The sequence below is a fragment of the Akebia trifoliata genome, chromosome 11 (assembly GCF_017979445.1).
Source record: "Akebia trifoliata isolate Shusen 1 chromosome 11, ASM1797944v1, whole genome shotgun sequence".
In the NCBI taxonomy this organism is placed as follows: domain Eukaryota; kingdom Viridiplantae; phylum Streptophyta; class Magnoliopsida; order Ranunculales; family Lardizabalaceae; genus Akebia; species Akebia trifoliata.
The window spans coordinates 30,804,021-30,876,109 of record NC_141385.1 but is presented as its reverse complement, the minus strand read 5'-3'; the positions used below and the strand labels follow the sequence as shown (position 1 = coordinate 30,876,109).

The 72,089-nt window shown below is 35.7% G+C and overlaps 3 protein-coding genes across 3 annotated transcripts in view; 2 read left to right on the top strand and 1 right to left on the bottom strand.

Moving 5' to 3' along the window:
* The window catches only part of LOC147391261 (peroxisomal acyl-coenzyme A oxidase 1-like), a 23,027-nt gene extending 19,320 nt beyond the window's left edge, over positions 1 to 3,707 (top strand). The window contains exons 11-14 of the mRNA XM_086457243.1: positions 1,778 to 1,888; positions 2,203 to 2,272; positions 2,962 to 3,145; positions 3,247 to 3,707. Coding sequence (XP_086313369.1) covers positions 1,778 to 1,888; positions 2,203 to 2,272; positions 2,962 to 3,145; positions 3,247 to 3,456 — 575 coding nt within the window. The 3' untranslated portion in view covers positions 3,457 to 3,707. The remainder of the gene's footprint in view (positions 1 to 1,777; positions 1,889 to 2,202; positions 2,273 to 2,961; positions 3,146 to 3,246) is intronic.
* Positions 3,708 to 16,894: 13,187 nt separating this feature from the next.
* On the top strand, positions 16,895 to 22,132 carry LOC147391260 (putative expansin-B2). Its single transcript, XM_086459039.1, has 4 exons — positions 16,895 to 17,072; positions 20,678 to 20,790; positions 21,496 to 21,689; positions 21,799 to 22,132. Exons 1-4 carry the CDS (start codon positions 16,895 to 16,897, stop codon positions 22,130 to 22,132), a joined length of 819 nt encoding a protein of 272 aa, XP_086315165.1.
* Positions 22,133 to 32,146: 10,014 nt separating this feature from the next.
* LOC147391259 (chloroplast envelope quinone oxidoreductase homolog) lies at positions 32,147 to 53,861 on the bottom strand. Its single transcript, XM_086458051.1, has 4 exons — positions 53,663 to 53,861; positions 46,912 to 47,053; positions 43,441 to 43,532; positions 32,147 to 33,033 (listed from the first exon to the last, which is right to left on the bottom strand). Exons 1-4 carry the CDS (start codon positions 53,726 to 53,728, stop codon positions 32,344 to 32,346), a joined length of 990 nt encoding a protein of 329 aa, XP_086314177.1. The 5' UTR covers positions 53,729 to 53,861; the 3' UTR covers positions 32,147 to 32,343.
* Between the last annotated feature and the right edge of the window lie 18,228 nt (positions 53,862 to 72,089).

Below are 72,089 nucleotides of genomic sequence, written 5' to 3'. Positions count from 1 at the left end.
AGAAGAACTTTCAATGATTGGGAGGTGGATATGTTAGTAAGGTTAATTGCTGTGGTGGAAAATAGATATGTGCAAAACTCAGCGGAAGACGAGAGTGTGGGAAGGTACTAGGGATGGGAGTTTCACGGTGAGATCTCTGTATGATGGTATTATCCCAACTAGTGATACAACTTTCCCTCATTCCTTTGTATGGGGTGGTAAGACACCCCTTAAGATATCTTTTTTCCTCTGGTTGGCGGCATTAGGGAGACTCGCAACGCTGGACCAGTTAATCAAAAGAGGCTTTATTTCCCCGAATCGGTGTTGTATGTGTGGTTCTCAGGCGGAAACAGTGGATCATCTATTCATCCATTGTCGGGTGGCTATCATATTTGGTCACATTTCTCATCCTTATTCGGTATAGTGGGTTGCTTTCCTCGTTCCGTTAAGTCGGTCTTGGAAGTTTGGTTGTCGTGGGGAGGTTCCTTCTCGTCTTCTAAGCGGATTCTTTGGTTCTTGGCTCCTTTTGCAATTTGTTGGGATATTTGGAAAGAATGCAACCGGTACATTTTTGAAGGGAAAATTTCGATGTTGGAAGGACTAATTCTTTCTATTTTGGAGTTCATGTTCTCTTGGAGCAAACTTTATGAGAAATTCAAAGGAGTCTTCTTTGAAGATTTTGTTGTGCGATGGGATAGGGTGTGCTCTTTGTCGTGAGAGTATCTTGTTGTTTGTGTTTAGTCTTGTTGTGCTTTTTGTTCTTTCTCTTTGTTCTAGGTGGGTCCTCTTGACCCCCTTTTGTTTTTTCACCTTTCAATAAACATATCTTTATCGATAAAAAAAAAAAATTTATTCGATACTGAAAACCAAAGAAAATCTGATTTTCAACCATTGGTTTGTGTGAACTCTCCTGTGTCAGAAAGAAGTTAGGGTCCATGATTTTCAGGGCTATGGTACTTCCTAGGGTGACTTTTGTTAGTGTGAGCATGTGTATACTGTAATACCTTAAGGACAGAATCTTAGCCCTTTGGAAAACAACAAAACTATACGATGTAGTGTTTAATGTTATCCAGGAAAAGATGATAGTGAGTGTACATGGGATTTTTTTAAGTATTAGGTGGGGTCTGGTGCAACTACAGTTTCAGGGACATTCTACTGTAGGGTCCCTCTTCATGCTTCTTTAAATTATTTAATTAAAATTAGTTTACAACAGTCGCTTCCCGCTCCTGCACACGAGTCCCGTCTTTATGCAAACGGCCTTGCAACTATACAACAGTCGCTTCCCACTCCTGCACACAAGTACTGTCTTTATGCAAACGGCCTTGCAACTATACAAAATGCAGCACAGATTGGTATGGAGAAAGAAGATCTTAAGATGAATCCGGCTATAGACAAGAGCTCAGCCCACCACATACTAAAAAAAGAAACTTAGCTTACCTACAAAGAAGTGAAATTATAATAATGAAGCATACAGTTGTAGGAAATCAATTGCAAAATAAACATACCTAACTTTTCTTAATCTGTCTGTAAATAATTGTATGACCATGATTTCATATTGTTCTGTGCATTCAAATCTGTATACCATACTGTTAATATTTTAGCTGATGCTCTCTGAGTGACATGACTCGAATTTTGTTTTTTGTGTGGTGTTTAACACCAATGTGTTCATTACAATATTTGCAAAGTACACTGATGCTACTTCTCTTACTTCACGTCAAACCTGTTGATATCTTTGCTGGAACCTGAATTAAGGCCCCTTCATGTTGGGTTAGAAAGTTTTACTTTATTATGGTTGCAGTTGAGGATTGGTTGAAGCCTAGTGTAATATTGGAGGCATTTGAAGCAAGGGCTGCTAGGATGTCTGTCGCTTGTGCTCAAAAGATAAGCAAAATGCCGAGCCAAGAAGAAGGTACGTTTTTTTTTTCTGCTTTATAATGAATTAATTCTTCTTCCTTGATCTAGTTTTTCATGGGAAATTTGATGTACTCATATTTTAGTAATATTGCAAAATTTTGGATGCTTTAACATCTGAGTGGGCCATTTAATGATTTCTTTCATCTTGTTTGTCGGTTCCTATTATCTTGCATGTGTGCCATGCCAATATGGCACTGTCGGGAGGAATGCTTCTAATCATCTTCTATCTTAATAAAACATAAGTATTTTGTAGAATATAAATGTATTTAAAAATCTAACAATTTCTTATTTTACATGCTCTTTTACCAGCCTTTGCAGAACTCTCTTCCGATTTAGTAGAAGCTGCTGTTGCCCATTGTCAATTGATTGTTGTTTCCAAGTAAGCTTCTCTCTTTTCTTGTCAATAGATCTGTTCCTAAATATAGATGAGAACCTACCCATTTCTCACAATTAGAATAAATTCAGTAAGCTCAAAAGAAATCCAGGCTTTATATTGTAAGTACCTTGCGAAGTGTAGTTACATTTGTATAGCCACTGTATACCCAAATAATACGTTAGTGTGGAAGACAAATCATATCTGGACCTTTCTCTCCATCTTTTTCGATCAATTAATTTCTTCAAAGAAATTTTTTGGCACTCCAACTTTTACTTATTACACCCCAAATTCTTAAATCCTGTATCGCACCCCAGTTAAAGATTAAAACACAATTCAAACATTACAAAGATTTGGCTGACGTTAATTAATCAACACTACAAAACTTTGTAACATTCATTTAAACAATTTCTGTAGTCGTTTACAATTAGGATTAGGTTCATATAAAATCCTGAAACTAAAAAAATAGTACTCTAAAAGAGAGAGAGAGGGAACTACTATTGGCACCCCATCTTTTACTAATTCTCAACCATTCACTATTTTTTTTTTAAATTTTTAGGTGGGGTGTAATGAGTAAAAGTTGGGTTGCCAATAGCAGCTCTTTTTTTTTTTTTTTTTTTAAATTTTATCATTGGGAGCCAATACCCAATAGATGCTTCATACCTACTTGTTACACAGTTTATTACCTTGTTCAGATTCATCGAGAAGCTAAAACAAGACATACCCGGAAAGGGTGTTAAAGAACAGTTACAAGTGCTCTGCAACATCTATGCCCTCGCTTTACTTCACAAATATCAGGGTGATTTCCTTTCCACTGGAAGCATTACTCCAGAGCAAGCCTCACTTGCAAATGATCAGCTTAGATCACTGTACACTCAGGTTTGTTTAATATTATTCTTTCACATCATCCAAAATCATTCTAGTGAGACCATTGCTGTTGATAACAAACTAAACTGTTATTCCTTGGTGTCCATTGCTAGGCCCGTCCGAATGCAATTGCACTTGTTGATGCATTTAACTACACAGATCATTACCTAGGCTCGGTTCTTGGCCGCTATGATGGGAATGTATATCCAAAACTCTACGAGGAGGCATGGAAGGACCCACTCAATGATTCTATTGTGCCTGATGGTTACCATGAATACATCCGCCCTCTGCTGAAGCAACAGCTGCGCAATGCTAGACTCTGAAGGTAGTTGCAAGAAAGTAGTGAATCCCATACATTTAGATGTATGTCTACGGTCACATTATTTAATTATTGCTAGCAATATCATAATTATTATTAATAATGAATAAAGCTACAGGGAAATTCCCACTCTCTTGTCTCGAAGGGTGTGGATGCTATGCAGTATTCTGATTGTTTCAATGGTGTATAAACGATTGTTTTGTTAATCAACTTCTGTTTTTTTTAATGGAAAATGGATGTTTTAGTATGGAAAAATGGCAATTCCTTGTCATCTTAACAATATATAATTTCTGAATGGTTTCATCATATTCTTACACTCTTTAGTGAATGTTACAATTGGCTATTGGCCGTACAATCAGTACAGTTGCTGTAGATCCAGGTCTTGTAATTGGTAAGAAAGCTCTTTGAACTATTTGATTGAAAAAATACGCAGCAGTTGTTCGAATGGTTTTAGGCATCCAACACATAATCTTGGAAAATGATTTGTAGAAAATCCAAAAGAGAAAAAAATTAATAAAGGAATAAAAGAACCAGTAGTTCACATATGGTTGACAGGCAAGGAAGAGGAAACCGGTTGTTTGAAAAATTTGTTTATTATCACACCTTGTTACACCCATTTGGACTCTCGAAATTGCATTAGAGGGAAAAAAGAAGGGGAGGTTTTTAATGATTTTTCTGAGTTTTTAATTTTTATTATGGCTTTGGTTCAGGTATGATGGAAATTGGATATGTAAGATTACCCATCGTTTGTAGTTTTTGATCGATCCATTTGGTTGCGACCTCTGTTAATTCAGTTCAGTGCTTTGGGCAAATAAAACTTCCCTTCATGTTTTCGTGAATCTTTAAGATGTCCTTTTGTTTCCAAACTAATGACATGCTCGACATTGTTCTATTCTTGAAGATTAATATAGATGACTTAACCTCTGCACAAAATCTCTTTTCATCCAAAAACCTGTCGTCTTCGACCTGTAGTTGTCTTCGATGTTAATGTTCTATATCCTTCTAGGTTCAGACGTCCCGTCAATAATTAGTCAATTTGAGATTCTGTGAAATTCTTGATAGACTTTTCTGTGGACAAAAAATCTCAAATTATTAGTAGGGTTCATGATCTAGATCTATATTAAAAAATAAAAATCATATTTTGCAAGGTCAAATGCTTTGAAAATGGACAATCACAGTATTATCAAATTTAAAATGCATTAAAAATGGATGATAAAATATTTTTCTTTCTTAAGAATTTTAAAATTCTTAAAATTTTGTTTTCTAATTTATGTATAATTTTAAATTTGATATTTACAAAAGTATCAATGCACAAGTAGAATATCCACACCTTTAGTATTACAATTAAAATAATTAAGGATAATATCGAAAAGAAAATTAGGTTAATAAGGAAAGTTTCCTGACTGCATCACCTTGTGGTTCATCTCATGCCACAGGAATGCAGAAGACTAAATTCTAAGAACTTAAAAAACAAAAAATCATAAAAAACTCATAAGAACTTTGGAAAAAAAGAACTCACAAAAATCTTATTTTTTTCAATGTTGAATTTTAATTTTAAGCTAGGGAGTTTTTTGACTCTAAATCTTTTTTTTTTTTTTTTTGAATCTGAGTTTTTCCATAAGTCTAGGCCAATTTCATAATCCATGTGGCCCAACGACGCTTAGTAAGATTTTGAAATCTTACTAAGTCAAGTTAGCTTGACTCTAGCGAAAATCCAATCTTATGGAGGATGCTTACCTCACAATCACATTTCATGAAAAATATTTATTGAAAAAAATAATATACATGTGTATAGTATGTGGACCTAAAAATACATGTATTTTTCGTTTTATTGAAAATAATCGGCAAAAAATTTACATTTATTTATTTTGGGTGCAATTGCTAACTAAAAAGTGAAGGACTTCTGGTTGGACTCGGAGTCAAGGACAATTGAGATTTGAGCTCATTATGTGATTTTCAACCCTATCTTAAGTATTTGTTAGAAAATACTCTGATGCTCAAATTAGACTACGAATAATTTATCGTTCTAGTCTATATGTCATGGTAGAAAAAAAATACTTTAATTTACTCTATATTCTTATTGATTTCTCTTTATCTTCTCATTTTGTTTGATTTTCAAAAAAATTTCTTTGATCTCAATTACCTTTCTAATCATCATAGATGATATTTTGAATTTTAAGTAACTATTCCAATTTTTGGAGTTAAACCATTTAAATCAATTTAAAATTAGGTTAAATTACACTTCACCCTTAAGGTTTGGCATAATTCCATGTCAACCCCCTATCATTTTGACAATTGCAACTACCTCCCCCTATTGTTTTTTTATTTTTATTTTTAAAATACTGTTTATGAAGATTATTTATCCTTTTTAACATATCATTCCTTTTGATAAACAAAAAATATCCTTGTGAAAAAATGACTTCATGCTTATGAGTGTGAGAAGGCATAGACAAGGCAATTTATTTTGGGACAAATTAGTTGTACACCACCCATTACTAATTGCACCCCATCTCTTAAAAAAATTTCCCTTTTGCACTCCATTTGAATGATTACACACCAAAAAATTGTTTAAAAAAAAAAAAAAAAAAATCTTGCACTCCTTTTCAATTTTTGTTCTTCTTCTTCCACAACTATGCCCACAGGATCATATTAATTTTTAAATAGAGATTAGAAAATCAATACCTTGAATTGGAGCCAAAGAGAACATGAGCTAAACCAATCACAAAACATGAACAAAGAATATAAAGCTACAAATTAAAATAAAGGTTGAATCTTAAAAAGATTAGATATTGGAGTGCAAGCAGTAAGTTAAAATAGATGTTATAAAAAGCAAAGTTTTTTTTTTAAAGATTGGTATGCAATTAGTTGGTCCCTTTATCTTTTAAAATTTTCATTTTTATGATAAAAAAAATAAAATGAGAGCGTAAAGTAGTAAAATAACATCTGAATCTGAACGCGGTTTGTGACGGGCGAGGTAAGTGCAATTATCAAAACGTTAGGGGATCAACATAGAATTTTGCAAAATCATAGGGGGTCAAAGTGTAATTTTTTTTGATAGGTAAGCCTACTTTTATTAAGTTTAATTTACCATTAAAATTATATACTAACTAATATATTCATTTTAAATTTATAGGGTAGATTAGTAGATTGTCAAACACAAAATCTTATTTTTGATATAAATATCAAACATTAAATCATTAAATTATACTATATAAATATATACATGAAAAAGGCATAAAACAATAGTTAATCAAGTTTTCATTAAATTGGTAAATATTTTCAAAATATCGAATGAGTCATCTCAAAACTTGGATGAGTCAATGGAATTAATGGACAATTCACATTGATTATCTCACAATTATTTTTGTCCCCACAATTATTATGATTATAAGAAAGTCCGAATCTTTACTAGCAAATTAAGATCTTGTTTTGTTTCAAATCAAATCATGAAATCTTCAATTGAGTTCTACATTTTGGACTTTAGAGTCTTAGTTCTTGGGTTTTTTATAACACTGTTTTTAAACTCATTGACTGTGATGGGTTTATGACAATTTTCAATATATATATTTTTCTTTTTAAACAATCAACAAAGCATATGAAGATTATCAATCTTCAATGGTTTAATACTTAATTTATTAGATATTGTTACACTCTATGGATCTTTCCAAAATCTAATCACTAGTTCATCAATAATAAATTTTAAGTCAGAAAAATGAAAGATTTGGTGGGTGGGCTTTCCCTCTCCATGAGATTATTTGAATAAAAGTTTAGATGAATAAATCCAAAAAAATTTAAATAATAAATTTGATTGATAATCTTTGATATGTTTTCTACCCAATTAGAAGAATAATTTAAGTAGAAAACTACATGGATTGTAGAATTATTAATTCAATCCAAATGGAGTGATGGAAAAAGGAGGTATAAGAGGAGTTTTGATTCTGTACAAAGTGTTGGTTAACTAAACTACTATAATGCTACAGGCCTACTGACCCACTCATGTTTGATGGATATAATTTACAGATGTTACTTTGAATTTTGGTGAATATTTGAAATTCCCCCTGCATGGTCTCATTTGACTGACTTTCTGAAAATGACTAAAATACCCTTTTCTTTGACTTCTTACCATTTCCAAAATCTTTTAATTTTCCAAAAACTTTTGAAGCAACAAAATAAATCTTTGATCCTCCTCCCCTCCCCCCAATTTGAGGCTTTAACTTATGGAGTATCACCTTAAACTCCTTTAATAATCTTTGATCCAAGAGCAACTATTTGATTACGGATCATCAGAAGAGTTGTTCCAAAAGTTGAGGATAGGGTATCATTGTGTTCTTGCTATATATCGCACAATTCATCAAAAAAGTGTTTGATTCCTTTGAAAAGTCTCTTGAAGTGCAAATGGATCGAATTCATTTAAATTTAAAGAAATTTTGATCCAAATCATAGGGGTATGTAGTTGGCATGAAAGTTTAAGAAGATGGGTGTTTCGGTCATTTTGATATATCTAATTAATTTGAAAACACAAAGGTATCTCAAATATTCACCAAAGCATGGAAGGTATGCAAAAACACCAAATAGTTAGTTTTTTCATTTTTTGAAAATGCTTTGTAGCTATTTGATTGGGGGGTTTTCTCATGTCGATATCATGAATATTCCTGAAAGTGGGTTCCTCCTTAGAAATCACCAATCGGATCTTAAGGGTGAACTAAACAGGAGTGGTGTTGCAACACAACTCCCTTAAGTACAGGATCTAAATATTTGACCTAATAAAATGGCGAATCTAAGGGAATTATTGAACAACTAATAACCACCATCAACGGCATGATCTATGATATTACTTATATACATATATATTTATAAATAGTGTGAGACAAAGATTGGTTTAATTAACAAAAGTAGGGCCCAAAACCGACGAAGCATCTTTCCCTTGAAATAATTGCCGACAAAGAGAGAAGATTTTCCAAAGCCATCCACAAAAATTGCATGACGGCTTGCTTACGTTTTTAAGCTTGGCATTTGTTGCAAGTCCTTTCAACTCCTCTTACAAAAAACTCTCATGGTATGGATACAGAATCATAGATCTTTCTTGTGAAGATACACAGCTACTCATCAATCATAGAAATGATGTGTAGCTGTGTACCCTTATGAGAAAGATCTATAATTTTGTGTCCATGACACATCAATCGAGTATTGACTGAATGAAGGCTCTCTAGATAGAAATCATTATTCAAATAAAAATGGAAGTAAGACATAATTGTTATTATAAATTGTGATATATTCCGACGATCAGATCAATTGAGAATATGATAAAATAATGGGATAAATCATAAAATTATATACATTATCCCTCAAACTTGGCCCATGATTTGTTTGTTATTGTTTCATTAGACCTATCATAGTGGTGATTCCTCTGGCAACTAAGGCTATGATTTTACATGTCTCGATCATGTGTTCAGGATATCCCTTTAACATGGTTGAATCAATGCTCTCGCTAGCTATTTGATGTCAATAAGAGGTCCTTCCTTCATTAGGAACTTTGTTAAATGACCACACAACCGACATTTTAGTTAAAATGAGTTGGGAATTAGGTATGGCACACTTTACGAGAGTTATGCGTTTGTGAGATTAGAAAAATCCAAACAAAAAGAATAATATTTGTGAGGTCTTATTATCTCGAATCTTCAAGATTCTATTTTCAATCAGTAAAGTCAAGTTTTTTTTTTCCAATCTTTATTAATGTATATGCGATGATACTCCGATGATCAAATCAATTGAGAAATTGATAAAATAATAAGGCAATGTCAAAAAATTACATACTTCGCCGTACCTCAAGTTTAACCCATGATTTGTTTGTCATATTTTCCCCACACTTCTTAGAGTGCTAACTTTGCTGACAAGGTTATGATTGGATATGTTTTGCTCGTGTTCAAGATATCTCGTTGACATGGACCAACCAATGCCATTGCTCCCTGCACAAAAGGGTACATCATTTATTTATTAGGACCTTTTCAGAAATCACACAACCGCAAGTCATATGTTCATGAGGCTAGAAAAATCCAAACCAAAATTATAAGCAATGTGAGGCCCTGATCTTACTATGAATCTTTGAGATTTGATTTTCAATCAATAAGGTCACGTTTTTTCTCTATTAATCTCCTGTGACGTATGGTAAGATTAGGGACCTTTCTTGCTTGGTGCCAAATTTCACAAAGGGGTCCTTTCTTTATTAGTAACTTTGCTAGAATAGTTATAATGAGTTGGGAACCAAGTCATTGGAGATATGACATGACTCTACGGAGTATGTTTTTGTGAGGTCAGAGGGATCCAAACACTACAACATTTTTGGCCTACAACGGCGTTTTATAACAGCGGATCCAATTATCCGCCTCTATATATATACATGTTGTAGCGGATAATTATATCCACCGCTATAGATACCCCCCAGGAAACGCCAATCTCGTATATTCAATTCCTAAAGCAGCGGAAAAGTATATCCGCCGCTATAAAACCAAATTTTCTTTTATATTAGAAGTTCGATTTAGTGAGTTTTGTTTATACATTTTTTTTAATTGAATATAGCAACGGATATGAAAATCCGCCCGTAAAAATTCAATTTTTTAATATAAAAAGTTTTGTTAATGTGTTGCTTTTTATCAATTTATGATAAAATTTAATATAGCGGCGGATTAGGATATCCGCCCCTATAAAATGAATATTTTAAATATTTAGTGAAAATGAAATATAACAGCGGATTAATTTATCCGCCACTAAAAATCAAATTTTATTTTGCTCTTTTTTTTTTTAAGGATAAAAAGGCATGTTGATGAGCTGCTCTTTATCAATTTATTTTTAATTGAATATAGCAGCGGATTATTATTGCCGCCGTTATAGAATGAATTTTTTTAATTGTAAAATAATTCATTTTAGTGAGATTGAATATAGCAGCAGATGAATTTATCCGCCGTTAAAAAATTAATTTCTTTTTGTAAAATTGAATATAGCAGCGGATAAGTATTTCCGCCACTAAAAAATTAAATTTTTTTAATATAAAAAATTCGGTTTATGAATTAGTCGTGTGTTAATTTTTTTTTAAAAATTAATATAGCAGCGGATAAGTATTTCCGCCACTAAAAAATTAATTTTTTTAATATAAAAAATTCGGTTTATGAATTAGTCGTGTGTTAATTTTTTTTTAAAAATTAATATAGTAGCGGATGAGTATATCCGCCACTAAAAAATAGTTGTTTTAATTGTTTGGCGAGGGGAATTTAGTTTAATTTCCTATAAGATCGGATTATTTGGTCCGCTGCGATAGTGTATACTCTAAACGCCCAAACAATTTGGCGCAAAAATTTCGCGGTAATTTTAGAGGACGAAGCTTCAAAAATCTTCATTTTCGTTCAACCATTTTCTCTTCTCTTCTTCTCATTCTCTCCATTTCTTTGAAATCCCTAAATCTTAGAGTTTTATCCCTTTGTTCTTCCGTTTGAGCTCGATTGGAGTTTCAATCGACCCTTCTTCTGTTTAGAGGGTTGGTTCGGCCATTGCTTTCATCGTTTTTGGTAGTGCCAGCTTCGTGTAGCACCGGCTTCGTGTAGAACTTTATTTGTTTCTTTTCTTCTTGTTGATTTTGGGTATGATGGACCTAGTTGTTAGATTTGGTTGACTCAAGTATTAGGATAACTGGGCGTGGTTATTTGTTTCTTTATATCACAATGTAATATTCAACTTTCACATTCCTCGTGAAGATAAGCAATCCCCCTTGCTGTCCCAATAGCAATGTCGTAAAGTTGACTCCAAGTCAATGCTTCTTTCAATCCTAGCTTCTCTTGGAGAATGTATTTCTCAAGTGACCCATTCACCATGAATTCGTAAATAAGAGCTCTTTTCGATTGTTTGAAACAGAAGCCAAGAAGCCTGAAGCCTGACTAAATTGTTGCGGTGGATTTAGCCGATGGTTAGGACTTCGTTGAGGAATTGGGTCTTGCTTTGATCATTCTCATCAAGCATTTTAACAGCGAGGGTGAATCCATTGGGAAGTTGGTCTTTGAAAACAGAACCAAAGCCATCTTGGCCTAGTTTTTGGGTGAAATTGTTGGTGTACTTCTTGAGTTTCTAGTAGGAGAATCTGGTTGGCCTTCCTAAGGTGTAATTCTGCAAGAAATTCTCATGGAAGCTGGTGCAGTGTAGTCCCCTTCAAGGTAGCGCCTTTGTACTTTCTCTTCTTCACCTTGAAACACACTTTGTTTCATGTTATGCTGCCTTTGCTTGTTGTAAATGTAGCACACACACAGGTAGTGTTTCAATACTGGCAATTTAAGCTCGCTCTTACTCTTACGTCTGTGTGCTGATTTCAGGTTCACAAGCAAGCAATTGCTCTTGGGAGGTCTGTGGACCTTACTAAGTCCAAAGGCAATGATGAATTGATCACCGAGTTAGATGGCTGGTTGTACATACTGATATCGAGGGAGATATGATGCTTGTTGGAGATGATCCCTGGCAGTAAGTAATTGTTTCTTTTGCTTATAATATTGATATAATTTGTGTTCTCGCATCTTTTGATATTCCTTCCATTGCACTCTCCTAAACACTTCAGAAAGAGTATTGCAAGCTTGGTTTAATATTTCTTGTAAAGTTCACTCAATTGTGTACGATTATGTTTAAAACAGAGAGTTCTGTAGCATGGTTCACAAAATCTTCATCTATACCAGAGAAGATCAACATCTTATGCTGGCAATGACACATGCTTAACACTCATTTGATTTATGTCATACATGATTTCTACATCACTTCACAGTGTTTCAATTGCTTGTCATGCAGCCTTTACATGACATGATATCTCTACCGGTATTTAAAAAATACTGGTGTTGGCTATCCCTTTATGAATTTGTTTGACATAGTCTTATCAGAAATTTTTTGAACCCAATGACAGACCTCAAAGTTGCATTTCAATATGTCTACTGAACTATGACTCGAAGTGTTGAACACCTGTTTCGTTATTTATTACTCATTCTTTTTCATTTTTTATTTTTATAGAAGAAGACGATGCATCCTCTGCCATCCCGCTAGATGATGGGCTACCCACTGACTTTAGTGCCATCGAAGTTTTTCGGTGTTGATGATGTGTCATCAGGTCTACTAATTGGGTGTCCTTATTGCAGATTATATTACTTACTAATTCTATTGATAAAGGAGAAAAAATAGATTTTTGTTAAAATTCAGGAAAAAAAATATATATTTTTTTTAAATTTAAAAATTGACCTATTGCGGCGGATCCTAAGATCCGCCGCTATATGATCTATATTCTGTTAATTGCAAATTGACCTATTGTGGCGGATCTGAATATCCGCTGCTATATGTTGCATATTTTATTAATTAAAAAATGAACCTATTGCAGCGGATATGAAGTTCCGCCGCTATATATTGATTATTCTATTAATTTAAAAATTGATCTATTGCAGCGAATCTTAGAATCCGCCACTATATGTTGAATATTCTATTAATTTAAAAATTGATCTATTGTAGCGGATCTGAAGATCCGCCGCTATATGTTGAATATTCTATTAATTTTAAAAATCGATCTATTGTGGCGGATATAAATATCCGCCGCTAAAAATAGTACATTTAACAGCGGATCTTATGTTCCGCCGCTACATTTAGCGACCGAGGATACAACGTCGGATCTGGTTTCCGTTGCTCATCGTTGCAATAGTTTTTACTGACGTAAAAATTGCCATTTAGCGACGGATTTGTCCGCCACTATAGACTAAACATGTTGTAGTGAAATAAAAATATTAAGCAATTTAAGGTCCTAATCTTACATTAAATGCCTCAAGATTCTGATTTTCAATTGGTAAGATCTATTTTTTTTTCTTCTGATTTCTAATGATTTATGTGTGATGCTCTAATGAGCAAGTCAATTGAAAATCTATCAAATTAATTATTCTAACAAGTAATGTTAGAAAATTGCACATCTTGTGCCTCGAGCTTAGCTCATGATTTGTCTAGGCTTATAAGAATGTTGACTCCATTGATAGATTATTATTGTACATGTTTCGATAAGTTGTTCCAAATATATTGTTGAAATGGGTAGTCAACGCTTTTGCTGGCCACTAGATGTCATGGAGGGATCCTTAAACTTTGTTAGAGTCTTACTCAACATCCATCCCAACTATAATGAGTTGTGAACCATATCTTATGTCATGAATTTATGGGACTCAGGCATTAGTGAGGCTAGAAAATCCAAAAAAATAAAATAAGAAATGTAAGGTTCTAATCTTACCATGAATACTCAAAGATTCTGATTTTCAATCAATAAGGTTGAGTTTTTTCTACAATTTTCGAAATTGTACATACAATGATGCCTCGTGATTAGTGCTATCAATGGATCAGATCAAACCCCAAATCTGATCTGTTCTGATTCAATAATTTTAGGTATGGATGGATGTTTTGGATTCTGATAAGAATCCGATCCAATAAGGTTTTGATATGATATCTTATTTAAAGGTGGATTTACAATGGGGCCACCACAAGAATTTTTGAAGTCTAAGGATTTATGAGCTATTGTGATAGATGATACTGGTTGATAAAAAAATCCGTTGCAATTGCCCCCACAAAAAAGTCACTCTTATTTGCCTCCACAAATTTTTTTTCCACTCTTAGTTGCCCCCATGAGAACAAAATCCTTGTTCTATCTCTTATCGTATTAGATCAACCATGCCCTGATTCGATAAGGACCTGATCCGATAATATGTTAGAAAATGTGTAAATTATATTATATATTTATTGAGATATATGATGTTTATTTAAATATTGTATATGAAATTGAGTGTAATCCAATCCAATTGTCAATGGATCGGATCTTAATATTAACGTTTAATAATGTTTGATTCGATACTTATGGGATCAATCCTGGATTCAATTTGATCCTTACTGGAACAATACCAAATCGATCCAAACCGATCCATTGACAACCTTATCCTTGATAATCAAGTCAATCAAGAATTTAGCAAAGTCATGAGCAATGTTAGAAAATCATATGATCTATCCGAACGTCAATGTTTTGTTCACTGTCAAATGTCACTAAGGGGTCCTTACTTTATGAGTCTGGCCAACCTTACTGCATTAGTAAGGATTTCACCCTTACTATGGGTACTTGGACTCACCTTGTTGCCTCCAAAAACATGATCCAATGCAATAGGGTTGTAGAGGACAAAATTCTATGAACTTTGAAAAAACATTCCAAAAACAGTTTAGTAGATGTCAATTTTCAAAACCTTGGATCAAGTTCAAAAGAAATAAGTTTTTGAAATAGTTTTTAATTGGGTCTTTCAATGAAGTCTAGAGGGCTGTGGTGTTGGATTGCTGATGTGGTAATCCATTTGAGCAAACCGGTCTTAAGTAAGGCTTAAAAACTTTGTTCATAATAAAGGAAGAGAAACAATTTCCTTACTAACATGATACGATTCATCCTTCATCCTTTCTGGAGTTTCAATAGAAGGATTCCTCTACGAACGCAACGCAGCCAACTCCATTCGTTAGAACAGCTTCCATTGAGTCTCTGCACCTATCCTTCCTTTATTTTTTTAATCTCGCTTTCTGAACCTTTTTTTTTCTGAAAACAGGATTTGGCTCAGGATTGCCCATTTTTCATTCCAGGGTTTCTCTGAATTTGAAAGTTATCACTTAGTAGGTTTCCATACCAAGGCTCAATCCAATCAAGTCCGTAGCGTCTACCAATTTCGCCATATCCCCCTTCTTTTTTGTTTTGAGACTAGGATCTCATTGGGATGCCATCCCCTTCTTTCTTTCATGTTTGCTCAAATGGATTACCACATTAGCAATCCAACACCACAACCCTCTATGTTATCCTAAAACCCCAAAAAATAGTTTTAAACCTGTAATCCAACACCATATCCCTCTAAGTTTCTTTGAAAAAACTTAGATACTTTTTTTTTTTTTTTTTGGGAGCTTGATCCAAGGTTTTGAAAATGGATGGCTACTAAACTTTCATATAACTCCTAAACTTAAAATTGAAATTCAGTAGTGGAAAATAATAGTTTTTTTTATATTATAGAATTATGCCTTCTACAATCTTGAAGCATCATATCATCTTTTTGGATGCCATGAAGTGAGCCTAAGGACCTTTACTGAGGATGAAATCCTTACTACCTTAGTAAGACTAGTCAGACTTTCTAAAAGGGGAGAGGTCTTGAATTCAAACCCCCATGTTGGTCACCCACATGGATTTATCCCTGTTTATCTATTATGTGTGGTTTGTAGGGTATTGCATGTTTCCGGGGAATTTGAATGAGATATGATGTTCTAAGTGGTCAATTGCCTCGCCCCACTAGTCAGGCCTATGGGTCTGGAACCCCATCATAAAAAAAGGACTAGTCGGACTCATAGAGGATTGCGCAATCTCTCTCCTAATTATAATGAGGTGGGACAAGGTCATTGGGAATGGCATGACTTTATTAGAGTACTCATGGGCTCATGAAGTAAAATATTTTGTATCTCGACGTGCTATGTACATATCATCAATGGCCAATGTTCTCCGTCCCACACAGGCAATGTTACATAGTGCCTTTCCCTAGTTACTCTTAACTGTTTTAAAACTCTCTAAAACGACTATGGTAGAATGTTCATCTGAGTCGCATCAAGTCGAAAATGTCAATTAACCTTGGACGAGTCTAATAAAAATATATTAATTTTATAAATATTTTAAAGTAAATTAAAATACTTAGCTTTTGTTCTCAACAAAATATTATATATAATCAAATAAGATCAATCGAGTTTCGGACCCAACTTGGTGTATTTTCTAACTGACCCAATTGAATGGACAAGTGAGCACGACAATATGCCAAATTGATTCCATTGGATTTCAGACAGAGTCAGCAAGAAATCCAATTAAGTTGAGTACGACTCTGCCATATTTCAAGTGGACTCATGGGTTTTGAACTATGCTTAATATAACTACATCTATCATATATGGATCGTGATAACATGACTCCCTCATGCACAGACACTCACTCGACTCTTCCTGATGTGATATGTGTTAGGAGAGTAGATCTGTAATTCTTAAGAAACACAACTGTACACTTTTAATGGAGATGTGCAGTTGCATATCCCGAGAAATATAGATCTACTGTTCTAAACATGTCATGTCAAAGAGTCGATGGAGTGCCTCCAGTGGTACTCATCATATATCTTTGTTTACTAGATTTTATAACTCTTAACCTAAACCTTGTTATCTTAAGTGTAAAAGCCAAAGTTACAAATTAAGAAGTTATATATTATGAAGCGTAGTATAGGTAAACGTGGATAGAGAGCGACTTCACACGTGCTTTCCCCCTATAAATACTACAACTTTGGAGGTTGTAACGCAATAAATAAATAAAAATACTAGGCTTTCGAGTGAGTGGTGAGTACTGGTTTCTGCAAGCATGCCTACTCTTCACTCATCTTTCATACATTTGTGTTTATTAGCTTTCTTCTTCTGCTCTCTCGACCTCTGTTTCTGCTTCAATCCCAAACGTTTTAACTTGTCCACCAATACTGCTTCTCATTGGTCTTCTGCTGGTGCCACGTGGTACGGCAGTCCAGATGGAGCTGGAAGCAATGGTAATACTTTGAACAACACTTTCCTTACTAAGCAAGCAAGGAAAATTTCCTGACCTTATCATCTTGAAGCATCGAAAAATATGATCTTATGTCGCAGATTCGTAGAGGACAAAATTCTAAGAATTTTGAAAAATAAATTCAGAAAAAATTAATTTTCACGTTTGAGTTTAGTTTTAAATTTACAAGTTTGGTACCCGTTATTTTCAACACCTCAATTTTTTTTTTTTTTTTTTGAATCTTAATTTTTCCATAAAATCTAGAAGGGTATTATGGTTTTAGATTTCCAATGTGATAATCCATGTGGGTCCAACGACCCTTAGTAAGGTTTGAAATCTTATTAAGTTAGTAAGGCTAGTCTGGTTCTAAAACTTTTGTGTGTTTGTTAGAGAGAGAGAGAGACAGAGAGAGAGAGAGAGAGAGAGAGAGAGAGATAGAGATGTTCTCCTCCTTTCCCTTCCCGAGTCTTATATTAACTTTCAAATGGGTGGTGAAGTAACCTCCTGTTTCAGTCTTGACGTTTGAAAATGTAGGATCTCTCTCGAGTGCTACTTTGAGTGTTATGTCAAGTCACCGTTGCTAAGGCTCTTTCCTATTTATTTTGAAAATTGCTGATGTGACTCTGAAATAATACCCAAAGTAGCATTTGATTTCAGAAAACCATATAGGTTTTTCCTTGATATGTGTGTTAATCCAGAACAACCGATGGTTCTGTGCACACTTGAATGTTCAGTGTTATTTCGAGTCACTGAGCAAGACTCTTTTAAATTAAAAAAAAATTACTGAAGCGACTTGAAATAACTCTTGAAATAGGAGTAAGATATCTCCAACTTGAAATAACTCTTGAAATAGGAGTGAGATATTTCCAACCAGTTTTTAAAACTCTAAATATAGAGATGGAGACCTCCAAACCTAACTCTAACCGGTCTTCATTTTTTATCTACCCTTACAGGGAGAGACAAAATTTGAAAGGCTACTTTAAATCATTATTCACCTTTTCAAAATGAATAATGATTTTCTGACATCTCCCCTTTGACATACACTCTCTCATGTGACATGTGCTACAACTATAGATATTTTTCTCGGGATACACAATTGCACATATTTATCGGGATGGCAGTTGTGTATCCCAAGAAAAAGGATATGTGGTTATAGCCCATGCCATTTCTAGGATCATATGCCAAAGAGGGTGTCAGAAAATCACGATTTTTTTTCCCTAAAACATGTTTTATAAGCCATTTTTGTCCCTAAACAATTTCATTTTTTTTTAAATGAACGAATAGAGTACTGTTTTATAGAATGAATAATTATTTGAAGAGGGGGCTGGTTGGAGTTTAAAGAACTTTGGAAATGACCTCCATCTTCAAATTTGAAGAAGATGCCAATTTAAGGATGAGGGGGTGAAGATGCTCTCAGTACTCAAATAACCATATGTGCTTTTTCTCGAGACATCATTGTTATGCACTAAAGGACAACCATGATTTTCTGTACACTCAAGTGCTATTTCGAGTGTTATTTCAAGTCACTATACCAAGGTAATTTCGTGTTTAAAAAATAATGAAATAACACTTGAAGTAGGAGTCAAGTGTGAAGAAAATCATATATATTTTTCCTCGAGATACAAGTATTATAAAGTCGAGGACAATCAATGGTTCTATGCACACTCAAATGCTACTTCAAGTCGCTGTACCAAGGTGCTTTCACTTTTTATTTATTTATGGGTAAGTTAGACTTGAACTCACGACCTCAAAAGTTGTTTTGCAATGTGTCAAACCAACTGAGCTATTAGTCTAAGCCCAGGCTGTTTCGTTTAATAGAGAAGAACATTATTTGTGTCAAGCATAGAATTGCCAAAGGATCGGATTAGATGTGAAATGCATAACTCTAGGTTTAGATTGATAAGGATTCATTTTGATAATTTATCGGTTTAGATTGGATCAACCATGTCCATCTCCGACAATGCATTTGTTACTGAGCAAACCTTTACTTTATGAATCAGGCTAGCATGAGTAAGATATAAAATCTTACTAAGGATCGTTGGGCCCACATAGATTTTCCAATTGGTAATTCAACACCAATCTTTTAGATTAAATGGAAAAATCAGACCAAAAAAGAAGAAAAAAAAAGAAAAAAAATCTTTTTTGAGTTTGATCGAAAGTGTTGAAAATGGATGGTTACTAAACTTCAAAATTTAAAATTAAAATTCAACAATGAAAATTAATTAATTTTTTTCAAAGCTCTTAGAATTGTTTTCTTTATATTCATGTGGCATCAGATCATATTTTTGGTTGTCACAAATTAATGTGGTTAGTATTCACTCTAAGTTATGTTAAATAACAAATTAAAAGCATCAATTTGAGTTTAATGACATGGATCACCACTCCAAGGCTTGTAGAGTGACAAACTTGATAAAGTAAGGTTTGGTGGGTAACAAACTTATAAAGTAAGATTCCCTTGGAGTTGCCAGAACTCTAAAGGTGTTTTTGTAATAAAAATGCAATAGTTAGGTTTGTAGGGTAAATCTATTTTTAATATTAATTAAAAATCAGTAGGACTGGCAATGAATTGGATAATACTTGTATACCCGACTCATCCGACCTGAATAAATTGGATATGGACAAGATTTTTCTATCCGATTAAGAATTCGTGTAATATTACCCTATACCCATTTACTCAAAAGTTTGTAAGGTTGGATATGAATATACGTCATATCCTACTCGATTACTCGTTTACCTAACAACAAAATTATAATTTCATATTCTATATATACATATATGTGAATACTTAGTTTTTTATTATTAAAGTAAAAGAGAAATTCAGATAAGAGGGTAAAAATTTGGATTTGAGTATTATATATCTTAAAATTTGAGTAAGAAATCGGGTTTGGTGGTATATATTTCAATTCGGGTATAGAGTCGATAGAAGTCTTACCCGACCTGTTTCCACCCCTAAATATCAGTACATAATTATAATTTAAAATATATAATTTAAATATAACAAAAATAATATTAAATTTATATTTTATTGGCTTACTGAAAGAACCAAGAGTCATTCACTAGATTAATAAAAAAAATACAATATAAGGGCACCTCAATATCATGGGTCCTAGCGGCAATTGGAGGTTTCTTGGTATAATAGGTAATTTAATTCGATGATTCTAAGTGTCCAATCTGAAGAATTTATAATTGGAGTACTACTCAGTATTTGTTGTTGGTTTAAATTATCATTGTTAAAGATGGAATGATGTATGTGTCGATGGAATTTCAGCTAAGCCTACATTCTACGATAAGTTTTCAAAATGATTACAACCTTGCCTCATAAAATCATAAACTTGTCAATTTGAAATCAACTTTTTCACAATCTAAAATTTCATATTTACCTAGCTATTAGCGTTTTGTAGGGATATATAATACTCCTATGATCACCAGATTTGAGTTTTTGATGGATAATATCCAACATGATTCTAATAGAAGACTTCTACCCCAACAAAGATCAGATAGTTAGGTTACAATCATTTAATTAGATTTGAGTTTTTCTTGCATGCATGGACCCTATAAACTTAATTAGATCATAATATCTCTCTTTGGTTATTTGACATGTGTGCGAAGGTGGAGCTTGTGGATATGGCGACGCAGTATCACAACCCCCTTTCTCTTCTATGATTACAGGGATAGGTCCATCTCTCTACAAGTTAGGAAGGGAATGTGGAGCTTGTTACCAGGTGATTAATTATCTACTATTATCCTTCTATAAAGAGTGTTAGTGTTGAACTATTGATGCTGTACTCCTGGAAGTTTGGTAGCTACCTTACTCCTGGTCTCCAATTGTACCATGTGGCCCTCTCTCTTTTACTCTGACCCATAAATGTTTGACCCAACAACTCCTGCTGAACTTAAAGTCCAGAAATGATCGAGCCTATTTTGTGAAATAGGCATTGATTCGAGAATACCCATGGACCTAAGTCCTGTGTGTATTCTCTAGGCCCATTATTTAAAAATAAAAAATAAAAACTTTATTCCTGCAGATTCATCATCATCATCATCAAAGTGCTAAGTAAACATTTTTAAGTGGATGAATGGATCATGTTCGTCCATTCAATCTATCAGAAGTCATATCTAATATTAATTCAAGTGTGTCTAGTTCTAAGATTATATAGTACATAAGATCTTTTTTTTTTTTTTTGGCTAGGCGGGGTTAGTGATTAGCGTAAGAAGGGGTTCACGGGGTTTGAACTTAAGACCTGGGAACAACTTTCACAACGTCTTATCACTTGGCTAAGTGGTCCTTTTCATATAATTATAAATAATCATTATTATTGAAATTTTTTCCAAAGATTCGGGGTCAACTAAATGAATTATGTTTTTTTGCCATTTAATTCTCTTGAGAGTCACATTATTAGATTTTACTAATATTTGTTCATTTTTAGGTGAAATGCACCAAACATCCTTCTTGCTCCAGTAAACCAGTAAGGGTGGTGATCACCGATTTTTGCCCAGGCGGTCTTTGTGTAACTGATTCAGTCCATTTCGACCTTAGTGGAACTGCATTTGGGTCCATGGCCATTCCAGGCCATGAAGATCACCTACGTGATGCTGGTGTCTTAGAAATCCGATTTGCACGGTACATCTCACCTTAGTCGATAAGAGATTACATTTATATTTTTTTTTTCAATGATTTAAATTCAACTATATTCTAATCTTCTGTGTTTGTGTGTGTTTTTTTTTTTAAGTGTTGCATGTGATTATTCAGGCAAAACTGTGACATTCCATGTTGATCCTGGCTCCAATTCAAACTACTTCTCTGTACTAGTTGAATTCGAAGAAGGGGATGGCGATCTTGCCAACGTAGCTCTAAGGGAGGCATCGACTAATAGTGACAAATGGCGTTCTATGCAACAATCCTGGGGTGCTGTTTGGAAGCTTGATGCTGGGTCGAAATTACATGCCCCATTTTCGATCCGCTTAACGTCACAATATTCGGGACAAACCTTAGTAGCAAGAAATGTTATTCCTGGTGGATGGAAGCCTGGTGCAACTTATCGATCCTTGGTTAACTACTTATGATCATTCATGTTATTCAAGCTTATATCCTTACCAACGATATAGCATCAAGTGTGTATGTAGTATGTTTTTATTCCCTAAGCTGTTTTATGGTGGTGTAGGAAAAAAAACCGCTATGGTGTGATAAAGAAAGACCATATATATTTAACGATTTGCTTACAAGTGGTAGTATATTAGTTTACCATGGGATTATACAATCGGGATACGTGTAATACTTTTTGTAGGAGTGGCAATGGGCACAATGTGAAAAAAGCCTATATTTGACGGCCCAAGGCTGTCAAATTTTATAAAATTTGATGGACTAAGGTGTCAAATTTTTCGTTGTCAAAATTTTTTTTTTTGATAGACCGAAACTATTAAATTATTGGAGGATGGGAGAAATTTGATGGCTCTAAACCGTCGACTAAGGGATCATTAAAAATTTCAACAGCCATAAGGTATCAAAATTCGCTTCTAAAATTTGTGGGCTTTGGCCCGTCGAATTTTCTTGTCAAAATTTTCAGTTTTCACAGTGGGGTCATGTCGATGTAAAGTCTGACCCATTTAATAACTGTACCAAATCGATCCGACCCGTTTATATAAAAAATGTAACACACACAACTTGTTTAAGCTGTTCAATGAACATGTTGGATTATGACAGTTCACGTTGACACGCATAACCTATGAATTTGACATGATTACGACTTGAAAATGAACATGATTAGGATTATAAGCCATGTTCACCAACATAGATTAAGTATCACAAAGCAGAAATCAAGTTTCCACAACTAAAAATATGTACCACAACCATTAAATGGGTTACATACGGTCGGATTGCACACGGGTCAACATGACATGTTAAATGACATGATAATTAAAGATGTCCCCAACTTGAACACAATCCGTTTAATAAATATGTTAGATAGGTTGACATGATTACGACCCGAACACGATTAGGCTCAATCTTGATTTTTTATTTCCAACCAAAAAAATTGTCTAGAAGACACATTTCAAATCTCAGTTATCTTTATTTTCAAAAAAAAAAAAAAAAATCTTAACTATGTCAAACAAGGGAGGATTACCAATTTTGGTTATATGTGATATCTTATAGACTTCAGTTTAAAAGGCAATTGGTGATCCTATAAAGTGATTTCTACTGAAAATATAATCTCTTTGGGGCTTCTATTCGAGTGATGGGTTGTTTTCTCATTTCTGCTCATAGTAAAAATAATCAAGGCATTGACTTTCTTTAGATGCTCCAAGGCTTGGTTATCCAAGTCGTCCTTGGCCTGGGAGTATGCGTGTTCAGCATTAGAAAGTTTGGATCCCAATACCTCCGATTGGGAGTAGTACTTGTGACGCCCCAAACTTCGAGTCTACGACTTGACCCATAACCCGTGAGTCAGGATGTAGATCCGAATATTGAAGGTCAGAAAATTATAAATCATTTACGAAATAAAATGTGTGTTTTTTTTATGTAAAAGTATTTCATAGTTAACACTTAAAAAAACTCTTTATAATAGGCCATTATAGTAGTAAACATCGACGATCCAAAATATATGATTTTATTCAATTACTGAGACACTCAAAATGGTGCATTCACTAAATCATTAGATTCTCAACTCAATGTATTTTTCATAAAAAAATATAATAGTCACACATTATAGAAGAAAATATGAGAGAAAAATTCAAAAAAAGTTAGCAAATGTGTGTTGTCCCATTATGGACAGAAATGATCACATGATTTCCAACTTGAAACTCCAATGGTCGTTGTTGTTTATCAACTTAACTCTTTTGTCTACTTTGCGCCTCAAGAAGCATGTCTCGAATGATCTGAATCTTCTCTGATGTCTCACGAGCAAGATCTGAACCTAATATACTGCTTTCTCCAACTTCAGCTCAATACAAGGGTGATCTACACGGTCTACCGTATAATACCTCAAAAAGTTCTATCTCAGTGCTTGCTTGATAGCTATTGTTGTAGGCAAACTCCGCCAAATATAGAAAATCACTCCAACTTCCTTTGAAGTTTAATTCACATGCTCTCAACATATCTTCCAGAATCTGAATTACGCGTTCTAACTGTCCATCCACCTGAGGGTGAAAAGCAGTACTGAAGTTCAATTGGGTTCCCAAAGCAGACTGTAAACCCGTCCAAAACTTCAATATAAATCACGAATCTCGATCTGAAATAATCGATAGAGGAATCTCATGCAACCTCACACTCCTTCTAACATAAAGTTAGCTTAACGAGTTGAACGAATCAATAGCCTTGATGGCTAAGAAGTGAACCGACTTTGTCAGTCGGTCTACAATTACCCAAACACCTTTTCCTTGGATAGTTTTCAGTACTATCATCACAAAATCCATAGTAATATGATCCCACTTCAATTTAGCTATGGGTAGAGGTTGTAACATCCCTGCATGCCTCTTGTGTTCCATATTCACCTGCTGACAAGTAAGACATTTGGAAACAAACTCTGCTATGTCCTTCTTTGTACCCTTCCACCAAAATTGTCGTTTTAAGTCTCAATACATCTTTGTCTCCCTTGGTTGCATTATGTACTTTGACTTGTGAGCTTTACTCAACACATCTTCTTTGATCTTTAAAACTTTAGGCAAACAAAGCCTATATAAATATCGCACACTATTATTTGCATGGATTGACCAACCTTCTGCTGTCGTTCCTTTTGAAATTTTCCTCCTGATTTCTTCCAACTCTTTGTCTTCCTTTTGTGCCTCTATCACTCTTTAGAGTACGACTGGGTGAGATAGAATATTGTTTACACAACCCTGTATGCTTGCTAATATTCCTTGAGATTTTCATCTTAGAGCGTCTGCTACCACATTCGCCTTCCTTGGGTGATAGTGAAGAGTAAAATCATAATCCTTGAGGAATTCCATCCATTTCCTTTGTCTCAAATTCAAATCCCTTTGAGTGAAAATATATTTCAAGCTCTTATGATTAGATAAAACCTCAAATTGCTCCCCATAAAGATAATGCCTCCAAAATTTTAATGCAAACACAATTGCAGTTAATTCTAAAGTATGGGTGGGGTAGTTCTTCTCATGATGTTTCAATTGACGTGATGCATAAGCTACAACTTTACCTTGTTACATTAAAACACATCCTAACCCTTCAACGAGGCATGATAAACGGTAAATCCTTGCCCACTCGCTAGAGTAATCAACACTGGAGCTGATCTCAACCTTCTCTTCAATTCCTAAAACGACTGTTCATATTGTGTATCCCATTTAAACTTTACTCCCTTCCTAGTCAAAGGACCTGCAAGTTGCAAGAATCCTTCTACAAATTGATGATAATACCCTGTCAGTCCCTAAAAACTTCGAATCTCGAACACGCTCTTCCATTGCTCCCATTTCATTATTGCTTCAACTTCGTAGCATCGACCGAAATACCCTTTTTAGAAACAATATGGCTAATACTTTTAACAGCCAGAACTTGTATTTATCACATTTTGCATACAACTGGTGATCCCTCAAAGTTTGCAAAGTGCTATGCATGTGCTTTTCACGTTCTTCCCTTGTGGTAGAGTATATTAAAATGTTATCTATAAAGACCACTATGAAATTATCTAAGTAAGGCTGAAAGATCTGATTTATCATGTCCATAAATGTCGTCGGAGCATTAGTCAACCTGAAAGGCTTCACTTGGAATTTGTAATGCCCATAACGAGTTCTAAATGCGGTTTTTGAAATATCAGAGTCCCTTACTCTCAACTGGTGATACCCTGACCTCAGGTCCATCTTCGAGAAGTATTTTGCTCCCTTCAGCTAGTAAAACAAATCTTCTATTTGCAATAGTAGGCATTTTATCTTTATCGGTACTCGATTTAACTACCTATAATCAATGTAGAGACACAATGACTCGTCCTTCTTCTTGATGAACAAAACTGGTACTCCCTAAGGTGATGTGCTAGGGCGAATGGACCCATTTTCTTGAAACTTTTTCAATTGACTATCCAACCCATTTTCTTAGCCAGCATCTTCTTCTGGTCAGCAATAAGCAGATCCTACCCTTCAATGAAAACTAATTTTCTCTATTCCATTTTTTGTTCATTTTTTTGTACAATTGCTCAACCCCCGTTTGGAAGTTTTCAATGTAGTTCTACACTTTATTAATACAATTTACTTTCTCATCTCAACTCTTGTATGATACTTGGCTAACGTAAGCTGACATCTTGTTTGCTCATAAAACTATCCCTTAACTTTTTAAATGGCAACTAAATTTTAAATTGAAGGCAAGCAAGAAAGAACTAAAAAACATTCCAGGTTTAATCAAAATTAAACAAGCATTCTAAATAGCAAGATCTCTTTCAATTTAAGAGCTTTACCCCCAATTGTCTACTCTACTATAATTACAAACTTGGCATAATCCTTTCTGGGCAACACTATCTCATCTAGGTAATTCTTCAACCTGTAGCCATAATATACTGTTACTCAAGACAACTGAGGTTATTTGAGACCCCTAACCTTATCTGGGTTGATCTAAAACTTTTGGTCTCTTAGGACTCTAAGCCACTAAGGGCTGCACTTTCACTCAAGATACTATTTGTCACTCAGGACCTTAAGCCACTTTGAGTTGAACTTAAATTTTTGGTCACTTAGGATCCTAAGACACTAAGGGCTGCACTGCCACTCAAGACAAGAAAGATCACTCGGGACCCTAAGTCGCTCTAGGCTAAACTCAATATATATTATGGTCACTTAGGATCCTAAGGCAGTGAGGGCTGCACTGCCACTCGGGACAACATATGTCTCTTAGGACCCTAAACCACTCTGGGATGAACTCAAACTTTTGGTTACTTAGGACCCTAAGACATTAAGGGCTGCATTGCCACTTAGGACAATAAAGGTCACTCAAGACCCTAAGCCACTAAGGGTTGCGTTGCCACTCGAGAAAATAAAGGTTACTCAGGAACCCAAGCCATTCTGGTTTGAATTTAAACTTTTAATGACTCAAGACTTTAAGCCACTAAGGGTGTAGTGCCACTCAGGACAGTAAAGATTACTTGGGACCCTAAGCCACTTTGGGCTGAACTTAAACTTTTGGTCAAAATAATTTTTTTATTGATAATATTTTATAAGATTACATGTATTCCATAGCCTGGGTAAATCATGACCAAACATCGTTGTAAGATAATAAGCCCCATTAGCCCCAACTTTGATTACCAGATATGGCCTTTCCTAGTCTGACCCTAATTTCCCGTTGTTATACTATTTAGTGTTTTGATAGACCCTTCTTAGTACTAGGTCTCCTTCTTGAAATTATCTCTCATGGATTTCTTGTGTAATACTGTTGTAATCATCTATGATAAGCTTCTATGTTCATTTACGCCACCTCTCTCTTTTTGTCTAAAAATTCTAATTCTACCACTAGTTGCCTATCACTCTGTCCTAATCGGGCAACTTATGAGCGTGTTGTAGGGAAACTATTCTTCGTAGGAATTATAGCCTCTAACCCATACGCCATAGGGAATGGGGATGCTTGAGTTGAAGGTCTTGCCATTGGTTTGTAGGCCTATAATACCCTGTGCAGGAAATAAGTCCACTTCCCCTTTGCCTCCCCCAATCTATTTTTTAGAATATCGACTAAGAATTTATTCGTTGCTTTAGTCTATCCATTCCCTTGGGGATACTACAGTGTAGAGAAGGATTGTCTAATCCCATAATGTTGACAAAATGCTTTCATATGTTCCCCTTAAAATTGCTTTCCATTTTAAAAAATAAGGATGTGTGTGATCCAAAATCGAGAGATGATATGTTACCATAGGAACTTTTGGACTTCCTACCATTGTCTTTGGTTCAAGGAGAGTGCTTTAGCCCACTTAGTGAAATAATCTGTTGCTATCGGAGGGAAGGTTAAATTCCCTAGGCCTTTGGAAATGGTCTAATCAAGTCCATTCCCCAATGTGCAAGTGGCCATGGGCTTAATACCGATTTCAACTGAACAATTGGTTGGTGGATATGCCTTGCATGTCTTTGGCACTTGTCACAACGCTTGATGTACATGATTGCGTCCTTTTTATATAAGGCTAGTAATATCATTAAAAAAGTACCATGTGTGCTAATGTCTTAGATCCCGAGTGGTTTCGACACTTTCCACCGTGGATTTCTTTTAAAACCTATTCGATTTCATCAAGAGTCAGACATTTCAAATGGGTTCCCCAAAATATTTTATGCATAACTCCCCTTTGGCCAAGATGTATCGCTCTACCCTAGTTCTAACCTACCTTGACTCTTGTGCATCCTTGGTAGTTGTCTTGTCTTCAAGAATAAGATGAAAAGGTCCATCCAAGTCAAATTAAATAAAGATGTTTTCGTTCGTATCTAGCTTTGAATTTTCCGAGGTTGAGTAGGGTGCTAAAATCGAGTAACATAGCCTTGTGCGCTACTTCGTTGTTTGAGATCTTGAATCCTAGTCTAACCGTTTTCTCTATCATTTTATTTTCAGGGGTAACTACTATGATACCAATACCCGATCCTTCGACAGTAGATGATCCATCTACAAAGACTCTCCATCCAGGCTCTACTTCCAACTACTCTGCATTGTCCCTCTTAACCAACTTTTCTACCCCTAACTCTGTATTTTCTATCAAGGGAAATCTGCCATTACTTGCCTTTCACGAAGATCTTTGGTTGATATTTGATTATGAATTTAGCTAGTAGAACTGTCCACTTTGCCATCCTGCATGATCATTTTTTTTTTTTGAGCACAACCTTGAGAGGGTACTTTGTGATGACTTGGAAATATGGTCTCAATAGCAGAGTTGAGTAAACCAAGGTCAAGCAGAGCTTCTTGATCTTTGTGTATCTCGTTTATGCATTTTAAGGGTTTTACTCAAAAAGTATACCAGTTGCTCCCGGGCTGCCCTTATTCTTAGTAGGATTGAGTTGATGGCACACTCTGACGTGGCTAAATACATTTTTGCACTTCCTCTAGTTTGGAAAGGACTGGCAATTTTCCAAAGTATTTCTTCAATTGGCTGAATACAAGCTCACATTTTTCTATCCATTAGAACTTAGTATTCTTTTTTAACAACATGTACAGAGGTCTTCACTTGTCGGATGACCTGGAGATGAATCTATCCAACGATGCCATTCTTTAGGCTAATTTCTACACTTGCTTCTCAATTTTGGGGGATGGTATTTTAGTCAAGGCTTTGATTTGATCTAGATTAACTTTTATCCCTCTTTCGATAACCAAGTATCCCAAAAAAATTTTGGATGTAACAACAAAGGTATATTTTTTATGGGTTGAGACACATCCTGATCTGCCTAATTCGAGAGAAGACCTCTTCTACGTTTGTTATGTGGTGTTTTTTCTTTCTATTCTTTACTAACAGGTCATCAGTGTAGACTTCTGTGCGTTTTTCGAGCAGATCTCTAACACAGACAAGTCACCAATTTCTAATACATGGCCCCAACATTTTTTTAGCCTAAACGACATGGCTCTGTAGCAATAGAGCCCTTGCTCTATAATAAACGATGCTTTCTCTTGATCCTTCGTGTTGAGTCGGGTTTGGTTATAACCCAAGTAGCCATCCATGAAAGAATGTTTCTCATTCCTTGATGTTGCATCTAGCAATTGGTCGATACGCGACATTGGGAAGCTATCCTTTGGGCAAGCTTTATTTAAATTTATCAAGTCTATGCAGACTCGAACAGTCCCGTACTTCTTGGGTATTGCCACGATGTTAGCTATTCACTTTGAAAATCATACCTCCCTAATGAATCATGCGTTGATCAGCTTGTTGACCTCATCATTCACAATATCCCTCAAACGAGGGGTGAAACACTTTGGCTTCTATTTTGTAGGTCTTACACTTGAGGAGACATTAAGGCGATGACAGATCACCTCAAGACTAATTCTTGGCATGCCTTTGAGCGACCATGCAAAGATGTCTTGATTCCTTTTTAAGTAATCTATAAGGTATTCCCTTTCCTCTGGATCAAGTTCAAATCCATCCCTTATTCTCCTTCCTTCCTTGATCTCCATCATCTGGATATCGTCTAGACCAGGGGGATACTTTTGAGCAAGTTTGTTTCTCATGTTCTAGAGTGCAAACCTAGGCTTCCACCTGATCTCCTTTGATGTCCCACATCCCCTAAGGAACCGGGAATGTCAACACCTGGTAAAAGGTGGAAGGAACTACCCTCATTTCATGAGTCCACTACCTTCTTAAGATTGCATTATAAGGGGATGCTGCTTCCACCACTGTAAATCTCATCATCAGCGTGACAGGTCTTACCTAAACATGTAAGATAATCCCCCCTAAGGTTGGTTAGAGATTCCATCAAATCCCACTAACTGTGCTCTTGTTGTCGTGAGTACCTTTCTATTCTACCCCATTTTCTCGAATGGAGAGACATACAAAATGTTCACTGAGTTGTCGTTGTCGATTAAAATCCTCTTCAAGGTGAAAGTACCTACTTGGAGTTTCACAATCAAAGCATCATAATGAGGCTGTACTATTCCCTTTAGGTCATTTTCTAAAAATGCCACTATGTGTCCTCCTTGAATGGAGATCAGATCAGTGGGCCCACATTGAGTAGTATACACGTATGCCATTTGCTCAGTTCAACACGTTCTTACTCTCCCGTCTGCCCGACTTTCACCCACTTTCTTTTTATCCATTCTTATCATGACATGGTTCATTGTGGCTTTTCTATCCTACTCTCCTTTCTGTTCCTGTTCGTAGTGTTGTTCTTTCCAATACTACTTTTCTGGTCTCCTATTTGGTCTAGCCCTGCTTACAAAATTGTCGAGGTGACCCTACTCTACCATTTTTTGAAGAAAACTCCTGACATCTATTGGTCTTGTGGGCTCGGACTCTATGATATGCACAATAGTCCTCGTCGGGCTTCGCCTGTGTCTGTGGAAAGGGTTAGGGCCATTCGAAGAATAGCTCGGTATGAATTAGTGCAAGGATCTCGCTCAGAGGAATGGAGAAGTACATACTCTCCTTCCTTTGTTTCTTATTTTGTTGAGTCTGCACCCTCCTTATTCTTCTGTGGTTGTTGTTGTTATTGTTGTTTTTCTATCTTTGTAACGTGTGTATAGTTTTGTTTTTGTGTGCTGAGTTATAGGGATCGTCTTCTAGTCTGGTGTACTTTTTTGCCCGCTCAACCAGCTTTGTAAGGTATCAGGTCTCCAAGCTTCATATGATGCAGAAGACATGTTGATATGAAGGATAGATGATTTTCACGTTTAATTATAATTATTTGAAAATATAATTAAAGAAAATGCCTAAGCATGAACTGTTGTCATGTGTGCACGTTGACACAGACAAAAACTTGAAAATAGGAAGTTCCAGCCAAAGTAGCACTGCTAAATTGTCCACACCAAAGAAGGTTTGTCAATGAAAAATGTTTCCATCAATTAATTAAAAATAAATAACAGTGTAGTGATGGCAGCAAGACATGAAATTAAAAAGGTCAAGTTTGGAGAGAGTTTTATGGAGTTCAGCAGAGAAAATAAGTAAATAGGATCTAACTTAGAATAAAGTTATTCGAGGCATTACAGAATATTTGACCCAAATTAACTCCTCATGTATTGTCAGGAGCCTTGAGAAAAAAAAAATGTTCCTTTTATTAATCAGATCTCTTTTTTTCATTTTAAAGGATAAATTACACTTTCACCCCCTATGATTTAGCATAATTCTATGTAGACCCGTAACGGATTGACAATTATACTTCAACTCCCCTATAGTTTCTCTACTGAGCTCACTCACCTCCCTTTTGTTTGCTTACCATCAATCAAACCGTTAATTCTTTTTAACATAATAAATGGATTCCCATGAGAGTGTAGGCACTTAGACACCGATTTTTTAGAATTTTTTGTATAGAAAAAGATAATAAGAAGGTAAAATAGTAAAATAACATCTGAATTTTAACACCCTACGTGATAGGAGAGGTAAGTGCAATTGTCAAAATGTTAAGAGGACCAACATGTAATTATGCCAGACCACAGTGGGGTCAGTGTAATTTACCCAAAAATAAATAAATAAAAGATGATTGGAGGAACTAGGAAGCAAGATTGCATATCATGGTAGCATTTTTACATAGGAGTCACATATTGGTCTGAGTCTTTGTTCTTTAGGAAAAACTTATTTAAGTAAGCCAAACAAATTATGCTATAGATAAAGCAGTTTTTAGTACTTGAATATCATCAAAATTACAAGACCAATCCAAACTCACACATCATCTTTTAATTATGGCTCCACGAGTATCTTCCCTGTAGCATGACCATCAATGCTCTTAGCCCAAGCATCTTCAGCTTTGCTCAGCGGGTGTTTTGAGTCCACCACTGTCTTAAGCTTTCCTTCCTTCACCAACCCAACCAAATGCTCAATGTTCTCAGCCTTGGGGATCACAATCAATGGCACCAATTGTTTCTTAGAGAAGGTCAGTTTCTTCAGCGCAAAAGTCATCATTGCACTAACACCAGGAGTGATGTCTATAACCTTCCCATTCTCACTCAAATTAGGCTCGAAAGTTGACCAAGAAATACCCGTTGCACAATGGATTACCGCATCATATTTCCGACCCGAAGGGTTACTCAGGGCTGCTCCTTCTGGTGTCTTATAATCAAGAACCTCATCGGCTCCTAAGCTCTTAACGAAATCAATGTTCCGGGCCCCACAAGTGGCTGTAACATGTGTGTTTCCAAGCTTTGCCAATTGAACAGCATAGTGACCTACTCCACCTGAGGCTGCAGTAATAAGAATGTTGGTTTGATTGCCAGTGCCATCAAGCTTGATCCCTGCAGCCTTGGTGAGGGCCTGATGTGCAGTGACACCAGCAATAGGTAAGCCCGCAGCTTCAGCTGCTGATACTTCAGGAGGCCTCTTTACCAACGAGCTCTCCTGAGACACACTGAACTCAGCCAGACCACCTCCAACCTGTCATATGTACAATAGCCATTCTAAGAGTGGATAACACCACATCAGGAAAAGTAATGGACATGATTTACAAGTTGAAGAATTGTGGACCGTCGATTTTACCCCTAGTTTGTAAACCACTTTTGATGGGGTTAGAAGTTTAGGATGGGCTGATTTTTGTGAGGATGATCTCACTTAACCCATATAGGACAAATTTTAGCTGCCGAACCTGACCCTCTATAGATATATATATATATATATATATATATATATATATATATATACTTGCATCTAGTTAGTTACTTCTCTGTTTCTTTATTAGTAAACTGAAACTATTGGCTTCAGAGTCCAAAATTCCAAAACAAATGAATACAGATGGGGTTGTAGGAATCATTCAATTGTTGATGTGGGAGATATCCTTGGTTTGGGTGGAACCCATCTAAAGCTTTAGGGAGGTCAAATTGCAGGCATCGAAACTTAAGTTTTTATCTTCACATAAAATAAGTAATTCAGCATTTAGCAACTTAAACCATATTTTCCAACCAATACAACTTTAAAATCCAGTAACCTAGATCTTTTAATCGATCCTATCTTGAACCTGAAATCCTTTGTTCAACTCACCACAACTAAATCCTAAGTCAACTCAGTCAGATGTACAAGGAAGTACCTGATGCAAGCCAGTTTTAATAGAACCATTTGAAGAAGCAAAAGAGGGAGCAACAGTGGCACTCAGCATAGAAGAAGGTCCCTGCAACTAAGGCCTTGCTTGGTACACGACAAATCATTTTCATTTGCACTGCAAATGTTTTGCAATGCATTTGGTTTACTAATGCTTAGTAACCATTGGGAAATCTCTTACAAATCATTTTTCGTGATTGGTTGATCTTTGCAATAAAAAATTTGATTGTGATTTTGCAAATAATTTGCACTACTTTTTGTGCTGCAGAACATTTGCTGAAATTTCTTAAGAATTTAGGTTATCCATGCAAAATTTTCACAATGCAAATCATTTGCATTGTGTAACCAAGCACCAGTAAAATTGATTTCAGAAAATTACTTGCATTTGCATTTGCAAATGTTTTGCAATGCAAATGGTTTACGATGAAGGATTTACTATTGCTTGGCAACTATTGGGAAATCTCTTGCGAATTTTTTTTGTGGTTGGATGACATTTGCTATAAAAAATTTCATTGTGATTTCTTGTTAAAATAAATAGTGGGAACAGTTTAACTTAATTCAACCTCATCAAAGTAGTTATTCAAATTACAATATACCCTCAATACTTGCTACATTAAGACAAATGAATCTACAAAAATATCCTCAGAAAAAGATGTAGTAACCTACATATTGGAACTACAAAAATACCCATCATCAAAAAAATATTTAAATTACAAAAATACTTTTAGTTCTTATAACAATAACATGCATGTGAATTTACCAAAATACCTCCATGATGAGGGATATTTTTGTAGTAAAATTGATGAGGGGTATTTCTATAATTTTCATATGCAAGTAAATGTTATGATGAGGTGTATTTTTCTGAATTCATATGCATGTCATTGCAATAAGTATTAAGGGCTATTCTAATAATTTAAAAGTTTATTTGATGAAGGGTATTTTTATAATTTCACTATACAATTTAATGTATCTTTGGGGGGGTACTTTTGTAAATTTTTGTGCACATTATAGTATCAAGTAATTTATAATTTGAATAATTTCCTTGATAAGCGGTATTTTAGTAATTTTGATATGTATAGGTTGGAGCCAAATTATTTTGCAAATAATTTGCGGAAATTTCTTAAGAATTTACGTGATCCATGCAAATTTTTTGCAATGCAAATCATTTGCATTGTGTAACCAAGCACCAATAAAATTGATTTTAGAAAATTATTTGCATTTGCAGTATACCAACCATGACAAATTAAGATAATAAAATTGTAGTGCAGGAGAAGTTGTATGACTATCATTTGTTACACGAAGGAGAAAATATAGGCATTATCATCATGAAACTTAACTACTGCAATGATTTTTTCACTCACCACGAAATTTTCATATTGGTTGGCTAAGCTTTCAAAACGCACACACCATAACTCATAGCGACATCATTGTTCTACCTAGAAAAAACTTTGAAGCAGTCAGCTCGCTTCAAAGTTTTGGAGTAACCCTTCTCATTATAAGACACGTGACACTTCCAATTTTCCCTGAATAATTGAGATAAACCCTATGTTTTCAAATCGGTGACATACCACACCTTGACCTGGGTCTTCTCTTATCAACTAATGAAATGAAAAACAACATGATTTAACTTAAAAATCTTTACCTTTTCTTCCCAAAACTAATCATCTTCAACATCTTGGAGGTGATGATAATGATGATGACAACAGGGAAGAGATGGTGATGGTGATGGTTATTATGATGATGAAGATAGTGGTGGTGGTGGTGGTGATGATGATGAGGCGATTGAGGTAATTTTCTATTAGTCTATAAGAGAATACCAAGGTCAAGGAGGCATATCATAAGTTTGAAAAAAAAAAAAAAAAGAATGTATCACAAATATTAATAAAAACCTAGAAAGCATGTCATCATTTTGGAAAACAAAAAAAAAGGACGGGTCCACGATTAGATGACAAAGTCATTCGGTGTGTTTTCTTGAGATACTCATCTATGTCAAAGGGGCATTGGCGTTATGATCATGTTTCTCATCGTGTTATATATTCTCTTGATGTCACTTTTTTCGAAAATGTTCCATATTTTCGTGCCACATTTACTTTGCAGGATCCTTTTCTTTTGCAAAACCCCTTCTTCTAACCCTTCTCAGATAGTGTTGCCTTCTTTGGTCTTCTCTCCATCTTCGCCAACGCTCCAGGTTTATCTCGTTACCCTCGTCCCTCTCCAGCCTTGCCAACCTCCTCCTTAGACTCAAGTATTTTATCTCCTCTCCCTATTCCTATCCCTTATGTTTCCGACTATGAGTTATCTATTGCACTTTGCAAAGGTAGGCGGAGGTGTATTACTGATCACTTTATTGCCCATAGTTTGTTTTCTATCAAGGTCTATCTCCTTATCAAGTCTACATTACTATCACTACTTCTATTCGAGTCCCTCATTCTGTTTCAGAGGCTTTACAAGACCCTCAGTGGACTGCAACCATGACTACTGAGATGGATTCCTTGCAGAAGAATCATACCAAGTTGCTTGTTCCTCTTCCCTCTAAGGAATAGATTGTTGGATGTAAATGGGTTGTCACTGTTAAGTATATCGCGGATGGCATCATTGATCGATACAAGGTCCACTTAGTTGCTAAGGGATTTATACAGACTCTGGGGAAGGATTTTTGTACTACATTTTCTCTTGTAGCTAAGCTTTCTACTATTCGCCTCTGTATTTCTTTGGTTGCATGTCACTCATGTAGATGATAGTATCCTTACTGGGGATGATGCCCAGTGGATTAACAGGGTAAAAATGATATTGGGTCGTGCTTTTGAAGTTAAGGAAGTGGGTCCTCTTAAGTATTTCTTAGGGATAAAAGTGGCTTGCTTTCGCTGTGGTATTTATTTATTTTAGCGCAAATACACATTAAATCTTCTTCAGGAGACTAGAATGCTTGGTTGTTGTCATACTTCCTCTCCTATGGATCAGAATCAATTTTTTTATGTTGAATCTAGCGATCATTTATCTGATCCTTGTTATCAAACACTCGTAGGTCGTCTGATTTATTTGACTAATACTAGACCAAATTCTGGTTACTGTACTTTCTATGATGGTTATTTGATTTCATAGAAATGTAAGAAACAGAGCGTGGTTTCTCATTCTTCTACTGAAATTGAGTATCGAGTTATGGCCCTTGGCACATGTGATCTTATTTGACTTCGATCTTTGCTGACAGAACAGGGATTTCCTGGTTTCGATTCCTCCACTATGTTGTGCGACAACAAGTTTGCTATTATGCTTCTGACTCTGTTTTAACTTCTACAATACTTCTAAGATCTCTAACATCTAACGTCCCATCAATTTAATTCAGATTTTTTTTTTACTTACCCCCATGAACAGATGTGCTTGGTTTTTACATACTTGCTCGAGGTCATTCATGTGTTGTCTAATAGAGTGTGAGTTGGGGGGTTTGACTTGAGTTCGATCTTTGTGTTATGACTGGGATGGCTTGTTTTAAGAGGGAATTCTAGTTTTTCTTAAATTTGTTTATGATATTCAACGGGACCTAGGTCTGTTTTGAGGTTTGACCGACCTAGTTGGTTTATTTCATTTTGACAGTAGCTTGCCATCTTATACTTGCCTACCAAAAGTCCTTTTTTGACCTGATTTTTGGATGATCTCGATTGGTACCGTGATACGCATTTTTTATGGTAAGGTGGTGAACAAATTATCTCTCTTCATGTTGTGATATTCCTGGCTTAGGATGTAGAGCTCAGCAACTTACTGTTTTGCTCATGGGCTTGAAGAATGTTTTAGAACTCTAAGTAGGCTTTTTCATCGTATAGCATGTGTCCTTATCCTATCGTGTGACTAAAATGGTCTCTACAATTACCCCCTTTTTGTTAGCTCGGTATACCGAGGTGACAAAAATAATCCCCTTCGACTTCTAATTGGTGAAGGAAGTGAATTGTCGAGTTGTTTTAACTTCCATTTTGTCCTTATCTTGCTTTAATTACTCCTTATTCTCATCGTATCTTTCTCCATTTTCCAAGGAGAAGAATACATTAACTTTGTACACGTCACATCTCCATTACTCTAGATCCTAGGGATCGCTTGAGATTTGGAAAACGCATCCTTCCTTTATTCTTACCTTAATTGCCTAAATTGCACATGCTCTTTTTCTTTTATATATAGGACTCTTCTCTTGCCATTTTTCTTCATTTCCATCCTTTTTGTCTTTGTTCTTCATTGTCTTTTTCTTCTATTAAAAGTTCTTTTTGTTTGCATATTGTGGGAAGGGTATCTTCTCTCTGTTTGGCTGTTCATGGGGGTTCTTGAAGATAAAGATAGCATCCTTGTCAGTGTTGACGTGATGCCTTGCAAGAGGTTCTTCCTGAGTTACTGTTTTGGAAGGTGTGTTGCTATTGTTCCCTGGGGATGGTACAAGGTTGGAGACAATCCGAAGATGCTCTGTAAGCGAAGGTCTAGTTTGACTCATGAAGGTATCTGTGCATTCAGGAGATTCTCCTTGGAAAGTGATCTGAGTTAAGGAATTTTATACCTTGGATAGACTCATTATTGGGCAAGTCTATAAGCTTTAGATAGCTTCTCCTCTTCTCCTCTACAACTCGGACCTATAAGCTACACTCTAGTTTGGTTTCTTGGAAACCAAACTCTCGGAAGCCGAGCTCTTCTACTGATTTTGCCGTTGAACAAGCTCTTTTACTAATTCTATTGTATTTTATTTTTTATCTGTTTTTTTATTTTTGCTACTTTTGTATTTTCGGGTTATGCTTGGTAACATACTCTTTAAGCAATACTAACGTTTAGTTGCTATCTGGTAGTACTTTAGAATTTCGGATGTCCCTGAGTTTCAATCTTAATTCTTCGTTTGTTTCGTAAGTCGATTGACCAATTTTTAGAGATTCCTCCGAGGCATGCTCAGTATACTTTTCATTCTTTCCTAGATATATAGAAGTTTTTTGACGAATTCAACATTTATATTTGTTTACCTTTCCTGACGTGCAAGCGTATTTGTAAGCAACCTTGGCATATGATTTTCTTATTTTTAACTCACACAGATATATGAGTGCTTTAAGCAACTTTGGCATATGACTTTCTTTATTTCAACTCACATAACGACTTTGGCCTTACCTTAATTCTTACTATCTTACCTAAACTACCTTCCCCAGAGCACCAATTGCACGATAGCTACCTCAGTGTGTTACTTTGTTTGAGTGCGTATAGCAACCTCAGCCTTACTTTTCTACCCCCTGAGTGCATATAGCAAATACGATTTTACTTGCTTCCCGAGTGTGTATAGCGACCTCGACCTTACTTCCCCTTGAGTTCTTATAGCGACATCGATCTTACTTGCTCCTCAAGTGCATATAGCAACCTCAGTCTTACTTGCCCCCCCCCCCCCCCCCAGTGCATATAGCGGCCTCGGCCTTACTTTCCCTTGAGTGCATATAACGACCTCGGTCTTACCTGCCCCCTGAGTGCAAATAGCAACCTCGGCCCTACCTTCCCTCGAGTGCATATAGCAACCTTAGTTTTATTTCATCACACTTATAAACATTATCTGAGTTTAAAAAAATGAACTCAGTACCCTACTTCTTCGTCTTTATTCATTTTTTTTTACATAGTATATGTGTGTTGTGAGCAAGTTGGTCTCCCAAAACCAAAATCTTCCTTCAACTCTTCATATTTCTAGCAACCCGTGTGGTTACGCAACTTCAAGTGCGACCGTGGCATCGTAGTGATGGAGGTCTTTCCCTTTGATCTTCGTGAGGGAGTTATTTGTCTTATCAACATTTTGTGAGGGAGTGATTTGGCTTATCCAAGCTTCCTGAGGGGGTGATTTGCCTTATCTGGTCTCTGTGGGTGGGTTGTCTGTCTTATCTGAGCAAATCTTCCTTGACCACCTCATGCATATGACCATACATGTTATTCTTCAACTTCATTTGTGTCGGGGACCTTGCAATGTTGAAGGCTTTTTTCTTCGAGTTTTGTGAGGGGGTGATTTTGCCATGTTCGAGCTTAATCCCTCGTTCTTATGTACCACTGTATTGTTGGTGTGACTCACCGAGGATGGGAATCCTACTTGTCTCTATTCTGTCAGGTTCGTCTTTGGTGTCATGCCATAGTTGTTGATGTATTAGTGCTTAGGGGTTCAACTGATTGTCTTGTGGTTGGTTGCTTACTGGAGTCTTAAAGTGTCCTCTCATCATCTCAAGTTGGTCACTTTCTCATCCGATTCCTCGAGCTCTATTGGAGACAAGGTTCATTCATTTCCCACGAACGGCGCCAAAAGTGTGGAAGGTTTTTTAGGCCTTCCACTCCTCGAGATGAGCACTAACTTTTGATGATGAGCTCGATCTTGATCTCACAATTATTTCCTCTTATGGTGGTCGTCTAACTTTCCTTGGTTTGTTCGTTGTTGTTGTCCTAGTTTTCCGCAACTCATTCCACCGACACCAACTTGGTTTGACCAAGGTGCCAGAGATCTTCCGTTTGCGGGCTCTCAGGTTAGCCTGAAAACTTTTTGGCCTTCCATACTTAGGATGATGAAATGCCATCCGTCTTGCACGGTCAACCTGAGATGACTTTCTTCTGTGTCTAGCATCATGACCGATCTCTTCGGTTGGTGTGCTCGACTTATGCCCTTGGTCTTTAGCTTTGCTCTTGGATAACGTCTTGATTCACTTCCAGTCTCCAGTTGACGATGCCCTTGTTTCCCTTTTCCAAAGATTGGCTTGGCTTTCCTTCTTTGTTGGTGTTGGCTCAGTCGTCTTCTTCTATTGGAAGACTTGACTTTGAATTATGATCTCTTGCCTCCTTCGTCAGCCGACTAATTTCCTTTCGCTCCTTAGTAACCTCTGGAACAATAGAAAACGGAACGGCATGAAGGATGAAACCCCAGTGTAGTGCCTGCCAACCTCTCTCCAATGATTTTGTTAATACCCAGATAGAAAAGAATAAACGGAGACAAAAATGAATAGTAAATTTTTAGAGTAAATCTTTCTTTGTTCATCTTTATTTTTTTCTTTAGTGCCTATTTCGCATCTCTTCCATTTCCCAGTCAATCCCACTATCTTCTTGGTGGTGTGGTTAATATGGATGAAAATCCAGGGACAGGTGTCACCACACGACTGATTTAGGTGGTCGGTGAGTTGTTTCGTTTGAAATGCACTTAAGTGCTTTGGGAGATGAATCCATCACTTGTCAGTAGGATTTTTTTTAATGTGTAACTGTTGCAAGTTATTTAATAAAGAAAAAGATCTCTGACATCTGGCGTTCCATCAGTCTAATTCAGATTTTTCTTGTACTTACCCCAACGAACAAACATGCTTGGTTTGTAGATACTTGCCCGAGGTCGTTCATGTGTTGTGGGTCTATTTGATTGTGAGTTAGGGGGTTTCAACTAGAGTTAGGTCTTTGTGGTATGAATGAGATGCCTTGTTTTAAGAGGGAATTCTTGTTTTTCTTAAGTTTGTCTCAAATATTCAATTGGCCCTAGGTCTATTCTGAGGTCTTACCGGTCTAGTTGGTTTATTTCATTATGACAGTAGCTTGTCGTCTTATACTTGCCTACCCAAAGTCCTTTCTTGCCCTGTTTTTTGGATGATCTTGGTTAGTACCATGCTTCGCATTTTTTTATGGCAAGGTGGTAAACAACTATCTCTCTTCCTACTATGATATTCCTAGCTCAAGATATAGAGCTCGATAACTTATTGTCTTGCTCATGGGCTTGAAGAATGTTTTAGAACTTTAAGTGGGCTTTTTCGTCGTATGGCATGTGTCCTTATCCTATCGTATGACTAAAATGGTCTCGCTGCATTACCCACCAAAAAAAAAAAAAGATGAGATATGATTGACCTTGCTTCTTCTGCCATCAAAAAGTCCTCGAGAACACAATCTTATGTCACTCTTTTTAGTGACTCCATTGGGGGTCTTTTTTACTACTATGAGGAGGAATAGAAATAGAATATTGCTACCCTATTGAATACCCCTAGTACTTTTGAAAGAGACCAACTAGAAAAATAATCACTAGGAACAAAATAGTGGTAGAAATAATCTGCTTCAAGGAAAAAAAACTTACTTGTGGAGATCCACTTTGATGATGAATCTCATCATATAACTTAGCTAAGATCCCTACAATGTCTCATCATCTTGAAATGGTGCACTAAGTAGCTATTAAGGCTCCATCATAAATCTATCTTCCTTGGTCAAACACTCCTTAGTGAAAACTAATTATACCACTTCTTAATTTTAGAGCAAGGATTTTAACTATAATCCCATCAAAAGTTTAGAATGCCTTGGTAGCTTGAAACAGTGCATTGATTGGATATTAAGGCCCTATCTAAGTCCATCTTCCTCGTACAAACACTCCTTTGTGGAAAATTGATGAAAACACCCCTTAATTTAGGGCAAGGATATTAGTTATTATCACATTAATTATTTTGGCCTAAAGTCTACTAATTCTATTGCACTTACTTTTTGGAATAAAGGCTATGAATGTGAGTATGTGAAATTGAATACCTCCCTATTGATATCCCAAACATCTGTTGTGGAACACAAAGGAATTATCATCTGGGATGATTGTTCAATCATCACTTAAACCATCAAGGGTATTTAGCACATCTTCCCTCCTAAAAAATATTTATAAATTCTAATCAATTTTGGGCTTCAGACAAAACCCAATCAGAGCACAACTTAGCTAATGTTGGTTAAAAATGATCTAGGCTATTACATGTGATGCATGAGCATTAGTGTTAAAATGAAAAACCAAAACAATGTTGTTTTGTTTTTCTTCTCTATGTTTAATTGACGGGGCATCTTGGTAGTATCTAAGTTGTTTAAAAGAGTCATGTGATCACTAAGGGCATTTATGTCCATTGCGGTTACAAGTTATTTGGCTGGTTCAGATTATAAGTAGATGGGTGGTCTAGATCTGTTATTATTAGGCTTTGTTATAAATACATCTCTTTCAAATTATAAATGGGACTTTTGCTGAAAATTTCTAATAGAAAGAAACCTTTCTTAAGGGTTTTTCCCTTCACCTTTCAAGCAGCCTTAGGGCTTATGGTTCTCACTGAATCTTTCATCTTTTCCCCCTTATTTTCTTTCCTTTTGGTATGTTATTAGCCACTCTCTTAGTTGGTTCAGTTTTCAGCTACATCAACATGAGTTAAAATGGCAATATATATGGGTCAGGTTCGGCAGCCAACACATAAATAAATCATCCACACAATTGCTTCCCATATATATAAATATATTTGATAGATAAAATTGCTATATTTCACAATTGCTTCCCATGTATTCTACTTAGTGACCTCTCTAAAGTGCAATATGGTGTTGGTTCTTCCTGAATTTGCTGATACAATAACATAAATTTTTATTACTTTCCTCTAACTTCCCTGTTCTAGATTTTACTACAACAAATCTCCTCAATGTGGATAATCTTCAAATACGCCTTCACAGTAGCTCTTTATATTTATCTTTGGAAGTATTCATGTTAGAAAAAAGGTGGTTCTCTTGGACAGTGTGATTCCAAACCAAGAAAAAAGAAGAGCATTAGATTAAACATAAAATTATCATCGACATTCCTGATAGGATAGGACAAAGTTTTGACGGGATGCTAACGTGGCACAACTCTCCTTTATCCAAGTTTGGGATCAGCAACGTAGTGTAATAAAATAATAAACCACACAGGCATAAAGTGGAAAAATGTAAAAAAGAAATAAAAAGAGGAGAGTGAACCAAGGCACTCACAGTAGAGCTAAGCATAGCTACAACTTTGTCACCAACTTTGAAATTCTTGACACCTGGACCAACCTCTACCACCTCTCCAGCTACATCGGTACCTGTTCCATCAGGAAAACAAGTCTTAGAACATATATTTCCTGATGCCTACAATTTTGGATTTCAAACATATAAATATCAAAGTGGCCATCATATTAAATTCCAACATGAAATAAAACGAAATAATTCCATTTCCATAGGGATCGATAAGGAATTCAACTAGTAGTTTTTTTTAGTAGATATTTCAATAGAGCATTCTGGGAGATATGTTAATAAACAGTAAACTTCGAACAAAATAATAAATGCAAGAATTCAGTGGGGGACTATTGTGGTGAATTATAACCTTTGACTAAAACTTCTCAAAAAATTTTAAATATTAAATACGTAAAATAACACAAAATTATAAATTTATTTTAGAAAAGACTTATAATTGTCATTTATGAGGTATTTAATTGTAATTCAATTTAAGCATATCAGTATGTATGTATAAACATGAACATATAGTTCTCCATGTTCTAATTACTTGAATATATTAGCAATTTACTCATACTTGAAGAAAATGTATAATAATGCACAATTACAACACTTAATACTACATTCATTTAAACAAGTACTCCATATGCTAAAGGGTATGCAGTTACGGTGACATGATTATTCTCATTTCCATGTATGACTTATTTTGGGCTATCAGACTCTCATTTACTTGTGGCAGCATGTAACAAAACTGTATTGATCTTCATTTCCACATATCATATGATTGTTCATAGCTTTATTGTTGCTTAATGATTCTGTTTTCATGCTTGTTTTATCATTTTCTCCAGTTTCAGTGAATTTCCACAATATTTCCATGATAACTGTATTGCTTTACATACTTATCCAAATATTTTATAAAATATTCCATTTCCAAGCTGACCAAAATAGGCATTGAGACCCAAACTCAATACCAAGAAAGCAACCAAATACAAATAAACGGTATTAATGGGAATTAACTCCTTTGGCAAATTATGAATTAGTGAAAATTAAAATAATAGTTATCTTACCGGACAAGCAAGCATTGTGTCATGCGCCAGATTTTGGGACCCGCAACTTGGTCCATGGTCCATGGCCCGACCCATGACCCTAAACCCAGGGGTGAGATGAAAAGAAGTCCACTAACCCTCCAAGAGTCAACTCTTCCTACTAACTCGGTTAGACATCACTTCAGCTGAACTCACCCAACTATTTACAACATGGACAAGTTTGACATATTCCCAATGAAAAAAAATCACATCTCTCTCATATTGAAACGGTTTCTGACGGATCATACCAATTCAAAAAGAGGACTTGATGACCCATTGAAGAAAAATATCTATTTACAAGAACTAGTTGGTTTTGTATTTCAAAAATGAACAAGAAGACTACTAGGCGTTTTCATGGATTGGAATTCAACAAATATTAGTTTGTCTTTGGGAATTTCTACCCAATTCGTTACTTATTGAAATTCAAACTTGGTCTCTACAGAAAGCCAAGGAAGGCAATAATTTAGGAAAACTAATAAAAAAACTATATTGAAGTTTTGGTTTCTAAAAAGAGAGAAAATTACAGATTGTACTGAAATTGTTTTTTGTTGTCCCCACTGATAGATCGCACGGTAAAAATCACTATAAATTGCATATAGATTAAAATAATGAGACACCAATTTTTGATGAAAGTTAACTGCCAAAACTTTATTCCATATAAAAATCATGGCTAGATTCAAAGAGAAACTTAAAGCAATTGCCTCTACAAAACAGTATATCAGGTTTCCGATTAAGGAAAACTAAAGAAAGAATTCTACGAATTAGTTGGATTTAATACTGCTGACACTTTTAAGCACGCAAACTGAGTATAATCAAGACAACAACAATGTTAAAATAAACTAAAATATCTGTGTGGTAGTGTTTCCCCTATCCCTCATACACCCAATAATAATAAAACAAGATAACTCCTAATAATGCTCGGTCAAATTGAATGAATCCTCCACTCGATTCCTCCAATGCCGTGTCACCTCACTCCAATGTATCTGAATATTAAAAGCATGAGCAACGAAGCCCTCTAGGAGTTACATGAAACCCCCTTCACATAGTTCAACAATAATAAACGAACTCGAACAAGATGCACATGGTATAACAACAACGAAATAACACAAACCAAATACTTCATCACATGATAAAAAATTATAATCACAGAACAAATTTCTATCACCCATTTTGGCCATTTTTATCACCGGTATTGCTAAACCACAACATTCAACTTGGCCATTTTATCCTCAGTTTGGCTAAACAGCAACAACCTCATTCCAGAATCATCCTCGAGGTCTTACGGGTCTTGCACCCAAGGGCCTACGCCCTACATGCTTTACAGCACCATTTTTCGTCATAAGCATACCATGTATTCTCTCTTCTTCAAATCAAATCATGCAAAGCATTCATCTCAATCATGGCATCAGCAAAACTGTACTAGAATCTACACATGACATCATTGGATTTCATAACTATCATCTTTCTTTTAGAACAAAGACCATGGCTTAACTACAATATATATAGGGTTGGCTTCAACAGCCAAAATTCTGGACAAAGTTTTGTCTGATATGGGCTAAAAGTTTCGGAATGGGCTGGTTTTTTGTGAGGATGGCCTCTATGGTGAGGAAATCATCCTCACAAAAAATCAGCCCATTCCGAAAATTTTAGCCCATATAAGACAAAACACTTCGTCTAGGAACTTGGCAAATGAACGCTACTCATATATATATAGATATATATGCATTACTTCCTTCTTATCATTATTAAACTACATTAATGAGATCAAATCCTATCTTGATCGGTGATGGAATCCTCTTCATAACCTCTTGGCCATCTCCGGCTACAATGTTTTCCTCAAACTCTTCAACCATTGTTAGTAAAAATATTATTAAGGGAGGGTTTTCAATCAATGGTCTAAGATGTAGAAAAACAAAACTATCTTTCGTACTTACCTAGCACCCAAGAGGAAAAATGGTCATTTGGAGAAAAATATAGAAAGAGCTATGGGAGATGAGGTGATGAGAAAAAGAAAAGAATGAAGACTCTAATGGCTGCTAGACCCTTCCTATGGACCTCCTTCTAGCTTTCTTAATTGGTTAGCCATAATAGTTTGTTAGCCACGATCGAGAACATCCAAACCTATAGCATATAACTAATTGCCATGGCTTCAAATAGGAACCAAATTATAGTATTGTTTTTCATTGTACTAATAATATATGAGAGTGTTATCCAATATCCAGAGAACGATATGGAAGAGCACAACATAAAAGAGATTGACAAATGTCAGATAGGTTAGAACAGGAAAACGAAATTCTAACTAAAGAAAGACAAGGGCCTTGATTCATAATATAAACGGAAACTCTCTGAAAATTTACGGATTAGAAAAAATCTCTGAAAATACCTGGTATGTATGGGAATTTGCGCGGAAAAAAAGGTCGGAGGACCCCTTTCTGTATTCTCCAATCAAATGGATTAAGACTAGTTGCTTCCAATTTAAACAGAACCTCATCTTTCTTCGGGACAGGAACTGGAACCTCCACATGCTGTAAAAGGAAGGAAAACTAAGTAACAACATTCTGATGAGCAATGACTGAAGTACCAGATTTATATAATAACACCAACTGCTCAATTGCTACATCGTTCAGTATCAATCCTAAACTCTGGAAGCTATTAATAGCATTGTTTAAAAAAAAACGAAATATGCATTGACAACAGAAAAAAAAAAAGAAAAAAAAAACAGATGATGAGTTAAACTCTCAAACTGAACTCAAATATCTGTTAGATGCTTCATGAGTTTAGATTCTTGGCCATTTTTCAAGAAACTTCAGAATTTGATCAATCTTTTGGAATTATCTTACTTTACATTTTCAAGGGAATTGTCTGTTTTCCTAGTTTTAAGTTTCAAGTAAAACTTAAAAAACTAACCAATTTGTGTTTCAGAGTCTTTTTCTTTCTTTTTATTTTCAAAGGTAATGGTATTGAAATGAAGAAATGGACAAGATATCACAATAAGGAAAAAGGGAAAATGAAATTGTGAAGAGGCATTCACTGGCCTACACGACAAAAAACTAAGGACAACAAGAACTAATGAACTCCAAATATAATTTCTAAGTCCTACCTTCCAAACACATCAATGACTAAAGCTAGATTTTCAGGACAATGAATTCCATATCTCCCTTCATGTCTTCTCTCTATTTCTTAGAAGGAAGCAAATGCAAAGTAATATTTTGGATAATAGAAGTAGTTGAGGACCACCCTTGAAGGAAGTGGATAACTGTATTTTTGCACCAAGGACCCTAAGAATGTCTTGAATACAACAGAAGAGGAACTGTAGTGAAGCAGCAGATGATATAACAAGTCAGTAATGGCAATACACACACAACATATCTTGGGAATGACATTCTTCCAGTTGATCAAGTGACCGCTTAAGCAATAATGATTCTACAATATGTGACGCCCAAGTGAAAAAGAAGAAACGAGTTGGACAGCATGGAAGAACCCCACACAAATTGTCACGACCCTGATTTCTATATTAACACCCTTTATTAAAAAGAGTCAAATACTAGAAATGAGTCATGAAAATCGTAATTCAAGCAACAACATAAAATCCATATTTACAAACATTCAAAATTTACATAGCTTTTCCACGAGATTGCCAAGATCCAATTAGTAAAATCCTGACAGGATCATCACAAAGTCTCGTATTGTAGCTTATTAACGCCGCTTCACTTTCATTTGCTAACATAAAACGTCAGTAAGTGGTGAAGTTTAGCAAAGCAAAAAGATCTAAAAACTCAATTCCTAACTTAAAAATAAAAACTTTAAAACCGAACATGCAAGTATAGTCAATCGCATAAATGTTTTGTCCTCTTTGCAAAAACATTCTTTAAAAAATCGATAATCATTTTTTACGTCTTTATTTACTTTTTTAACGCCTTTACACCCAGGCCAATCCTCTTATTGTCCTCAAAGTTTGGAGAGGTACATCATTGAGTCGTCACTATTGTGGGAGTTACGTACCAAGCACGGGTCATCCCTCAAGAGATTTGTACCAATTATTACCCAATTCACCTTAACTCAACCGATTATTGGAACACGCACCCTCTAAAGAGACGCCAATTCCTTCACAGTGTTTTGTCAAACAATCCTTCCTAGCTCATCAGAATATTGGAACCCCTATCCCTCTAAGGAGACGCCTACTCTTTCATGAAGTGCTTGCCAGTTGACAGGCCTAAACTTAAGTTCTTTGTCTCGAAGGAGTCAACTTCTTAACATAGATTTTGTGACCGATCCTTAATTCTCACTTGCCTATTATTACTTGATCTCATGTCATGTCCCACTCCTAATCGTGACTTTTCTCTTGTGTTTTCATCTTCTTATCATTCTTCAATATTCTATCAAACACAATATATTACCCAGCATGTTTAAAATGCCAGTCATTCCATATCAAAAATAGTGCATTCAACTGAAACAAGCATGCAACATTAAACGATTAACACAATATGATGCCTTCAACTATTTTTTATCGCAATATTAATGAGCTTTAGCAAATAAGGGGCCTTCCCATTCCACGATGTGTCTCCATATGAAATATACCTCAAGATGATGGCGTCGCCATGCGAGACTAACCCAAGGAATGCCCATTATTTCCCAAGGCTGTTTGGGCCTATATAATGCACCCATCGAATTCTCAAATGTAGGTAACGTACAAAAATGTAAGAGAGGGCCAGAGAGAATGAAAGAACAATCTTAAACGTTTACAGAGGGGTATAGGAAGGTCCAATTGTCCCAATTTCTAAGAAAGAAATTGAGAATCGGATCATTTTTCCTAAAACAACTTGCCTTGGATCATTGGGTCTTGAACTCATTGTGCAACTCCTTTTTGGCCTACCTTTGGTGTCTTCTTCAAATCCTCAAGGTACCACTTGATAATATTAAAAAAATAGGGGAAGAGAAAGAGAGAGAGACAATGGAAAGAATGATAGGGAGAGAAAAATGGAGTGAGAGAGACGATGTCAAGAATGACAGAGAAAAAATGGAGAGAGAGGGACCATGGAAAGAGTGACAAAGAGAGAAAAATGGAGAGTGAGAGAGAGACGATAAAAAGAGTGACAAGGAGAGAAAAATGGAGAGAGAGAGATGATGGAAAGAGTGTCAGGGAGAGGAAAAATGGAGAGTGAAAGAGAGAGAGAGACGATGGAAAGAGTGACAGATAGAAGAAAAATGGAGAGTGAAAGAGAGAGAAACAATGAAAAGAGTGAAGAGAGTGATAGGGACAGAACAATGGAGAGAGTGGGAGAGAGAGACAATGGAAAGAGTAATAGAGAGAAAAATGGAGAGAGTGAGAGAGATGTCAAGGCCATGGGGTATAGGGGGTATTTAATTTATAGGGTTGAGTGAGAGAGATGCCAAGGCCGAGAAGGCAAGATTTGGGACAGTGAGGAGTGTGGTATTGTTTATCTTCGAGAATGTTTTCAATTTATGTTAATTGACAAGGGTTTTATAGTCAGGGTTCCTTCAAATCCAAAGTTTAAAAGAAGTTACTCAACTGGGATGTGAGCCATTTGTTTGACTAATGGCTAAAAGGTATGGAATTCAAGCACTTAAACCCCTATATAAATTAATTTTAATCTAATTAATTTCATCTTCAATCCATCCTTTTGAATATTGTCTTAATTCCATATATAATACCTTAGAATTTTCTATCAAAAATCTCATCATCTTCGATTTAAAAAAGCCTATCTTCTTCTTTAGATTTAAAGGTTGAAGTCGATTAAGCTTAAGGTTGAAAATTAGGGTAATATTTTTTTATCTAAGAGGTTGAAGTTGGGAAGAGAATTCATAGGGTTTTTGGTTTCAGGTTGAAGACGAGGGTAATGAGATCATTTTGCATTTTTTTATTGGTAAAGACCGAGGTCAAGGGGGCATATAGGCATTTAGGCAAATATTTGAGATACCCAATACTTTTAAACTGATGGCATTGCCCACTTGACTTGGGTCTTCTCTCATACACTAGTGAGAAATGATCTAAATGTCCTTTTCTTCAACCTCTAACCAAAAGCACTTGAATTTTCTCTCCAAAGCCGATGATCTTCAAGCTCTTCAATGTGATCATTAACTATGCTTTGCACCCTTAGGAGGAAATCCTGGCTCTGCCACTGGTTATGCCTATAACATATCCAACATGATGTGTTGGTTCTTTGAAGCCTTAGCCTTGGACAGATTTCAGCTAGAGGATATTAATGTATATAAACCATAGAACCTTCTTAACTAATACCAGGCATAATCTCTTCACTACTTGAGCAAGTCATGTAGCCTTGACCAAGGAACATCAAAAGAGGATATAGAGCTCAGCTTATCTATTTATTTTTATTAGGGATTAGAATTATTTGAGTCATTGATCAGGCCCCAATCAGTTGGTTTTTTTTCCATAGATTGCTGCTATTATTAGAATGATACCAATTTTTTCCATACGAAAAATTACTGTGATCAGAAGTTCTATACCCACATTTTTAATTTCAGTTTCATACCAAAAGTTAGCCTAGAAAAAAACTTGCTGAAGCATCCCAATTTCAGTGAAATATATTCGAAAATTTTCAATTAATATTTGTAATAAGTATTGGAGCAGCTACTTTTCCTTTTTCACAGAAAGCATATGGTTTATCCTTCTCAGCTTTATTCACTGAATGGGAGCAATGACTACTAAAAAATGTAAAATTGGGGGAGAGGGGGAATGGGCATGTGTAGACCACTGTATTATTTCTTACAAGGTTATTTTTGGAAAGCTTCAAAATCAAAACAAAATCCCAGAATTTTAGACATTCAATCAAATTTTATAACCATGGTCATACCTTCCAACACCTAATCAAACACAAAAGCAGCATTATACACATTAATTTGTATATGTGATTGTGCATTAGATGCTACAGGAAACAACTCATTTTTTTCAGCACTACTTGTCTGCAGATCGGATAGCTATCAAATTATGGAGATAGATGAGATGATAAGGGGGAACCTACACAAAACTAGTTTTTTTTTAGTACATCGATAAAATTTAGGAATAGCTCCACTGCAAATGACAAATATAAAACCAAGAAGAAGTGTACGGAGTGTGAATTTAGGACTTACACCCAGAAAGAGTAATACTCATTTAAAATTAATGGTCTAAAAATAACTCGAAGTGACCAATTTCGTTATCTTGGGTCTTTACACGTAAAGATAGGAGAGGTTGAGGAAGTTCACCCAGAGAATCAGAGATGGATTTTTAAAGTGGAGGTGTGCTTCCTTTTTCAGTATATGCAGTGCAGCAGACACATGCCAATCTAACTAAAAGAGAAATAATTTATAAGATGGTAGTAAGCCCAGCTATTGCTTTACGGAGCTGAATGTTAGGCAGTCAAGAAGCACCAAGACCAAGAGATGAGGATGTTGAGATGGATGAGAGAAAAGACCATTCTTAACATTCAGAAAAGTGTAGAAGTCCCTCTAATATGCAATAAAGTAAGAGAAAGACGATAGAGATGGTTTGGACATGTTCAACGAAACCTACTACAGCCTTAATTATAAGAAATATTCAAGTTGAAGTTACTAAAATAGAGAAAGGAAGACCCAGAAGAAAATATATGGAGACAAAGACAGTTAAAAGCTGAAATCTGAAATCTGAATTCTAAAGTCTAGTTTCTATTTTCTGAAATCCGGAATCTAAAATCTAGTTCTAGAAAAGTTATTTGTTTTTCATTTTTAAAAGCTTCTGGTTACAAACAAAATTTTAAAACATAATGGTCATTTTGACAATATTACCCTTTTGTAATTCTAATAAATTGTTAACCGAAAAACATAACACGTAATGCATAATGAAACCATCCACATATTTAATTTTGATTTCTAATAAATCAAACACTCCAAAAGTATTGTTTTCAAATTGAATTCATACTTGAGAATTATATTCCAACAAGGTAATACTCAAACAATAAACAATCATGTATTTTCTAGTTGATTTACAATCTGATCACGTAAAGTAATCAAATCAGCTTGTGCTTGCGGTGAGAATATTTCATTATAACATGGTGGGTCTTCTGGAATAGACACTAGTCTCCTATGATTTTAAAAATCGTCCAAGACCAAGATGACTATCCTAATAATCTTAATCGTTTTTTCTTGAAACACCGAAATCAACAAAACCTAAACCTCATACACTCAAAAAACCCTAGAGATTTTTAAATTACAAGCATATGATAAAAAGTACATATATGAAACATATGATGTTAAAAGAAAAAAAGATACCCATTAATGAATGGAAATGGTAGATCAAAGATAGAGAGAGATCTTAGCGTGTTAATTTTGGAGTGAAAAATATAAGATTTTCAAACACGAAACAAGAGAAAGGGGAGAGACCTTGACAACTCTGTTGTAGAGGACGGAGAGGTAGAAAAGTTAAAAATAAGGGTTTTAGGGTTTGTATAAAGAAAGGATAAGTGATAGAAATCAGTGTTCAGAGGAGGGTATTTTAGGAATAAAAAAAAAATTCAGAATTCAAAAGTTTCATCCTGCGTCCCTCATCGCTGAACCAAAACTTCTGAATTTTGGTTCTTAATTCTGAAATCTGAATCGAAACAGACGGCAATAAAGCTTCTAACGTCTGAATTTTAAAGGTGCACCACCTCCATTCAGACTTCATAAGTGTTACCAAACACACACTTAAAGCATATGTAAACTCACTTTCAATAACATAAGACCTGGCTTTGGACCCTATTAACCAAGTTCAGATTTGAAAATTATTTGGAAGGGGTTCAGTTGAGCTTATTCGGATAAATCAAGGAAATTTTCTAAAAATATTCCAGGGACTATACAAATGATATTTTTGGGTTTCTTCCCAAAAACTCATCATCTTCAACCTCCCTAAAATCCTTATATTGTCCTTTAAACCAAATGAGTCTTAATTATTTAATCTAAAATTCAAATTTCTCTTTAAATATTTTTTCTCTTCAAATCACTACTCCTTGTCTCATCATTTTCTAAGTCCTCTTGCAATAAAAATATTGAATGTTTCACAACTCAAAATTCAACCCAAAAACACATTAAATAATAACTTTAAATAATAATAATAAAATTAAAATTAAACTTATAAAGAAAAAAAGATGAGAAGAAATTGCCTTTAAGCCAGCAGGACCGCCTCCATAACTTTCGTAGAGAACCGCGTGCATAATCTTCCCCGCCATTGCAATGAAGAACGGAAATAATGATTTCTTAACAGGGTAAAAAAGTAATTTCCCACTCTCTTCAGTTCTCTCCCTCGCCTATCAACGACAATAACGTTGCAGAGGCCAAAAAGCATTCATAAGAAACTGTTCTTGATTTGGCAGTTTTATACTGTTTTATTGTCCTGAGTTAGCAAAGCTATTTGTCTGGGCAAAATGACAAAAATACCCACAACTTGATATCTGTCTACTTTTTCTTGAGTACCGTTTTTGGCACCCCGACTTTCACTTATCATACGCCCCAATTACTTTAATTAAAGATTAAAATACACTCTTCAAGCATTACAAAAAGATAAAAGTTTCTATTGGTACCCCAACTTTTACTTAGAGTACTAAAATAGAAATTTGAATTTTCTTTTTTCAAGGGTGAGGCAACTGTCCTCTTAGATCACTGTATCTCGCCCTAAGCCACAAAGCTGCTTTGCAAAGCAGCTTCAAACCAACTGAGCTATGGTATCTTGTTGGGTTGCCTCCAAGACCAAGATGACATATCCAAGTTATGTAAACTTCGTGCAAGTTCTAAAATCATGTGTAAATAGGAATTGATGTCATATGTATTATCTCGACCATGTCAATATTTCATAGTAATTTTTTTTTTTTTTTTTTGGGTCATTAATTTAATAAAATTGAAAAACTCTAACTTGACTATGCTAACTAAACTAGAAAGACATGCTTCCTCAAGAAAAGAAAATCGATTACTGTCAACTATCCCATTATCCCACATCAAGTAACCCAACAATAGTTGATTTTGTACTCCATGTGACATGCTCAAAAGCAAGACTAGGAACTCGATTATTTTTTTGTAAAATACCAAGGGATGACACATGACATCTAAGGATCCGAGTGAATCTAAAAATTTTAAGCTATCTTACCTAAATCCGAAGAATTTGGTAAGATAGCTCGGTTGGTTAGGTCATACCTACAAGTGTGTTTAGACCTTGGTAGGTTGGGGAGTTATTGACACACGTGATAGAACAATTCACTAAATCTCTAAAAATCAGAGATTAGATGAAGTCATAAGTGGTTAGAATTTTGATAAGAGAAAATTTCGAAAAAAAAAATGGTTGAATAAGAAAAAGATTTTGATTAGATACATTCTTAATTAAGATTCACCTTCTAAAAGGGATAATGATCAAATTGGGAAATGAGATTCAAAGGAATCTTAGGACTTCTACATGTATAAATATAAGGGTTGACAGATATAAAAATATGATTTTACACCCCCGTATGTTGTTTCTGACTACTATTTTATCGTAATTTGATTTTGACGTCGAAAAGATTGTGTAATAGGCACACCCAAAAATTCAAGAGTTAATGATCACAAACGTCAAGTGAGAATTCCCAGGTAATGTAAGTTTTTCATCTATGACTACATTAGTCAAGAAAGTCATATTTATGGAAATTTGATTGCTTTTCTCATGTTATCGTTCACAATTAGTATTCTTAGTCATAGTTTGGGTATTCCTTGAGTTTTGGATCCTATGTTTTAAAATTGATTGAGACATGTCCATTTGACTCGGAATGAATTAGGGGTAGATTCACCCCTTAAAACAACTTTGGACCAATTTGCCTAGAAAACTTGAATGGGTCAAGTTGGCGTTGATTAGACTAAGTCTATGTGAGTAATTATCAAATTCAATTAATTAAAAAGTTGGCCAATTATGTGATTATATTAAATTATTTTGTAAAGTATAAATATAAATGTCGAAGTGACTGCGCGGGATATTGCATAGGCACTGAGCTGTAGATGTGTGCATGAAGCCATAGATGTTTTTACTCGTATCTCTAAGAAAAGCATCTATGATTCTATGCACACATGCTAATGCAATGTTTTACGCAATTACTCTAAGCACCACTCATTATATAATTACTTAATGTATTTAAATAATTATTTTCAGGATTTAAAATTACGTTTGGATATAATGGTTAAAGGAGTGATTGTTTGCTCACAACCCAACACCATTTTGACATGTGGTGTTGATGACATAAGTAATAAGAGGAGAACTTTTATCTCTTGACCGCGGTGAAAAAAATGAAATTTCTTAATTAGATCATTTTATGGCATTTAAAAACGTGAATCAATACCGCAGTATTGTAGAGGATGAAATTCTATGAATTAAAAAAAAATATTTTTTATTATTGAATTTTAATTTTAAATTTGAGTGTTTGGTAGTTGGTTATTTTCAACACCTTTGATCAAGTTAGAAATTTTTTATTTTTTTTTCATATTTTTTTATTATGAATTTTTTTATAAAATCTATAAGATTATGATGTTCGATTGTTAATATGATAATCCACGTGATCCCATAATACTTTTTAAGATTTGAAATTTGAAAATTAAGATTTCTTAATGGTCGATGTGCGGGTCATAGAGAAAATTTCTCTTCTTACCTTTGGTCATCAGAACCAATTGTCAAACCCGTGTTGGGCTGTGAGCAAACGACAATCACTCATGGTTAAATAGTCTTGGGTCAACATTGGTATGTGTAGATCCATTAAAGTGTGATCCGAAATGTTTGAATGATAATCTGTGACAATCTATCTTTGGCACGTGGCATATTCAACTGATTTTGACGTGGCAGCCTCGAAAATCGTAGATCGACTGTTCTCGGATTATAGAATCGCATCTTTTTTATGAGAATCACAGTTTTGTATTTTGAGGAGAGTAGATCTACGGTTTCCAAACCTGTCACGTCGGATAAGTTATTGAATATGCCACGTGCCTAAGTCAGATTATCAGTAGTGTAAATGATATTGTGAAACGGGCAACATCAAGTACATGTGGCACTGTATTTGTGAAAGAAGTATCTTACAACGTACGTTCTCACCTAATTTGGTTTGTGGATGATAGATATTCTACGCCCACCATAATGGCTTTTGTTTTTATGGTTACAATGAGAGAAGTGTGATTCTAGATGACGCAAAATTCATTTTTAAATTAAAAAATAGAGAGATTTACCGGGCAGGTCCATATGTTGCAATTTTATTACAAAAATTCCCTTACTTTATAAGTGTGTTACTTGAATAAACCTTCCTTTAAGAATTAGGCAAGCTTAACTTAGCAAGATATCAAATCTTATTAATGATTTTTTAACTCTCATTCTTGATTTCATGAAAAAACTCATCTTCAAAATAAAAAAATTCAGATTTTTTTAACTTGATCGTAGGTGTTGAAAATGGATCGATGGAGAACTCCTGCATTTAAAAATAATTTCAATAGTGAAAATTGATTTATTTTTTTTCTTTAAGTTCATAAATTTTTTTCCCGTTTTAACCCTATGGCATCAAGTCATGTTTTTGGATGCCACAAATTAATGTAGTTCGAATCCACTCCAACGTATGGTAAGTAACAAATTAACAACTTAAATTTGAATATTATGACGTGATCCCCACTCCAAGGTTTGGTGGGTAACAAATTTGATAAAATTACGTTTGGTGGGTAACAAACTTCATAAATTAAGGTTCGTTTGGAGTTGTCAAAACTCCAAGGGAGTTTTTGTACTAAAAATGCAACAGTTAGGTCTGCTAGGCAAATCTCTCTAAAAAATATCACTAAATTATGAGATAGGATCCTGTACACTCGGGGTGGAGAACTCTTCTTGGGTCTCCCCCATCCTACACTCATCTGCGAGTTCTTGATTGTTTATGTTATGCTCATAATCCCAATATTCGTCATAAGTTCAACACCCGCTTTAATCCAGGTATCTTCCTAGGATATCCTTTTGCACAATAGGGATATCAGATTTTTGATTTTGAAAGAAAATCAATTTATGTTAGCCGCAATGTCATATTCCACAAACATATGTTTCCATACCAGTTCATCGCCTTGAAAACCACCATATTTTTCCCAATTCTCCCTCGACCACTAAGTAAGCCTTTTTTAAACTCGGTACCACAAGCACTTCCCACCGAACTTGACCTTAATCCCTCCCCACCTTCTAAGACCTTACTACCTATGGCCACACCACCATCATCAGATCCCCAACCTTCTTTTCCACCTGCACTTCGTCGTACGACTTGTCCATCTCATGTACCAACCTATTTACAGGACTTTTACTGCTCAATCATTGATGTGATCAATGCAACTTCTCCTCTTCCCTAGACAAGTACCTCTCACCCTCTATTTACTTATCTTTCCTATGAAAATTTTTCTCCTTCTCATCATGCCTTTGTTACTACTATTAGCTCTCATGTTACCCCTAATTCTTTCAGTAACACTATGAAGTACTCTTACTAGCGTGATGCAATGGCCTCTGCGATTCATGCCCTTGAAGAAAATAAAACATAGACTATCACTTCACTCCCTCCAAGAAAACAACCTAATGGTTGCAAGTGGATTTACAAGATCGAACACCATTTAGATGGCTCCATTGAGTGCTATAAACATCTCGTGGCTAAGGGATACACCCAGCAAAAGGGACTAGATTATCATGAGACATTTGCTCTAATCGTCAAGTTAGTTACTATTCAATGCTTACCTGTCATTGCCTCAATCAAGAATTGGGAATTACATCAATTGGATGCTAGTAATGTTTTCTATCATGGTGACTTAGATGTGGAGGTGTACATGAAGATTCCTCCAAGTTTTACAAAAATAATGCCAACAAAGTGTAGATGCGTGATTTTCGATTTCCAAAGATCATTCTTACAAAGGTTTGGAGTGGTCACCATTCATTTTTGTAAAATGGTGTGAATAGTCACCTGGAATGTACTTTTAGAAAAATTGCCATTTCGGTGTTTAATGATTATCGTACAGATAAGATACCGATCCACCTAAGATTGAGATAAACGGTCTGATTAGAGAAAGGGGAAGGTGTTAAGCACCCATTTCTTTTCACCCATTGGTGGTAACCTCAAAATATCTTGATCATTTTCGGATAGAATAAATAAAAAAATAATCAAACGATCTGTAGACACTTCATTTTTGCGTCCGCCTGATTAATCAACTCGTCAAACCGATCGCAACGGTTTCCAATGATGGATGTTTATTCTAATGCTTTATTTTGTTACTAGATATGTTTCAGAAATTCGGATGAGGTATCTCAAACTGATAAAACTGTAGAAACCACGCTACGCTAGGAAAATATGACCTAGAAACATAGAAATCATCATTTTTCAGACAAAAAGAAGCTTCATGATAAAAATCACTAAAAAATGATCAAATTATCAAAATACCCCTAACATCAAAATATCCTTACAGCCTACGTTACGCTTAGGAAAACCCATTCAAACACATAAAATAACAAATCGAAATCAAATAAATCATTTAGCCAATTTTCATAGAATTCAACAAAATTATGAAAATGCCCCTCATAAAGTTCACGATCATTTCACACAAAAAACTTTATAAATGACACAAACCAATATTTACATTGAATTTCTTACGAAAAATCGATTCTAAAATATCTTAGAACATCAAAAATCGACTTAAAACGCGAAAGTCCTCTCCGGGGGTAAAACGATAATTTCATAATTTTCATAATTAAAAATTTTAAAATTAATAAATAAAGTATTAAATAATTAAAGTGAAACATTAATGAAATTAATTTAAAATTTTGAACTAAAAAAATCAATCAATCAGGCTTTGAGGCAAAATTGTTGAGGGTTCGCAAGATATTTATTCAAGGACCCCTCCATTTGGGGGTCCAAAGAATTAAAGATATAATAGAGGGGGGTTCTCCAAAAAATTAAACTCAACCAAGCAAGATTAAAGTCAAGGTATTAAGTCAATCAAGTAAGACTAAAGTCAAAATTAAAGTCACTTAAGTAAGACTAAAGTCAAGATATTAAAAGTCAATCAAGTAAGACTAAGGTCAAGATATTAAAGTTAATCAAATAAGACCAAAAGTTAAAATCCTAATAGAGTTCCAATTAAATAATAACTATATTTAATAGAGTTTTAACTAAAATATAACTCTACCTAAAATAATTCTAATTAAAATACAACTCTACCTAAAATAATTCTAACTAAAATACAACTCTAACTAAAATACAATTCTAACTAAAAGAATTATAATCAAACACTAATTCTATCTAAATCAACCCTTAAAAAAATCTATAAATAGAGGTCCTCACACCCTATTTTCGTATCAAATCATAAATCCTAAGAGAAGTAGGTCAAAAAGTCCCCCTAGCCTCCCATAAACCCTAGTTTTGAAGTCCCAACTCCTTACCTAACACCTATACTTCGATTTTAGCTTGAAAAACACCTAGAAGCCCTTCAAAAACCCCCCAAAATCCATAGAAAAAAAATTCGAAGAATCCAGATCTAAGAAAGAGATACCTTGCCTCGGAGATCAGAAATCAGATCCGGAGACAGAACGAAGCGATGAGTACTATACAAGGAGTTACTCAATCAGATCTGAGGGAACGATAAAGTTGTCTTCGGAAAGGTATAATTTCTTAATTTTTTATTATTATCTAGGTTTTTTAGTAATAGTAGAGACCGGCTTTGGCTGGGCGGGATTGGTGCCTAACACCTTCTAACCTCGTAACGTGATCACCGGACCCTTTTTTTCTTTCGTAGATTAGTAATGTTTGTCTTTTTTAAAGTCAGTTTGGTTCCTAGACCGTAATAACTAGGTGGCGACTCCCAAACCTCAAGGGTCAAAAACGGATCCGTGCACCCCGCGGACCAATGACGCTTTCAGTGGCGACTCCGCTGGGGACCATTGAGGATCAAACTTGAAAAACCCCAAGTATGGGAGCATTGCTAAAACGATCTAGATTTTTTTCCCTTTTAGTTGTTAGTTTATCTATTTATTTTTTTTATTTTTTTATTTCTATCATCCTTTTTGTTCAATTATTGATCTTGTTTTTGGGTTATGAATATTTTACTTTTGCATGGTATTTGGAATGACTCCAAATAATACGAGATTTCGAAGGAATTGTCTAGTTGAGGATGGGACCATGATTATCGAACTATGGAAATTATTATTTTTTATTTTTTATTCGTGTGCTTAATATGTCGTTTAAAATTTTTTTTTCTTTATTAAAAAAAAAAAATTGTTTGTTTATCAGTTTTTTTTTTTTTATAAACAAGTTGCGCTGTCCATTGACAGCAAGAGAAAAAAAGTGAAAATAAAAATGAAAAAAAAAAGAGTTGCTGTCTATGGACAGCAAACAAAAATAAAAAAAATCAAAATTTGTTTAGGGTGTTGTTAGTCAACAGCACCGTTTTAAAACAATTTTAAGTGTGGTGTGCCAATAGTAGAATCACTTTGTTTTTATTTATATCTCCTTCTTCATGAGAAAGAAGAGAAAGCCAAGAGAAACGTCTCTTGCTGGTTTCTCTCTCTCTCTCTCTCTCTTTCTCTCTCTGTCTCTCGCTTAGGTCCTCTCAGCACACCCAAGTCTCTAGAGCAAGAACTCAAGCTGATCTTCTTAGATTGCTTCGAACTTGAAGAATTTAAAGTACGGTCTTCTCACCTCTATCAGACTTCATTGAAAGACGAGGTATTCCCCTCGTAGATCTTCTCAAATCGGATGTACTTGTGCACATCGATCCCGAAGTTGCTAAACCTTTGCCTCTGATTTGTTTCCTCTTCAAGCTATTGCTGTCATCGATCTCCTGTTTGCAATTCGATTGGCTACTATTTGCCATAACAATTCTTAGACTTTCGATTCAGCCCTATCAACAGAGACCGATTTAGTCTTAGGCCGATTGTTGGAACCAGCCCGATCGGTTAAGAGCTATTTTTCTAATCGACTTTTTTATAAATAAAAAAAAACCCTGTCTTCTTCCAATTAATTCCATCGTCTTCTACAAGGACCAATTGGTTTAAACCAGAAATCAATCGATATAATCTCGCAATACTGAACGCTTTAAAATTTTCATACCCAGCTTCATCGTCTTCACAAAGACCGATCGATTGAAACTCTCAAGCCGATTGGTTTCATTCTCCCATTTCGATCGTTTAGAGCCTCTAATACTTTAAAAAAAATCGATTTCTAATGAGATAGAGACGCAAAGTTTGGAATCATCAATCGATTTTGAATAATTTGACAGAGAATCGATGTCTTGTTTTTGTCGAAGAGAAAAATCGTAGAGATTCGATGGTTTTCATGTTGAGATTTGTATAGGTGTGCACAGATCATTTTAGGTGTGCACAAATCATAGAGATTTGTATGGGCGGATTTTTAGGGATTTAATTAGGGATTCTAATCCTATTTATATTCTGTATTCGATCAATTAAGGATGAATATCAAAAACTCAGTTTGTTAATATGGTATCAGAGCCAAACCTCATTCGAAGATCCCTGCTTTGACTCTCATTCAAAGATTCCCGTGTAGAACCAGTTAATGAACCATAGAACGGCCATCGTCATCGCTGCGCAGCCGTGTTGCTGTGCCATAAAACAGAGACGAACCACCGTGTTGCTGTGACGTAAAACAGAGACGGACCAGCAAGAACAAGGTTCTGTAAAATCTTTGCAATCATCAATAAATAAACCAGATCGATTTCTCTCCAATCATCATCGTCGTGTGTTCTAGTTCAGACTAGAAGACGAAGTTGAAGATCAATACAAACCCATCAAACGCCGTCGAGAGAACCAGAGGTCATCACCGCTGCTCTCTCCAATCATCATCGTCATCTACGCTAGTGTTCTAGTTCGGATTAGAAGACGAAGTTGAAGTCTTCGTTTTCAGCTTGGTTTTCTGCCATTGATGAACCAGACGAAGATAAATATGGTTTATTGTTGATTTTGTAAAACAGGGCTCTTTGTGCGCACATCGTTGCCAACCCGCCCACACCAGTAGCCGTCCACTACTGCAGCAAGTAGTTTCAGACGCTTTCTCTAGTTTGCCTTGTTATAAAAAAAAACAAAAAAAAAACAGAAATATGAGTGAACACATTGAATCGTCTGGAACCAGACCTGCTCCAATTCTTGTTCAGTCTGAGGGTGCCTTTAATGCAGGCATTCAACTTACCGAAACAAATTACGACGTGTGGTCTCAATTGATGGAGATGCATATTGCTGAACGAGAAAAACTCTCTTACATCATGGGTAAATCCGCTTCACCTACTGTGTCAGATAAGGGATATGAAAAATGGTATGCTGAAAATCAGAAGGTGAAACGCTGGCTTCTCATGTCCATGACTCCTGACATCATGAAGCGTTATCTTCGTATATCCACTGCCCGTGAAATATGGAGTACTCTATCCAAAGCCTTTTATGATGGTAATGATGAGATGCATGTCTACTCTTTGCATCAGAAAGCCTTCTCAGCCAAACAAGGTACCAAATCACTCTCGGTATACTATGGGGAGTTGACAGAAATCTTTCAAGAACTCGATCATCGTGATAAAGTGGTCATGAAGGATCTTGATGATATTATATCATACCGGCAGTCCATTGAGCGAACCCGAGTACACATATTTCTTGCTGGATTGGACAAAAGTTTTGATCAGCTTCGACGAGAAATTTTACGTCACGAGCCACTCGAAAGTCTGGAAGAGTGTTATTCCTTAGTCCGTCGTGAGGCCATCCGATCTACTACTTTGAATGAGGAAATTGAGAAACCTGATGCTTCTGCTATGATTTCCCATCATCGACCCAATCCGACAGTCCAAGACCGGCCCAAAACCACCAATCCGAAGAATTCCAACAGCTCAGACAAACCTACATACAAATGCACTCACTGCAATCAAACAGGACATTCAAAAAGTCGTTGCTTCGAACTTATTGGATATCCAGATTGGTGGGACCCAACACGGCATCGAAATTCCAAGCGGTCATCCACTACAGCAGTTGCTCAAACAAAGGAAGATGATGCCCCTCCTACGTCATCAACATTAATAACCACTTCAACAATTGGAGGTAAGGTCTTCACTACTTCTACACCTGTTTTGAATAGTGCATGGATAATTGATTCTGGTGCTACTGATCATATGACATTTGATGTTAGACAAGTCTTAAACCTTAACCCATCTTCCCAAAATTGTGTCTCTACCGCCAATGGTAATACCACCCCGGTTGTTGGGGAAGGGTCATCACATCTTACTAAACTTTACATCTTGATTCTGTGTTAGTTGTTCCTTCCTTAGATTATAACCTTTTGGCAGTATCTCAAATTACTACTACCTTATCTTGTGTGGTTATTTTTTGGCCTGATCATTGTGTGTTTAAGGACATTCAGATTCGGCAACCGATTGGTTATGGTGTTAAGAAAGGGAAGCTATATTATTTGGACTTGGAGTCAGAACCTTCCAGCAGATTACGACAAGCATTAGCAGTAGAGTACACTGATTCACCAAAGAAGATAACTGAGATCTTGCTTTGGCATCGACGTTTGGGACATGCCTCCTTTGGTTATTTGAAAAAGTTGTTTCCTAGTTTGATTACGAATTTGGATATTTCTATTTTAAAATGTGATGTGTGTGAACTTGCAAAAAGCCATCGTGCCTCATTTCCTTTGATTTTAAATAAAAGTCTTGTTCCTTTTATGGTTATTCACTCTGATGTTTGGGGACCATCCAAAGTCCCTACATTGGGAGGATCACATTGGTTTGTTACCTTCATAGATGATTGTACTCGGATGACTTGGTTATGTTTGATGAAATCCAAATCAGAAGTTAACTTGCTATTTCAGAAGTTTTATACCACCATTCGTACACAGTACAATGCCTGAATACAAGTATTACGAAGTGATAATGGTGGGGAATACCATAGTTCTGACCTTCGGCGTTTTTTGGACTCTCATGGCTTAATCCATCAAACCAGTTGTCCAGATACACCTCAACAGAATGGTGTGGCTGAACGCAAAAATAGACACTTATTGGAGGTTGTTCGTGCTTCTCTCATCGAGGCTAACATGCCATTATGTTATTGGGGAGAAGCTCTTCTCTCTGCTGCATATCTCATTAATCGTATACCATCTCGTTCTATTGGCTTCAACACACCCTTCCAGACACTTGCAGAAGCTGTTGTTGCTCCAACAGTCCCAAACCTTCCCCCTCATGTCTTCGGATGTGTTGCCTATGTTCATCTTCCGAAACACCAACGCCATAAGTTAATGCCTCGAGCCTTGAAATGTGTCTTTGTTGGATATGCTCTTCATCAAAAAGGATACAGGTGCTATCATCCCCCTACTAAACGCATGTTTATCACTATGGATGTTGTTTTTCATGAAAATACTATGTATTTCTCTAAGTCTGACTTTCAGGGGGAGTATCTTGAGGAAATTCAGACTTTTGTATACAACTTTGAGGAAGAGATTGTGGAAGTATCTGATCCAAATGTAGGGGATTTGGATCCTAGTAGTCAAAACTTGGATTTAAGTGGTGATATCCTACACAATGACACCATAAGTGTAGAAATGGATGAGGTGGAACCTATTGGTCAAAACTTGGATCAAAGTGAAAATGAGCACCCAGAAAGTCGAGAAACATCTGAAACTGAGCTCGAATCTCTCCCAATTGATACACCAAACCAATCGGTGTCTGAGTCATCCAGGAGACAGTTACCACAACGTCACACCAGAGGTATTCCAAAACCTACATATGAACCTCAATTGTCTTGTAAAGTAAGATATCCCATGAACCATTATATGTCTACACATCGATTGTCACAAACAAATTAGTCATTTGTCCATCAATTATCTACTGTATCTATACCTAACAGTGTGCAGGAAGCCTTAACTGATCCAAGATGGAAAGCCGCAATGAATGAAGAGATGGCCTCCTTGCAGAAGAACCAAACTTGGGAGCTCGTTGACCATCCTACAGGAAAAAAGACAGTTGGATGTCGATGGATCTTTACTGTGAAATACAAAGCTGATGGTACGATCGAACGTTTTAAGGCGAGATTGGTGGCAAAAGGATACACTCAAACTTATGGAATTGACTACACTGAAACATTTGCACCTGTAGCCAAAATCAACACAATCCGGGTCTTGTTATCCTTAGCTGCAAATTTTGATTGGCCATTACAACAGTTCGATGTGAAGAATGCATTCTTACATGGCGAACTCTCTGAAGAGGTCTACATGGATCTTCCACCAGGGTGCATGGTAACAGAAAGACAAAATCAAAAGGTGTGCAGATTAAAGAAATCATTATATGGATTAAAACAGTCCCCTAGAGCTTGGTTTGGACGATTCACCAAATCCATGACAATTTTTGGTTACAAACAAAGTAATTCAGATCACACATTATTTTTAAAGAAGCAACACGGGAAAATTACTGCACTCATTGTATATGTAGATGACATGATCGTTACAGGCAACGATCCAGAAGAAATGAAAGTTTTGAAGGAATACTTGTCTAAGGAATTTGAAATGAAGGATTTAGGCTCCTTAAAATACTTTCTGGGAATTGAAGTATCTCGATCGAGTAAAGGAATCTTCCTATCTCAAAGAAAGTATGCCTTAGATCTACTTCATGAAACTGGTATGTCAGCCTGCCAACCAGTTGACACTCCAATGGAAGAGGGTCTGAAGTTATGTATTGAAACAAGCCAAGTACCGGTAGACAGGGGGAGATACCAGAGACTCGTTGGAAGACTAATGTACTTAGCTCACACAAGACCAGATATCGCTTATGCTTTGAGTATGGTTAGTCAGTTCATGCATAATCCCGGTGAGCAGCATATGAATGCGGTTATCCGCATTTTGAGGTATCTAAAATCTGCTCCAGGGAAAGGAATTCTATTCTCTAAAAACTCAACCAAGCAAAATATCGAGGTATACACAGATGCTGACTGGGCCGGATCAGTTGTCGATAGGCGGTCAACTTCAGGATACTTTACCTTTGTAGGTGGGAACTTAGTTACATGGAGGAGTAAGAAACAGAATGTTGTTGCAAGATCTAGTGCAGAAGCTGAGTATAGAGGAATGGCTTTAGGAATTTGTGAGGCACTGTGGTTGAAATTTCTCTTACAAGACCTAGGCTATTCCCTAAAGCAACCAATTCAACTATACTGTGACAACAAAGCAGCATGTGATATAGCCCATAATCCAATTCAACATGACCGTACAAAGCATGTCGAGGTAGATAGGTTCTTCATTAAGGAGAAACTGGATGAAAAAGCTGTGGAACTACCAAAGATTCGGTCAGAAGATCAGTTAGCAGATATCCTTACCAAAGGGGTATCCAGTCGGGTTCTTTCAAAGTTCTTAGACAAGTTGGGCATGTGCGACATCTATGCACCAACTTGAGGGGGAGTGTTGAGATTTGTATAGGTGTGCACAGATCATTTTAGGTGTGCACAAATCATAGAGATTTGTATGGGCGGATTTTTAGGGATTTAATTAGGGATTCTAATCCTATTTATATTCTGTATTCGATCAATTAAGGATGAATATCAAAAACTCAGTTTGTTAATATTTCAATCAGTAGAAAATCGTTGATTCAAAATGGAAGGATTAGTGCTCAATAAAAAAAAAATCAGTTTAAAAAAAAATTTCGAAAATAAAAGGTGAAATCTTTGAGTTTTTTTTTTTTTTTTAAAGGGGTCTAATTTGGTTTTTCGTTTTGAATCAAACACTTCAAGCCCCTCTTCTGGTTTTTTTTTTTAACCCGAAGAATTTGTATAAAGATTCCATTGAAGATTATTCTCTTAAACCAGACTTGAGAGTATCTAAAACCCTCTTAGATCAATCGTCGAAGTCAACCGAAGCTTGGGTACCAATTTTTCATTTTTGAATCATCTGCCATGTTTCCTCTTTGAATCATATAGTGCAACCAATGTTTGTTGCTGCAGAAAAATTTCTACTGTTGTGGTTTTTGGATCAATTCATCGGTAAAAAAAAAACAAAAAAGGGAAATAAATAAACGAATCTCGATCTGCTATTTCTTGCTTCTGATTCAGCGTCATCAAAATCAATCTGTTTGATTTGAAAATCGATGATAATGATGACCTTAATGTTTTCTTGTTCCCACCCTTCGATCAATTGAACCTTCACAGAAACTCTCTTGAGTCTTTGATACTAGATATCAGACTTGTAAACCATTCGGCGTTGGTTTGATTTAGGGGTCACTTGAATAGGTAGACTTTGGGTTTTAGATTCCTTTCATTTTTTTTATGTTTCGAACTTTCTAGGGGTCAAAATCAGTGGATCATACAAAAAATCACGTTTGAGTAAGTACAATTTTTTTATATTTGTTTGATTTAATTGGTGAAAATCGTGGCTACCCGGCTCATTTCAAGCTATTATTAACACACCAATATTCATTTGTGACGCACCAATCCATACATGAATGATTATTTATTCTCCAAAAGAATTGGTTGTTATAAGTGAATATTGGGTTGCTAGTAATATCATTTTTGTCCCATTCGTTTTAAAGGACCAATATTCATAAATTTTTCTTTAATAGCAAACGAATTGGTGTGGCGACAAGTTTTTTTGTTTTTGGGCGTGTTTCTTAATAGTATTCTCTCTTTCAATTTATTTAAGGATGATCATAGCATTTTGTTCCAACAATTATCATTCTGTACTCAGCTCGATATCCTTTGAAATATCAATTTGGTTAAGGTCACCCCAAGATAACCTTGATTGGACCATATTATTAGTTTTTATGTTAATTGCCCATCTAACATGCCCTAATCTTGTTTTAGATACATGTTTGATGTTGATCATAATGTAGATGTGACGGGATGTGATCGGATTGGTATTTAATATTCAGGTGATATTAATGTTGTAATGATATGATCAGGCCCATGAGCCCATTTGTTTGAAAAAGGCCTCGAGCACACCCCACCCTGTTTTGCACACACCACATGCACGTTTACTATTTTGCACACTTACACGTCCCATATAGCCAATGTGGCACAAGTGCGTGGCCCGGTCTCCTCGGAGATGCGACGTCATTCATGAAAACCACAACTCCAGTCACGTACCCTAGGGTATATCAAACTGGGGCATCAATACTATCTGATCAGGTGATTTTGAGAGGTATATTGATGCACCCAAGCTGGAGCGACCTGAGCCTTTGACCTATTGTAAGTCACAGAGTCATATGTCCCGATTGCCAACGTAGTACCAGTACGTGATCGGTCCCCTCGTGGGATGCCAAACCATTTATGAAAGCTACAACTCTTGACTCGTACCCATAGGTATGTAAAAGATAATCTAAGTATATCGATTGTACTTCTTGGTCAAAACCGGTGCCTAAGCGAGATCTTGCCCCGTAGTACCCTATTGTACGAGGGGGATAGACTACGTCTATTCTAGACGAGATGTATTTAAGTGAGCCTTTGCTCAGCATCGTGTGCCACCTCTCAACTGGAGATCAAACTCGTATTTTTGACTTTAGATAAGTGAGTTGAGATTTTAGACTATCACCTATACGGTATATCAAACCAAGTCACCACGTATCGAGAGGTATATAGGTGTGCTTAGGCAAGGGTGGCCAGATAAAAATGCATTGCACGTAGTAAGCTTAGAGTCTAGAAACCTTCCATGTAGGTCACGACTCGAACTTATCGTGAGTATTCCCAAGTTGCTTTATTCAATCCAACCAACAGGTAAGTGGGCGGACCGATCCAGAATAATCAAACAAAACCCGCAATATCGGTCCGACCCAATCGGTGAAATGTACCGAGTAATTTGAACCACTCAAACTAGTTGGCCCAATTGACAAATGGATCAAACTGATCAGTACCAAATCAGTTGGACTAATTGGTTTTCACTTTTAAAGATCCAGACCACTTTGTATAGAAAGATTCGATCTTAGGATCAAATTAATTTGTCTGATCAAAGGTTCAATCCCAATCAGGGGTAGACCTGCGTCTAATTTTTCTCACTTTCTTGGTCACTATAGACTTATAGTGCATTTGGATTTGATATTTTCCACCGGACTTGGGCTATTCTATATCAAAACTTTAATCATGTGGTTAAGAGTCAAACCTTTAGAGTCAATGGTTTACCTTGGTTTACTTCCAATCAGGTGATAATTAGTCCCAAACGTTTTAAACCTCCATCTGTACCACTTTGGGTCCGTGAAAAAAGTCATCTTTTTAGAGTACCATTACCAAGTAATCAGTCTTTGCCACGAAAAGAAACGAGTACCATGGATGAAGCTGCGCTCCGTCAAATTTTAGAATCTTTTCAAGCACAGATTATTGCTTCTATCCAAACACAAATTGAATCATTGAAAATTGAAAAGGGAAAAGATAAAGCTATAGAACCTCAGAATGTGTTTGACCTCGTTGAAAATTAAGAAGATGATCAGTTACACGCCGACCCTGTCCTAGCTCATCGAATAACTCAGGTTGAAACTACTTTGAAGAATATCAAAGACCCTGATGATCTTAATCTTGGATTAAGGGCAATAACCTTGTTTCCCACAGTTCGTCTGCTAGAGAAGTTCACAATGCCAGAAATGGAGAAGTTTGACGGTATCGGATGTCCTAGGACTCATTTTAAAGTCTATGTCGGCATAATGCAATCTCAGGGTCTAAGTGAATAACAGATGGCTCAGCTTTTTCAAAGAACCCTGACAAGTCCTACACTACGTTGGTTAATGTCATTGGACTCATCTCGGGTAAGAATATGGTATGAATTGATGAAAGAGTTTATTGGTCGATATTAATTCAACACGGATATTGAACTCACAAGAAGAGATCTAGAAACTACTAAACAGAAATCCGGGAAAACTTTAACTGAGTTCATTCCTGGATGGAGAGATGAAGCCGCTTAATTGTGGGACCGACCTCAAGAGAAGGAGCAAGTCAAGATCATCCTCAGGAATCTCACTCCAAATTATGCTAAGTACTTGATGCCTCAGTACCTCCCCACTTTTCAATCTCTTCTTGAGGCTGAAAATCAAGTTGAGGATGCTTACTGTTCGGAACTTTTTGGTAACTTGTCTGAGTCAAAACCCAAACATTTCAAACCTACTATCAATTCTTTACAAGTGGCGAACACCTCTTTCGTACTATCTCATCAAGCTACTCAGCCTTCACAAGCTAAGCCTAGAAGACAATTTGCCAATCTTGGAATGTCCTTTAGTGTTGCTTATCAAAAATTGATGAAAAGGGGATTGCTGACACCTTTACAATCTAAGCCTTTGCCTAATCATCTTCCTCCAAACATGGATAATGGGCAATTCTGTGAATTCTATCAGATGCCTGATTATGTTCTTGACAGGTGTATTACTCTCCGACATGCTATCCAAGACCTTATTGAGCAAGGAAAAGTCACCATACTCACTCCTACTACTCCCAATGTTAAGACTAACCTTTTGCCTACCTTTCAAAATCAACCCCCTCCTATTCTGAACCTAATATCAATATCCAACCCAAATCAGTTGACCCAGTTTCCTTCATTCACCCAATCGGTCTAAACAGTGCATTCGCTCCATGCCAGAATGAGTTCAACTACCCTGAGACAGTGACAAAACTGAAGAACAGAGAAATTATTGAAGTAACGGGTTGTCCCGCATATGACAGGCTTGAATCGGAATATGAAGACATAGTAAAAGCAGGAAAGTTCAAGTCATCCATCGAAGATAATCGAAGTGGCATAGACTCTAGAATTGTGACCCTCTATTCAGAATGATGTCGTCTTTTAAGTCTTCTTAGGTTTTTTAGCTTTAGTTGCGTCAGTCTTTGAATTCAGTTAGTCATTTTTATTTTTGAATTTTAGTAAGGTTTGTCAGTCTATGTTCTTTTCAATTCCAATAAATAAAGAAGCTTTTGATTATCATGTGTGCAATAATGATTTGAATATAAGATTTAACATGAGAAATGACTTAAAACTCACTAACTGAACTTAATAAATATTTGAATTAAAGAGTACACTCAAGAAGTGCAAATAGGTGATACATTATCCTCAAGAGAACATGAGAGAATAGTAAACTTACTTGAGAAATTCAACAATGTTTCTTGCATGATCTCATAAGGATATATGGATGGATTACATAAAAACATAGGTTAAGACATAAAGTCAAGAGTGATTTCAAAGTCAAAGATTATTGGTAAAAAATGATATAGCTGAAAGCATCGATAAAGACGCTAAGACCTACAGTGGATTTACCATGTTTTTCACTCAAAAGAGGAGAGTTTTCATTCATAAGAGAATAAAAGATTTTCTTGAAGTTGTAGAAGAATTGAATAGTCAGAAAACTCGATCATACTCGATTTCACAAAAGAAGACTGAAGAATATTTGATAGAGCAATCTAGATATCGAATTCCTAAACCTTGACCAAATTAATTAGTATTTCACCAAAGGAGGCCTTCTTTGGTTGATCAATTATTCTATCTTACCAAAAAAAGAAAAAAAAAACCTTATTTAGCCCCTCGCAGCCTTTAAAAAAATAAAAATAATAATCTCTTCTTTCTAAACCATACCGACCAACCTTAGGAAGGAATCTTAGTA

What these genes read in the sequence shown, in the direction of transcription:
- LOC147391260 (XM_086459039.1), top strand. Translation starts at nt 16,895, where the DNA reads ATGCCTACTCTTCACTCATCTTTCATACATTTGTGTTTATTAGCTTTC. An exon ending in AGATGGAGCTGGAAGCAATG is followed by an intron (nt 17,073 to 20,677) that starts GTAATACTTTGA and finishes ATGTGTGCGAAG; the next exon opens with GTGGAGCTTGTGGATATGGC. An exon ending in AATGTGGAGCTTGTTACCAG is followed by an intron (nt 20,791 to 21,495) that starts GTGATTAATTAT and finishes GTTCATTTTTAG; the next exon opens with GTGAAATGCACCAAACATCC.
- LOC147391259 (XM_086458051.1), bottom strand. Translation starts at nt 53,728, where the DNA reads ATGGCGGGGAAGATTATGCACGCGGTTCTCTACGAAAGTTATGGAGGC. An exon ending in CAAATTCCCATACATACCAG is followed by an intron (nt 43,533 to 46,911) that starts GTATTTTCAGAG and finishes CTGATGGAACAG; the next exon opens with GTACCGATGTAGCTGGAGAG. An exon ending in TAGCTATGCTTAGCTCTACT is followed by an intron (nt 33,034 to 43,440) that starts GTGAGTGCCTTG and finishes TACATATGACAG; the next exon opens with GTTGGAGGTGGTCTGGCTGA.